Below are 72,089 nucleotides of genomic sequence, written 5' to 3'. Positions count from 1 at the left end.
CACAAGTCCACTGCAGGCAAAAAGAGGCATTTCCCTCAGCTGTGACTTATCAAGGGTATGACTTCAGCAATATTTGTTTAGATGCATCTGTATAATAAAGCTACAGGTGATGAAAGTGAAGCAATACCATTCTTGATGCAGGCTTACCCTTGGCTTTGGAGAATTTAGGAAGATGCTTTGACACAGCTGAAGAGCTGTAAAGCATGAGACAAAAGCAGGAAAGAGGCAAGGGAGATGAATCGTCACCTGGTCTTGGTTTGCAGTCCCTCCAGCCTTGCTTAATTCCCCTGCAATGGTCACATTGGAGCATATGAAAACAGGATTAACCCTGTGACTAGCATTTCTCGACCTGCTCTGTGCAAAGACCACCTCTAGAGTTACAGAAAACAGTGGAACTGAGATCAGCTTGAAGTGTACTGAAGCTACTGATGCTGTACTGATAGCTTAAAATATTCAAACAACAAGAAAAAAGCTCATTGTAAGCCATTGGACCCAAGAATGGTCTTCATGACCCTTTTTTTCTAGTCAGAAATGTTCTTTTTTAAGCTGAGTAATAGTTAATATTGAAGGAAGAGCTCCAGGGTATTAACTAGTCCATGCTACCTTTCAAATGTTGGGGAAGAAAAAATATGGAGCATCCTTCCACACACAGCCAGCTGTGCTCATGTTATGTAGCTTATCTCTCTGGTCCTTTACACTGAAGACTGTTGGAGAGTAGCCACATGTGGAGGGCAGGCCTGACTGAAACCCACAGGAAATATCAGGTGTACAAGTATATGAATAACAGGCAAAGTATTTGCTCTGACAGTGGCTGCTCTACATTTGTTTTGTCTTCCCTACAGGATTTATTTTTTAAATGGTTTATTTTCAGGTTTGGCTTATATGTCTAACTGCAACCGGAGAATTTCAGCTCACAAATTTACATGCGCTTAGTATTTTTATGCTTTTCCACATAAGGCATCCTGTGGAGACAGAGAAAAAAGGGGAAAAAAAATGATCCCAAGTATGTTGCCTCTCTGAAGAGCTGCTTTAAGATTGTTATTTTTACTGTGCAGATCCATGCCCTGTTAACCATCATAGTAGCAGACTGCCATGACTACAAATTTCTCCCGTATTTTTTTTCTGGATTGCCAATTAACTGAGGCCACATTGCAGAGGGAAGGATGCTGTTGCTACTTGGCCACTCATGGCCCTAAGTAAACATCAGGAGGAAATCAGTCCCACCCAAACCCCACTGCCAAGTGTGTTTGTACAGGTGTCACCAATTAGGGCAGAATTTGGCCTGAAGAAGAGGTCCAGCTGTACATGCTGGAGAAAACTGGCAGGTGGGTTTTGGTGATCTCACAGGGATGTTTGTAAGGCTGGCTGCAGATAGGGTCAGGGGGAATGAGCTATTTATTTCTTTTCTTTGTGAACTGAGCATTCCTAGTGTGTGTACTGGGTCTAGCTGGGATGGAGTTAATTTTCTTCATAGCAGCCCATATAGAGCTCTGGTTTGTGACAATACCTCTTTTTCAAGGTTGCATTTCACCCTTTGCCCCTGCCCCTTCCCCAGAAGCTGTGCATCACGGGGCTGTATCTCGTGTCTGTTCTACCTGGGCGAGGGCTTCTCTTCTCCGCAGCGTTTCAGAGGAAATGGATGAGCCCATCAACTCATTTGTGGCAACTTTTTGTAAACAGTGAGGAATGCCTGGCCATATGGAGGGGTGCACTGAGCTAACAGACTGGTGTGAATCCTCTTCTGGGAAGCCAATCTCTCTGTCAAGAAAAAGCAAAACAAAGGAACTCGGCAAACAGGCACCCAGGATTCTCCAGGTGATAAAAGCTCAGCATAAGCAGCACTACCTCACATATGCTGTGTGTGAGCACAAGGACAGTTACTTCAGCATAGCTGGCATAGAGAACTTGAAGCATGATAACCCACTAAGCTGCAGTTTGCTGTTTGTATCTGCTTCGGTTATAAAGAAGGGTTTCAGCTATGGAGAGCTTTCCCTGAGGTTTTGATGAGAGACTGTAGCTCTCAACCATGGGCAGCCCTGCCTCATGTGCCATCAGTGATGCTTTAGATAGTATTTTAAGTCTTTTCCCTTTTCTAGTGCTTATCAAAGGACTAAAAGATGACCGTGAAGATCTACAGGGGCACTTGATTAACAAGGGAGAGGAAGACAAAGGCTGCATAAATCAGGGAGAAAAAGTCTTTAAAGACAAGATGAGACTATAAAGTAACATGCTTACATGAAAGGAGATGCCAGTAGTTAACATTTCATTGAAGGAGCTCTGGCTTTAAAAGCTTGGAGGGCACTGTGGAGACTTCCTAATATTTCAAAACCAGCTACTACAATTTAACATAATAATATTAAAAAACACACTGAAAGAAGGGAATTTTAGGCAAAGACACTCTTACCAGCAACTATCCAACCTGTTTGGGTCAAACCTCGTGGTAAACCATCTAACACCACCAAAATCTGCAACTTCCATGTTATCTCGTTTTTTTTCTCAACTGTGACATTTTCACATTGGCCTGCAAATTATTTCTGTGACCCCCAGACTGTGACCAGAAAGAGCTGTACAAATGCTTTTTAAAATAAATATTTGAGCAAACCACTTATCACATTAGGGGTTTTTTTGGTAAATGCTAAATTATCCTCATATTTATTATTTTGTTAATAATTGCACTACAATTAGCAAGTAATGGCATCTTCAGTTGCACAAATCCAATTTTCCAGCATTCTATTGTTGGCTGTACAGTTCCTAACTTCCCCCTCTGATAAAGCCTTTCCCTTTATTCAGCAGACGAAAAGTAAATCTTACAAGTTTACACATAAAAACTACAGTCTATTTTACTTTTAAAATTACAAGAAGTACTTCTTGGATTTTTTCCAACTGTCTGAATAGGATCTAAGACTCAGAGTTCAAAGGAAAAAAACCGAACAGATGCACCTAGGAGTTCAACCTAGTATTCTCTTACTTTTGTATCAGCATCCCCCAAAATTGTTCATTCCTCACAGCACACAAGTGCAGCTTCTTAAGGTCATAAACTTGATTGTCTCATAAGCTACTTATATTTTCATGCACGGAAGACACAAGTGGACATACTTACTGACAATTCTACACTTACTGGTAGGAGTCACCCCCATGTATTTTAAGATACTCATGCCGTATTTTGACATGAGTACCAGGACCCAAATCTATCAGCTTCCAAAATCTGAAGCCTTCTCATCTTCATGCTGCGTGGCTTATTTCCTGTAGCTGTTCCTTTTTTAACATCAGCCTAATAAATCTTTATCCAGGCCAGGCAAACAACAGAAAAATATAATTTAGGGAACAATACTGCCTTGACCAGCGAAGGAGAGGGAATGCAATGGATCTTAACGACCCTTTTCTGCGTCTGATTCTGAGTGCTGTGAAGTTATAATGCAAACATTGAACTGTCCTGAATTGAATGAAGTCAAGATAATTCAAGGACAAAAACTTGTTTGCAGCCAATATAGATATTTGAAATCTTCTCAGCAGTTCTTTAAAAAACTCATTACAAGCTGAAATGGGTATTATTTCTTGTGGTGCTCCTACAATCCCTGAATTTCTTATTGTTTCATTATATGTGTTCTGAATACAGACACGGGATCTCCCACAGAAAAACTACAGAACCATGTAGGACATAAGATATCCATAAAAAATTATTTGGTTAGTTTATTCACTAAAAAAATCACTCCTGCCTGAAATATTTAAATCTGCATATCAATCCAAACCAGGAACAGTACACAAAGGGCTTCGGTGAGTTCTGTAGCATTGTGAGAAGACTGTTGCTACTTCTAATTCAAATCCAGTGTTAGTGCTTGACTTTTTAATTTGTTTGAAGATGATAGCTAAGCTAGAATATATGGTATGTGAACTCTTTTTTTCTTCTTTTCATTCCTTATTATAGCTACAAATATCCCACTATGAAGTAAACTATCAAAGCTGCACTTGGAAATAAATTGCTGGGCTTTGTATTGTGTATCTAAACAAAAAAAACCCCAACCCCAAAAACAACCAACTCAAAAAAGTATCTAGTAAGTAATTGAAAACATAGTTTTGGATTACAAAATGATCTCGTCTTGCATTCTATAAATAGCAGGATTGCTTTAAAACAAAAAAGGTGACTAATTTTCTGCCTACCACGCATGCGTTCAGAACTTGCCAGTACTGGCGTACTCAGGGAGGGATTCTATGTTTTCTTTGGCCATATTGCTAAAGGGAAGACTGGTTCAATTGAGAAAAATGACTGTGACTTGGGAGTCCAGTGAAAGAGAATGAGAACCCTTCTGCCCTGCAGAAGACTGGCTTTTGCATATCAGCTTAAACTAAGCTCTTAACAGGGACAGAATATTCTGTAGTAATCATTGCAAATTGCATGACAGTATTAATACAAATGTTCTGCAAAGATAATGGCCAGTCCTGCTTATCTGCCATATTAATTAAAAAGCTCTAATAAAATAATATTGAGATAAATTTCAATGCTTTGTATGATGGAACTCCTCACAGAAACTCACTTTTTTACAGCTTTCGCTTCAACTTGTTACTCCTTTTTGAAAGCTAATGCCACGTTAAATTTTAATAATATGGCTAGTGCACATTGCTATGCTGCATTAATTATACATTTACAACTCCACAGAAGACACCCACAAAAGGGGAAAATACAGGAAATATGACCCGCAACTGGAGCAAAATTAAAACAGTGCCTACCACAACAGCAGCATTTTCATTAGATATAACTATTCCTGTCCAGTATTTGTACACATTAAATTATTGTCATGCTTCTTTAGCTCTCCTCCTTCCCTGGAGAGGTCCATGGATCTACCTGACACTCTTGTAGGACTTACCACTTCTACAGAATACTAAACAAAGATCTAAATAATTTCTTTCCCTTGGCATCCTAATTAGGACAGTATGAAGTTCTATGCTCTCAAGTCATAAAGTCTAAATTCAGTGAAGAACCACAATGAAGTTTGCTACATTCACGTGAGCAGTTACTTACCCTTTTTTTTTTACATGGCTTTCTCATTCTGTGTCAGATTTAGTGCAAAACCCTGACATAACCAAATTTGTGCAAAGGTGTCAATAATTGGTCAGTAAGATTTTTGCTGGTAACAGGACTGTTTTGATACACATACTCCTTTACCTGGAAGAATCCTGTTGCTAGTAAGCCTAGAAGCTTTAGTTTTGCTTGGCTGGTTCATGAGCAGAGTTGTGGCAGGGAACAGAAAGAGGCATTAGCATAGACAGGGACGATGAAGAAAGTATAATCTCGATGCCAGCAACAAACTGCTGATACGGCTGATCTTAAATCTTCTTCCTAGGTGGGAGACTATAACAGAAAACAGCTGAGATTTTCACCTTGGAAATGCCAATGAACTGGAAAAGATATTAGAAAAAGTTACAACACTAGAAAAATAATGCAGATTATACTTTGCTGATATGGAAATATACAATAACAGCCATTAAATTAATGTGTGTCTCTACTGAAGTAGCCGATTTTTTTTTTCTCACTTGCAATATATTACCTAACCAAAGACATCACAGTTAGGGAGAGAAAGGACATTTTAAAGAAAATTATATTTGGCCAGGGACCATCTACAAGATAGGCTATTGCCCTAATTCCTGGTGTGAACCTATACACACATGCAGTTTGCCATCTTCAGGTTTGATTTAGAAATTAATGTCAACACAACTCTGTTCTCTATGAATCAGATCTGCTCTTTGGATTAGGTCGAAAATACAGAATATTGGATGAAGAACTCAAGTGTTACTATGAAACTTATTTATGAACTTGCAGTGAGCCCTCCTCATAAAAAACACCAGAAAAGTTCAAAATGTTGAGAACACAATTCTTAAATTTTGTGCATGTGTTTTTGAAGGTGTGGAGTAAGCTAGTTCCATAGTTCCAAAATTGGGGTATATTAAGGACCATGACACTAGAAAAACTACTCAATTCATAAACAAGTTTTCAGTTTAAAATAATATTGCAGTGGCATGCTGTAAGCAGTGATATGATTTTAGGTCAGGAAAGAGCAGCTGAAGTTTTCTTCCCAACAAAAATTTTTTCATCCACAAATGTTTCTAAGCTGCAAAGGGTTTTTAATTCATATGAACCTAAGAATTTGCACAGCTTTTCAGTTTGATGGGGAGCATTAAGAGGGATGAGGATTATGTGCATCCACAGCTCAGAATAGTCTGTATACAGGTACCCAGGCCAGTCACTAGCAATACTTAGAACAGAGAGTGAAGCCCCTGTCTACCAAACTTATTTAAAGACTGCTGATTTCCTGGGCTACACCTACTATTGTGCCCGTCTCTTTTTCAAGCGAAAATTCCATTATGGACTGATAATTCTTTACCAATAGCACTAATACTGGAGTTTTCCAGGAAAAAAAGTTAGTGAGGTTTTAAAAACAACTCTTATCAGCAATTTATAGTAATTAAAAAATTGAGAAGTTCCTGATCAGCCCTAGTTATAGTGACAATTTGCAAATACAAGAACTATCCTCTGGGAAACAGAAGACGTGAAGATCAATCTGCATATGCAGATAGTGGATTATGGGATTTTTTTGACTCATATGAACCTGGAATGGATCTCCTGGATCAAGAAATCCAGTTCCCAGGCATGCACGTGAAAGCACTGACAATCAATTAGGTTCAGCATGTAGATCTGAAGCCTATTCACAAAAGTGAACAGAAGGCTCTATGTTCATAGAATCATGGAATGATTTGGGTTGGAAGGGACCTTAAAGATCACCTAGTTCCAATCTCCCTGCCATGGGCAGGGACACCTTCCACTAGACCAGGTTGCTCAAAGCCCCATCCAACCTGGCCTTGAACACTGCCAGGGATGGGGCATCCACAACCTCTCGGGGCAACCTGTTCCAGTGCCTCATCACCCTCAAAGTGAAGAACTTCTTCCTTACATCTAATCTAAACCTACCCTCTTTCAGTTTAAAGCCATTACCCTGTGTCCTATCACTACCTGCCCTTGTAAAAAGTCCCTCTCTGGCTTTCCTGTAGGCCCCCTTTAGGTGCTGGAAGGCTGCTATAAGGTCTCCCTGGAGCCTTCTCTTCTCCAGGCTAAGCAACCCCAACTCCCTCAGCCTATCCTCATAGGGGAGTTACTCCAGCCCCTGATCATCTTCGTGGCCCTCCTCTGGACCCACTCGAGCAGGTCCATGTCTTTCTTATGCTGAGGACCCCAGAGCTGGATGCAGGACTGCAGGTGGGGTCTCACCAGAGCAGAGCAGAGGGGCGGAATCACCTCCCTTGACCAACTAGCCGCACTTCTCTTGGTGCAGCCCAGGATGTGACTGGCTTTCTGGGCTGCGAGAGCACATTGCTGAATCATATTCCACCATCAAACCCTTCACAGGAAGATGGGCAAGAACTCAGAATTCAGATGAAACACAAAATTTCACTTTGATGCTGAGTAGCAGATATAACTCAGCTCTTAACTGAGTTCATTTGCATTGGCAGCATTTTTTCAGTGGTGCAGATAGGCCTACAGTGCATTATAAGATAAACACATTCTTGAATTTCTACTGTCATTGACCTCTCATAATTCTGATTACTGCCTGAACTGTACCTTTGCAAAATCTAATTAGTGTAAAGATTCAATAATGACTTACAATACCAAACTTTCTTGCATTCCTCCTCCCAACACTTCACCTCCATGCAATCTCACTGCAGCTCTTCCCCAAGGTAAACTAGTACTCTACATACATAAAAACACAACCTACAACTGAAGAAACTACTGATTTTCTGTGGGGTTTGTATTTCAGACTAGCCTTGCACTCTTCATGTATTTACCCAGAGGTATATTTTACCTGCTGACTGTGTTCTTCCCTACATCCCCAGCATTAGAAGACTAATCACATTAGATACAATGCATGCACTCTCTTCTACTTTGTCATTATTCTGCTGACAGATAACAGTGAACAATAGCTGAGAGATCCTCAAAGGCTTCCATTAAGTGCTGATCAAATGCTGGCCTCATTTTTCACATAGATGAGTGTATTTGTGGTAAATAAGAAATAGAAGTAACACAAATTGAATATGGGTAAGCTGGAAATATTCCCTGATATGATCAAACCCAGCTGTATTTAAAAGGAAACGATGCAGGCCTTATCGGCTTTGATTTTGAGACAGAGGAGCAGTTTTCATCTACGTGTCTCAGAAAGTTCATTAACTGTACCATAGGGTTATGCACACAAGTCCCTGTGCTCAGACTTGAAAGGGCATGGATAACCAACCTCTTGAAAGATGTACGCTAATATGTATGTAATGAAATATGTACGCATCTGTTGCCATGCTGGCTGCGTCGTTGCTATCCTCTCTGAAAGCCATCACGGCACACACAGCACAGTCCCTGCCTGGCTTCAGCACGGTGGTCTGGGCTTGGTTTTATGTGTGGACTTCTCCCACTCAAGCACTTTGGGAACTTTGGAGAATAAGATTTGAACAGACTGTCCCTCGTCAGACAGTGACTTTAAGGGCAAGCAGTACCTTTAGGCACCAGTGGAACAGGTTTACTGATAGTCTGTTTAAAGGACTGGCAAATTGCTCACAGGGATTAAAAAGCAAAACCAAGAAGAAAATGAAAGTGGGTATAGCGGAAGAAACATGGATTATTTTCAGACTATTAAATTCCACAAAATAAAATGCATGGGTCCAGACTGCTCTGCATTTGGAACCCAGGATAAATGTATTTAAAAAGTAAGGGGCAATGACGTGGAACAAAATTGCTGTCTTTTGGGCTCCCATTGTGTGAAACAGTCCCAGTGCTCCAATCGCCCTTGAAAGACTCAGAGCTTTCCTTCCCTCCAGAACATCTGGGACAGGCGCATTGGTTTAAGAAACATGTCATTATTGCCAATTTTAGTTGAAACACATTTTACTTCCAATCCCCAATGGTAAGAGGAAGGAGATGGGTTCACAGAAAACAGGTTTGTGATGGAAAATTAAAAGGAAGTAATTTTGGAGGGGCAGGAAAGAGGAAGACAATTCATGAAGAATACTCCAGGAATAGCTCCACACAAGATGCCTTCTTGAGATTAATGAATTTGTTGTACATGCTCGTAATTATTTCCATTCACATGGAACAGGTCCAGCTGCTTTCAGCATCCACAAATGAGAAGCAGAAGGAAGCAGAAGAAAAAACAACCATATTTTGTTATGTCCAACAGTTAAAATCACTGGATAGCAAATAAATTATGCTAAGCGCAATTAAACACAGAATTAACTGTAATCATTTGTAACATAACACAACAAGACAGCTGAGATAAATGAGGAAGGGCTTGCATTACATCGTATTGAGAAACTGAATGATACGTTGCCAAGATACATGTTTACAGAAATATGAACCTGAGGTCAAATAACTGATTGGCTTTTAGCGGTACGTGTATTTATCTACGCCTTGTTTGTGGCTGTTTCTAATCCCTTCCCCTGGTTTTGTGTGTGCTGGAAAAAACTCCTACTCGTGTAATAACTACTATTTGAGCTTTACTAGGGGCAGGAATGCTAGAGCAAATCCGGGCTCAGGGGGCTGATGTTTAGTTATTACAGAGTGGGTTAGACTTGCCCCGTGCCGGGTGAGAGATGGCACGGTGACAAATAGCAGCTGACGCTCTGCTTTAGATCACTCTCATCTTTGGAGCACTGCTAATGACAGCAAAACAAGAGAGAAATATTTCCCCAAAGTAAATGCAGTCAGGGCATGCCTGCAACAGTACCTTGTGGGCAGATGCAAGCTTGGTCTGCGCGTGCTCCAGAGCATTGTGCAAACAGCTCTAATCTAAGACCCGCATATTCTGATTAAAGCAGTCTACGGGCTGGACCGATGTACTCTTGGATCCTCAACAGGTCTTAAAAGCTTGGGCCTGTGACGGCAATAATACAGGCACTCAGGTTTGGTCAGCTCGACGCGCAAGCACAGCAAACGCACGTCAGCCTGAAAGGTACCATTTAGACTTTCTCAATTACAGCTACATTAGCTTTCTAAGGTTCAGGTGCTTGCACTTGTTAAAAAAATCCTCCTTCATCTGTTGCTATAACAACTCTTTTGCCTTTCTGCTCAGCAACAGCGTTGGCCCAGACTTTAGTCTTGTTATTTCTTTTATTGTGTTCTGTGCTGTCTTTCAAAGATATTTTAACTTGCCACGGTGGAAAAGCAAACTATCACCTTTCATTGGACAACCATAAGTCTCAGCCATGGAAGAGGACCAGAGCGTGCCCCAGCTCCCTTGGAAGAACTGGGCCCAGGTTTCCTTTGTATGGTGGGGATGATTGTCAAAAAACTACAGAGCTGGGTTACTGCCGTAGCGTGCATCCAAATCTAGAAGCTGCGGAGTACTCCTGGGAGCTACAATAAGTAGACATAGAGTCTGTGCACCTAACATGCCAAAAAATAACATGGATAATCTCTAACATCAATGAGTTTAAAAGCTAGCTGGCGTGATACTTTTGCTTTGCCTTCATAAGTTGCAGTCGTTCCTGCTCGATGCAAGAAAAAAAGACGCCAGCTTTCAGGACAAAGGTCTTGAACATGATTGTGCCACAGGTGATCCCTGCGGATGTAATCGAGCATCTCTGGGTTAGGAGGAGACAGGGAATCTGAGACCAATTACATCCACACCAGGCCCACAGCCGTCAGCCTGTGGGATGTTCCTCTGAGGGTGAAACAACACGTAGAGGAACCACCTTCCATCTTTACTGCTTCATTAAGTCTCTGCCAAGGAGCTGTTGTTCCTGTAGCAAATGGAAGCATCTTCAGGCTCCAGCTTTCAGCAGCATTTTCCTTTCTGTCTCAGAGACACAGACGTGTGTTCTCTATTTCAAAATACACCTATGCCACAGGCTTTCCATAATCTTCGAAGGATGGGCCAAATTTAAAAAATTGATTTCTAGCTCCTGAAATGAGAAGACAGGCAGAAAATTTCCATAACAGATAAATGGATGGAAGAGCAGATCTGAAGGAGATGAGACAAGCAGGGCCACAATGTAATCGTTTCCTTAAGGATGCAGATTTGGCCCCTGCCTATAGATTTCACTGGAAAGCTGGTTCAAAATAAGGAAGCCTAAACCTATTTGGTTTCTCCCTGCTCTCTTTTCTCCTAAAGAGTAGCTGACAGGTGGAGACTAAGCCAAGAGAACACAGTCCCTGCATTAACCATTAATGGAGACAAATGCCAGGTGTAGATGTCAACTGCAATTTTTCATTCCCTGCTGACAGCAGAAGGTTCCACAGAGGAATGCCAAAATGTTAAGGTAGAAAATGCACTCATGGCTTCTCCAGTCCCTTTGTGACTTTTTAAAAACCTTTTTGTTTTCAAAAAGTGATTTCTATTCCATTACTCCATGTAGCTTTGTCACAGCTGATCTTCATTAAAACTGAAGACACTATAAAAGAAGACACAATTTTATAGTAAAGGTAATTGTTCTGTAGTCTGATCCATTACAAGTGCCAGCATGCAAAATAACGTCGTGCACTCACCGAGGCTGTGTAACGTTAGACATTGACACAAACAGCAGTGTATTTCCCAGTTTGTTTTGATTTAGGGATTACAGTGAAATCATCTTCTGCTAGAGGTATTTTTCTACAAAGCAGACATGAGCAGGGTCACAGCTAGAACCAAGACTTCAGAGGAGATCCTGGAAATCTTTCAGGGTTTAGCATGAAGGTGAGACCGGTGTTTCACTTTGTTGACTTCTTCAAGAGCATGCGTCGCTGGAATGATCATTTTTATTTATGTTTTTGTAAGTCAATATGATTCCACTTTTGTGGAGTGAAGAGGACCCTGAAGTCACAGGCAGTCAAATGGGGCGTTGCATTAACGGTCTCTACAGCTGTGTAAATCTGAGAAGGTTGCTGTGATGCTCCAATTCTGTATGTTGACCAACCTCCTAATGAAGGGAAGACAGAGCAATTTAAGACCACCAAAGTTCTCTCAACAGTTGTCTTTTGGCATTATAACTCCTTCTGCATGAAAGCCTCAGTTATGGTTTCCCTCAGCTGTAAGTCTGTCTGCCTGAAACCCACTGACTGTCATTCTGAAATGGCTGATTAACAGAGTATCTGTTCTAAATCAACAACCAGTAATGGAAGGCACATGCTCATTTAATGGCTATTGTTTGCCTGGGATATGTCTGTCCATTTAGTAGTTGATAATAAACCACAATGTTCAATGGCCTGAGACATTTCACAGTGAAATGTACTTGCTCAGAGGCTGTGAGAGTGGGGGAGCCAGGGGAAGGTATTGTGCCCTTAATGAGTTTAATAGAGGCAGTCATGTTTAGGAGATGGCACCTGATCTGTCAAAAGTTATATTAGTCTTTCCAAAGGGGGTAGGGGTTCAGTAATCTTTTCCTGGAAAAAAGGGCTAGATTCTTTCTTTATCAGATTAGTGCATACTTAATGGGGAAGGAAAGGAGAGGCAGATTTGAATGTAAGTGGAAACCCAAGGGACTCCAGGGAACTAGATAAAAAGTCTAACGCAACTGACTTGGAAGGTCCTGCACCTACTGGTTCTCATGAGCACACAGGAAAATAGTGCCTTCCCCAGCATTTGAGCCAAAAAGCAGTATGAGCAGCTTGGCTAATATAGAAGGGGACTTTTTTGTTTGGTTTTAGCATGAGCAGATTAGCAGAACAGCTTCCTATTTACACCATACGCATCTTTTGCCAATATTTTAAATGATGCTTTCTATTCTGGACATTGTAAACAAACTCCTATTTGCATTCATCTGAGCTTGACCTGAGTTAAGGGTGACTCCTGGGTACTTGTTTAATAGCAAGGCACTCCTTATAGCGTTATGATGATCCTTTAAATGGGAATACCTGAACACTAGCAAGTGATTTCTTGAGGGCCTCCAATGGGTAGCAAGCTGTGACTCCCCTGAACTTGTGCATGTTGCTCTTTGCACAGATATTACCGTATTTTTGTTGAGGGTAGAGAGAAGGACAAATAATGAGTATTCCAGTAGAGCTCTACCAAAGGTTATTATTAACAGATCATGTGCAATGACTATGAAGAAGGAATGTCAGGGAAATGATGTTGATTCTTCATTCAGCTTTGCTTTTAGTAAATTCACTGGGTCTGCAACCAAACTCGTTAACTCTTTCAGCTCTACTATTGAAGCTCAGGCAAGGAATACTATAGCTGTGGATGCTACAGGCAACATTAACATAAAAATAATATAATTTTGGCAGAAAATTTGTCACAGATGTGTACCAAGTAGAAATGACATAAATGTTGTTAGTAAACAGCATTATCTCAGCTTCTGAGAAGCAATTACACCCACATACATATCTGCTTTTAAATTCCATAGTCATTTAGAATGATCTGCTTATAAGCCTTGAGTTGAAGAAGTGAGTATACATGAGAAGGAGGAAAGAAAACAGACAGTTGTTCTCACGAGAGATAAGCTTGATTACGACTTCATGGGAGTGAAAAAGGACTAAGATCTTCAATACCATTGTCTTTATTTTGTAAAAATAAATATTTATAAAACTAATTAAGCAATGAAGTAGGCCAGGATTTTATGATGACATCTTGCCCTTGACTAATACAATTTCAATTTATCTCAAATTGTAGCTGCCTATGTGAAAAGATTAATTTAGCTGTAGCATTGATATAGTAGATTGAGCTGACCAAATTCAAGTCACACTCGAAATACCTAGTTCCCTATGTATATTTGGTGAGCAAGGACAGCTTAGTAACCAGCCTGAATAGAAATAATTGCGTCTTGCCTGCAGACAGCTCATAGTCTCCAAAGCATTGCAGATTTGAAATTTTCTGCTTTGTTCATCAGAATTCAGAATGGCTACCAAGTATCCACCCAAGAGTTACAGATACTGTCTGTAAATGACAGGTCAATTAAGAAAGCAGCATGAATTCCTGGAAATGCTGGAGAGCAAGGGGTGGACAGGATATATTACAAAGAAGTTGTGAAAGTGACTTCATTTTTGAAACAGAAAATCAGAATGGAGGACAAAGAGGTGGGAAAGTGCAGAAAAATAAAGACTGAGCTATACTGCCCTCATTAAATACTTACCTTCTACTGGAGCTGAAAACCTGTCAAATTCAGAAAAAAAAAAAAAAATTCAAAACCAGGAGAAAATGTGTAAGTTGGAAGCAGCATCTAAAAGTTACTCATCATCTGGTTTTGTGCAGGGAGAGAGGATTTATTAAGTTACAGTGATGGGACCACAACAAGAGAGAAAGCACAGGGCTGTGAAGAATCTACTGAACAGCTTGAAAGAAACAGCACAGATGGAGCTAGAGATCAGTTGCATCCAGATGACAGCTTCAGAAAAACATGGTACACTGGCTGTAGAAATTGGCCATTGCCCTCCCATCACAGAGGTATTCGTTATTACTATCACTTTTTTCATCACTAGTACCAAAAGAGGTAAAGCAATTCACTTACTGGGTTCAGACTGGGCCAAAGAAAAAGATTATCCAGACGCATGCAATTTGAATGGAGTGAAGTATTTCTGGCAAATAAAACCTTCCAAAATATGCAGGTTTGAGCAGACCAAAATGTTACATGAATTTAAGTAAATTCCAAAGAATATTTTCCAAACAGGATAAATGGGGGGAGAAAAATTAAAGAAAAACCCCAATTTTAAAATCATTGTTTTGAAAGAAGTGCTATGGTTGGTAATTTTGTGTTTAAAAATAATATTTTTCAATTTTGTTACAGAGGTCAAATGATATTTTTTGGAAAATAGGATAAACAACGTAAACTAAACCTTAGAACTTTAATACAGAGTGAAACACTGTTTCTAGTCAAACAATATGTTTGGACTTGTTTTACTAATTCAGCCTCACCTTTTTTTGCACTTCCAAACCAAATTTAGTTGTGAAATACTGTGATTTAAGAAAACCAAAACAAAACGAACTGGAAGAGTCAACCCTTGCGTAGCTCCAAGTCTGAATGAGGAAAGGCAGACTACAGAGTGTCAACAGCCCCTGGGAAAACTCTGCAAGCAGAATTAAGGAAACTGCTTACGTACCTCTCCAAAATCTTCCTCAGCCTGAGGAGGGAACCGGTGCCTTCAGAGCTGGTGAAGTTCTGCCATTGCCTTGACCAGCAAGCTAGTAACTTACCTCATACACACTGTGAGGACACCTGCCGTGCATCTCCAACACGTAAGTAGGGTTAAGTAAAATAAAAAGCTGTTTCAACTTTTTTGTCCTGTAGCATCAAGAGTGGTCCAAACATCAAAGCTGGTAGATCTGGTAAGAATCCACAGGCAGGGGCTGGGCCACCTCAGAAATACAGGTTTGTCATTTCTCACTTTTCAGTCTATAAAATGGAAACAAAACCACTTGAGTTTTATCAAAGTAACACGCGGTCTTGATTTCAAGGCACTGAAAGGCACTACAGTAACCATATAAGGCACTATAGTAACCACAGGCCCTATAAGAACCATATAAATACCAAGACATGGGTAAATCTGAAGGTACCAGGTTGGCCAGTGTTGTGGTTTAACCCCAGCCAACAATTAAGCACCACACAGCTGCTCACTCACTTCTCCCCCACCCAGTGAGATGGGGGAGAGAATTGGGGAAAAAAAAAATAAAACTCGCAGGTTGGGATAAAGATAGTTTAATAAGACAGAAAGGAAGAAAATTATAATGATAATAAAATGACAATAATAATAATAATAATGATAATAATGATGATGATGATGATAATAATAATAATAATAGAATTGGAATATACAAAGTAAATGATGCACAATGCAATTGCTCACCACTCACAGACTGATGCCCAGTTACTCCCTGAGCAGCAATCCCCCTGCCAGGCCAACTCCCCCTAGTTTATATACTGGGCATGACGTCACATGGTATGGAATACACCGTTGGCCACTTTAGGTCAGGTGTCCTGGCTGTGTCCCCTCCAAACTGCTTGTGCCCCTCCAGCCTTCTTGTTGGCTGGGCATCAGAAGCTGAAAAATCCTTGACTTCAGACTAAACATTACTGAGCAGCACCTGAAAACATCAGTGTTATCAACATTCTTCTCATACTAAATCTAAAACATAACACTATACCAGCTACTAGAAAGGAAATTAACTCTACCCCAGCTAAAATCAGGACACCAGAGTATGGCTTTTCTGGTACATGAAAGAAAAGGAATTCTTTTAACATGGGCATAACTAATACACTGTTGAATTATTAACCCATATGAGTGTGCCAAAGTGATTATTTCATTATTAAGCTTTCCGTCCTTGCAAAACTGTATAAAATATTTCAATAAAATAATTTTGTACTTTCAATCTAACTTATTAAAGAATAGCTGATAACACTAGTTATGTAGTAATGGAAGAATAATCAGGTATGGTCACAAAAAATCCAGAATAAAGGAACAAGAAATACTCCATGTGTGGCATTCTTATCACAAGCTCAGTTTCCTGAGGAACAGGCAGTAAGGGTCTGACTGAAAATGTTCACAAATCTAGTGTGGAAATATCTCTACCAGCCTCAGTTATACCATCTATACGCAGTAATACTGTTCAATTAAAGTATCACAGTCTCTTATTTAGGAATATAAACTTTGACTGAATGATCCTATTTCTGGCAAAAGGCAGACCAAGAATAGTATGCTTTTGCAATAAACAAAAATAATAACAAAATCAAAACATCCAAAGCAACGCAACACCTTTGAGATGGTTTAATTAAACTGGATCCAACTGGGATTAATTTGTTCCCTGTCATCAGCTCAGGTAGGAGCTCTAAAGACAGACAATATGTCAGACCTAATTGTGCCTTATTTAACATGAAAATGGCAATAGACTCTCCAGGGGTCACCAGGGTAGTAAACCAACCTTTTAATTACTTCAGTAGTCTCGTTTCACCATTGCTTGGGGAAATACCCTACCGCTGTTCCTTGGCTGTTGTCTCAGTATAACACCCGTCCCATGTGGCACTGACAGAAACACACTGAAATATCTACCCTCAGAGTTTTATGCATCCCTGTGAAACACCCCGGGCTGGCTGCTGTCAAAGAGAAGATATTACTTTAAGGTGAGCACACCTTCTTGAATAATAGTACAGGCCAAGAAGATTCCCAGGGAGACGAAAAGAAGAAATAAGAGAATTGTCATCCCACCTTCCTGACAGCTCCCTCCTGAAGCAGTGCTGGTGAGGAAAAGGTATCCAGATCTTCCACTAACTGGTACCCAACCCTAATGTCATTAGCTTCAGGTCACTCACCTGATGTCACAGGCATGGGGTGCCGTGGCTCAGTTTCTCCCACTGTTCATTGCACGTATGGGGTCAGAAAAGGTGAGGTGACAGCAGAGCTGCCACCATAGCAATGGGGCTTCTGAAAGGGAGAAGAGCCCAGGACTCACCTGAGTAGCAAGAAGGTCCCATTTATTGGCATTTCTCCAGGCTCTAAGGGGTTAAGCTTAATGAGAGGCAATGGAAACAGACACAGGGCGAGAAGGGAACCTCGCAGAACGAGAAAACGCCAGGTTTGTCACGTACGGTGGCAACTGCAAGATGATTTCCAGAGGTTGAGAAAACCTTATTCTTATCAAAACATTCTTTCCGGAGTGGGGAGAGCACACCAGGACATTTCACATCTGGGGCAGTGGTGTACGCTCTAGGAGTCTCCTGCCCACTTGTGAGGTACTGTCACACTGTAGTAGATTGACTCAGGTTTTAAGAACAACATGTGGGAATTTCAGAGATGAGTCAATAAAAACTAAATATAGACTTCAGGATTTGAACACACCAGCAGTAGCACTTAGGTACAGCTATCTCACAGATGAAAGGGAGATGTCAATAGACTTAGCAAGAGTAAATCCCGTTTAACAAGATACATTACACTATCTGCTGTACTGCAGACAAAAGCAAACATACATCTGACCTAAAAGATCCTTTTTAACCTCAAATGTTCATCCTGTGGGAAAATATTTCTGAGATTCAGCTCTGTGATAGACTTTTGACACAAACATAATATCCCCATTTTGTACAAAGAACGCTTTTCACAACCATGCCACCTCTGATCTCTCAGTCCTGATCTTTAAAGATCTCCAAAATGCCTTCCAAAGACAAGCCTGGAGCTAACATTTTAAACTTGCTGGTCACTAAAAAGCATGGATTCAGTAGAGATATTGATTTCATGGCACAATATCATTTCCTTTCCCCTCCGCTAACCTTTCCATGTTCCACAGGCTATAAATTATTGCTTCTTTCTTTCACTTAGAGAGATAACTGCCTTACCAGCTTTCTCTACTGTACACATACTAACTGCCTTTTCTTTTAGAGGTAGTTTACCCGGTACATACCTGAGCAGTTGTTTTCATTTTGTGTTTAGCTCTGAAGTCTGCTAATTCTGTTTCAGACCCGAGGAAGGCTGGTGTGCCTGAAAATTTGTCTACCTTTCCCAATTATGCCAGCTGATTAAATAAAAGACAGTGTCTCAATGTGCACATCAGTTTTTACCTCATCTTTAGAATACTGTTGCTAAAACGACACAACCACATCTCCTTTATAAATATTTCTGAAGTTAGCAGGTTAAGACAACACGGTAAGTAAAGCACACCAAGTTAAATAAAATATGAGACATGATAAGACCCTATTCAACTATACAACAAAGTGGATCAACATGTAGCAGTGGAAGCATAAGTAATCAATATGAAGAGTGGACTGTGTCTAAACATCTCTCTTCACCCCCCCATGCCCTACCCCTTCCCCTAAATGCACCAGAAGATTCTGGTAACTATTTACTGTCTGTGGGCAGCTTCATATTAAAGAAAACGAGCAATAGCACTGTCATCCTAGAGAGCACTGTCCAACAGACTCCACTTAAACGGAAAGGAGAGCTGTCTTCTAAACAGAGTGTATAGAGAGCGTACCCTGTGGCTGCTCCACCTGCTGACCCAGGAAAGCAAGGGGCTTCTCTAGGCTCTGTGTCACAGCAGCCAATGTCTTGTGATTGTCTTGGAAGCCTTGGGGCAGCCTAAAAGGCTTTTGATGTTAAGGAAATTCAATCTAACCTAAGAAACCCATATGTGAGGAAGAACTCCTTCAGGGTCCCCCTTGGCTGGACTCAGCAAAAAAGCCAAAACCTATCTTAAATATTCTAAGGCAACGTTAGCTGAAGCCAAGATACCAAAGATAAGGACCACAACCTGAGAATACCACCCCTTCTCAATGCCAAAGACAGCTATGATGTGAAGAACCACTGCTCCCAGGTACTTTACCAGTAGGACCAGCTTGTCAGGCTAGATGTTCCCCTCTTTACTGACCTAATAGGACCGAGAATGATGAAAACAGGTAGGATATTAAAAATAAATTCAGAAGTCTAGTGGCACTGCAAAAATAGTCAGCTTGTAAGCTCTGCACATTTTTTCAGAACACTGGTACTTAGTTTTCCTCTTAGTACTTTTTTCAGCTAGTCAGTAATAAAAAATTATTCTATATAACTTCATTAACAGCATTAATAGCCTCACTATAGCCCTCATGAACTTTCTCTGTATTCTTGATCCTTCAAAACAAGTGAACATTTATAAAATACAAACAGAAAATAAGAGAATAAATATAGAATAATTCCATAAATTTTGTTTTGATGGACAGTATCCTTTCATACATAGGACAGTTCCAATTTACCACATGAAAAATAACGCAAATATCTCATAACACATTGTGACATGGTTGTGATAAAATAAAGCTTTGAGCCAGCCTTGATAATATTTCCAGAATTCAAAGCATTAGAACTACCAGTGGGAGACACTTCCCCATTTAAATTTGTTAGATGCTCTAAGTCTGTCCTTTGCTGCAAGTATTATTTTTGCTGTGTCAATTCTTTGTATCCTTCAGGAGTTATTCACAGAAAGTGAACACCAGAAGCAAAGGCTGTATTAAATTAAATCTTATGAATACAGGAAGCTGGCTTTAATATTACCTGGCCAGCACAGACAAATTGGAAACTTAAAAATGTTTAGCATTGTGTTTTGCTCTCAGGCAAATATTTCTTTTTAAAGACAGCAGTTACTGATGGACACTATTTACCCTTTTTTTTAAAAAAGAAAAGATTCCTTTGAAATCCATGAACTGAATTAAAAATTTACCTCCTGTGATTATAAGCTGTTATTACATTCTTTTTCAGGTTAGTAAAAAAAAAGATATACTGCATATAAAGTTATATTTTTTATGATATTGCTATGCTTTTTATTATTATTTTTTATGTCCCTAAAGAGTCAATGGAGGGACTAGTTGCCAGAGTTGTTGACCATCCTATCAGAGAACAATTTAAGAGAACAAGAAAATGGAAGAGAAGATCTAGCACTCGTCAGAATGCATCTGCTAGTGCTTTGAGAAGGTGCCATTTAAAAACAGGCAAAAAAAATAGGGCTTTGCTAATCCGTGACTATGAATCCATATCACAGAACATCATGAGCTCATGGACTACACAAGGAAAAAAAAAATTGTTACCTTTCCTCCCCACCACTCATGGTGTAAATAAAAGGCCAGGTGCTTTATTAATACAAGCACAATATTAATTTCCAATGAAACACTCACCTCTGCTGTTGCCTTGATGTTACAGTCAGTGACCGAGAGGCTGGTTTGCACGACACTCACCTGTCCTCTGTGCCACCTGAGAGCAGCTCCCTGCAAGCCAAAGCACTGCTTGGGAGCTTAGGAGTTAACTACGAATATTAGAATTTGTAATAAAGTCTTATTCCTTAAAAAATTAAATATGTTAAATTTAGTTTTAAAGCTCATTGAGAAGCGTTATCCAAGGATTTTGAGGTCCTAAAAAGATCCTACAATCCTAGGAACATCTAGGAAATCAGTTGGAAGTGCAAATTATTTAAATATCAAGGTACAATCAGAACTGACTGCAACACTGCACACCAGCACGTGCCTACTTCCCCGTGTCAGGACATCCACTCAAAATAACAAAGTTTGTAACTCATTTGTTATCTGTCACACATTTTACCTCACTGATTCATCTACTTATCATTCATTACATGAAGGAAGCAAACTGAGGGGAATAATCTCTTTACTTAGAACACTAGATGTCAGCTGAAAAAAACCCTTGTCTGTCCATCCATTAGTAATGTAGGAGTGAAATGCATAATTGATCTGACTTTTCTTTCACACTGTTGAAAAATAGAAAATAACCCTGCTGACATCAACAAACCATTCAACTTCTCAGACTTTAATGACAGACACTGACGCAGCTGTCGTCTTTCTTGCGCACGATGGCCTAAAACGAACTCAAATTTTAAGGCAAAACAAGAGTCAAAATCACAGGGTAGCATAGATAGGAAGGTTGGTCGCGCCCATGTGAACTGAGATGCACAAATTTGGCACAAATCCACCAAAAACGTTGGATAACCGAGACTACAGGCCTACTACCTGTAAACCCAATGTAACACTCTTGCTTTCTGCTGACAGCTCTGAGAAAAATATACTCCCTCTGCGGTGAGTGATCAGACTCAGCTGAATGTATCGCATTACTCTACTTTCTCACAAGAAAAACGCCTCCTTCTCCTTTCTCCTGGATGGTGGGTGACTGTGGAGAGCATGTGCAGGGGAGACGAGAGGAACAGCTCTGGAAAGCGGGCCCACCGCCCCCACACCAGTGGCTCCAGTACGCAGGGCTGGGCAAATGGGGTGGCTGAGCAGATTTCAACGTCCAGCATTTTTTCTTTCCCCCTTGCTGGGATTCACTGCCCCCCTAGCACAGACGGAGAGCGGGAACCTCTGCCAAACCAAGCTTGGAGGTTGAAGTGATTGCACAGGCACACGACTGGGTTTTAATGTCAAGCTGCAATCGCTAACACCCACCCCCCAACCTCACTGTCCTAAAGGGGAGAGATTCAGTTAACATCAGCAGATGCTGTTAGCCCTTTCAGAAAACCCTTCCTAGTATCATTCATCTTCAATAAAAGAACTGTGCGCTTCCAGAGCAGGGAGCAATATAAAACCTAAAACAATCATCAAGGTCTTATCTAGTACTGTGGCTGCAAGAATAGGACCTCAGATTGCATCTGTAAGCGCACTAAAACTTTGGGGTTTGCTTCTCCTAAGCTCTTCGACCCTCTTTTTCTCCCCAGTCTATGTCAGTTTGCCCAGGGATGAAGCTAGGAATTTACACAGCTGTTTTCACGGTCACAATCATAGGTTGATATTTTAAATGGTAGGTCAGGACTCCGCTTCTAAGAGCTTCTTCCCGAGCCTGACTTGCCAGTCACCAGCTTCAGTACAAGCGCTAAGTTCTGTTCTTCCACAGAGCAAGCCAGGCACCAAAAAAAAGACAAGATGCTTCAATCTACACACAGAAGTCCCAAGGTTAAGGCAGGTGGGAGCTCTGATCTACAGCAACAGAAAAGAGGGGCAATAGCAAATTGAGTGAGAAAAGTAAAACAGCAGAGCAAAACAGTGATGATAAATAACAGGACTAACTTTTTTAAAAACTTTTTTTTCCTAGGTCAGTGAACACAGCTCTTCTTTAATAAGTGTATTTTGTATGGTTACTCAGCTTCTTGTGTTGACTTCTGCATGATTTGCATCCAAAAGTAATCCAAAGGGCTGTGTTTGTGATCCAGGAGCAGCAGATTTCATACACAGATCATTATCTGTTCTCAGAGGCAGACATCCTAGCACTCTCTTTTAAATCTATTTTCCCTCCCCAAGAACTTTTCTAGGACCGGGAGAACAACCAATGGATATCCATACTGTGCTTTTATTTCAACCTTGTCTTTCACCCTGTGTAAAAATCTTGGACAGATACTGCCACCCTTCCCTAAAGCACAAATGAAAATTGGTTCATTTACCTGGCATTACGCAGGGCAAAATGACCTCGTGTATACTTGACACCTCAGAAGGCTGTGAGAATCTGACTGCAATGAGAAGAAGGAAAGCAGAATTTGTGTGCGCTTTTGCCACAGCTTATAAGCATTTATGTAACACATAGGAACAATTGACACAAATCTGGGGAGGTGATAAGGTGGCTGGGCTGGTTTGGGGACTGTAAAGGACAGAGGGCTGTCTAGTCCCAGAAGCAATTCTTTAACTTCATTCAAAAAAGGGAAAGATAAAGATATAGCAGCACCAGTCCAGCTACCAAAACATGTCAGACCCACAACATTACATGTGCGGTAACTTTAAGCACAAAGGAACATGTTTTTCTAACATGTGTATGCATACACATATATATACATGTCTGTATTTTTTTTTTAATGTATTCACATATATATACACACATATTTGTATGTAGGCTTGAGGCCAGGCAATAAGCAAAAGGGTCTAGCAATGTTCGCATAGGAGGAAAAAAATCTGATTAGAATTAACTAAAAGTTGCTGGAATGATGGGAAGATTAAAATAAATGTCTCACACATGCTACAGGATAAGAGGGAAGGGTCTTGGTCTTTTACCTGTTACAACATCTTCATTGCTTTTAACTCCCTACTGCAATGAGGAGGTTATTTTTGCAGTTGCCATGCTCCGTTGCGAGCCAGGGAATGAGCTGTGCAACCTCCCCCCGCTGCCCCTTGGCATGCCACGCTACGAGTCGAGCCTTCCCCTGGTTCTTGAAACGTGTCAGGGAAACACATTCCAGCTTCTGGGATGCCCACATTCATCTGGGACTGCTGACACCCTGATGGGTTTGTTTGCAACCCTAATTCATTTGAATCCATTGTTTTGAAGAAAATAGGGGGCCCTTGTGCCTGTTAGGCTTCATTCTGAGATGCTTAAAAATGTAAAGCAAGTTACTCTGGGCAAAGCGAAGTGGTTAGGCTGGAAACAGTTACACACAAAAAAAAGACAGAGAAGTACTAAGCTATCTTTAGCTTCTGCCTGCTACCAAGGCTTAGAAAGCTGTGGCCTGCTGAAGGCAGCCAAGACTGGTGCCACGGAGGCATCTATGGGATACAGACCTCCATATCAGACCAGGGTCAGGCTAAAGGGACCTTTTCTCTAGCAACATCTGTGTATGACCAGAATATCAACAAGCATACATTAATTTTCAAGCACATTCCCCTTACTTTTTTACAGTATTTAATTTTAGGGGAATATAATACCAATTGTGATGAGTCTCATCTGTGAATATGTAAGAAGAAATATTTTTCAGGCCTGTCTAGGGGTTACAGAAAGACTTGACATACTGATTTCTCATGCTACAGTGGAGAGAGAACTGAGCTGGAGTCTGCCTGACTTTCCACGTCCCAGGCACCATGACTTTCGTTGTTGCATTTTTCATAGCTTGATTACAATTTATAAATATGTCAGAGAAACCATTATCATCAAGATGCTCTGCTTCTACAGAGACCACACACTTAAAAATAAACCAACAATACTTATTACTGAGTTGGCACATGGTATCTCCATTTTCCAATGCAACTTTGCAAGCTGGGGCCCACCATACTTAGCACTTATCTCTTAATTTGAATCATATTAATAAATTTAAAATGTTTGAGGATTAAAGTTGCAACTGATTAAAATTAAGAGATGGGTGAGCTTTATCCCAGATGAGAAAATCCCACCAGAAAACTAAACAAACTATTCCTTAAACTTTAAGTTGCAATGTGCAGAATGAACAAGTCATGCCTGATTTTAAGCTGAAGGATTTTTGCTGCACATCTCAAAAAGCTAGAATTCAATTTTTGAGTTTGAAAAAAGAAAAAGAAAAAAGAAAAGAACAGACAAATTTCTTACTAAAAGGACCTGTTTTGTTTAACATGAGATGACTCAAAACTGAATTTCACCTTAATGGACAGAAAAGAAGTAAGCATTATCTAAAATTGGTCTTCACCCATGAAAGAAAATCACAATCAGCATACATCTACACTGTGTACCCAGAATGCAAAATCAACCATAGTATATATCCTGGGGAAAAATTTAAAAAGCTATTTCTTCCTCAACTTAGAACAGTTGCTAACAGAACTACTAAAAAATTTCAAGAGCTATAAATTAGGAATGACTCATACAGTACTGGAAACCTCCAACCCCCACCATTTTATATAGGGGTTGGGGGCAGGGAAGCATTGCCAGTAAAAAAAATCCTACTGAAAAGGAGACTTATTTACAAGAATATAGAGAAAATGAATATTTAAAGAAAGGAAAAACTGAAGAAATAGTTAAGAGGTGTGACCAACATGTATAGCAATTTAAAAACTCAGTGAAATCTCAACAGGCAAAATAATTAAGGACAATAAGATGGAATTTTTAATAAGAACAAGAAGTGCCTGACCAAGGATTAAATACATTTCAATCATAAATCATAAATAACACCAGAGAAAAGGTAAAATGTTCAGTAGATATTTCCATTTTATAATGAGAATTATAAAATGAGAATGCATCTATTCTATATAATATGAAACATTGCAAAAAAGTTTAAAAAGACCACATCTGCCAAGATTAAATGTAGGCATAAATAATCAACAAGTCTGGTTAACTTACCCGCACCCCCATAAAGCCTAAAATTGCTTAGCTGAAGGGTTCTCCAATTCATTAACATTCATAAATTATTTTTATTATAATAAATCATGGAAAACTGGAACAATTCCAACAGATGGGAGTACTGCCAAGAAAAAGAAAATCCTGAGCCTGGAAAAGAAAACCCTACAACATGTGGCTTCAAAAACTCATATCATCTCAATTTATTGATCGACTCAAAGATCGACTCAAAAAATGTTGATCACTGTGCAAAAATGATCTGACAGTAGACAGATTTTTATTCCATAGCAATTTCTAGCAGGAAGATAAACACTGGAATAGCTAGCTATATGGCCTGAAGGACGCTCTTAACATGGACTTTTCTAGATGGCATTTTTTTCTAAACCATATTCCTTATTGCAGCTTCTTAGGCTGGGAGTCTTTGCAGTCAAATCCTCCAGCTAGGTGGCAGGTCCCTCTGACCTCAGATTTTGCAGAAAGGGCCCCTAGAATCTTCTAAAGCCTTTGACACTGTTGTGCCGATGGGCACAAGTATGCAGTCATCACGCAAACAAACCATCACCGCAGTCACCGGGAGGATGAAAGTAGGATTCAGCCCATGGAGATTAAATGAGTGTTTGCAAATTCCTGTGATATCTCTCAGAACGAACGGAAAATCTGAAAATTAATTAAAAGCACAGCTTCACAGCTGAGACCTTCAACATGACATTTCATCTGGAGCTAATGTTTATGAGAAGTTACATTCTCCCCACCTGAGCAAAAGGTTATAAATTTGCAATTAATAATTGTACTGCTATTAATCTTTGAATGAAGTGGAACATAGTCATTAAATGGAGAAAGCGTTCTAAAAGTAGATGCATGCAGGTGAGTGTAGAACCCTTTCAGGGAATGAAACGGGAAAAGCGGCAAGAAATGTTTTTAAAGGTTTGTTACTAAACTGCTCCTATTCTGGTCATGAATAAACACTTGAGGCTCCCCCAAATGAAGCCTCTTGGAATCAGCTGCATCAGTAGCTAAGCCTGCTCCTGCCTCATGCTTCAGGACCCGTGTCTGCTTTTCAGTTATAGCAGATCAGCGCTCACAGTCATGATTTCAGATGTCCCCATCAGCAGCTCAAGCTCAGTCCTCTGGCATTTCCATGAGCAGGTCATGAGGTACAGCATGTTCCTGTTGCCACTTGTTGAGGCTCAGGGTAGAGAGATAGGGACAGTAGCACCTGTAGTCTGGAGATAAATCCAGCACAATAATCTGTCTGGGATCTTAGATCCTCACTTGCACTGCCTTTGGTCCAGTGATGAGGCAGCCTCAAGCCAGGGTGAAGGACCATTAGGGAAACGGGCTCATCTCCCACCAACAAGGGGCACAGTGAAGATCAGTTTCCCAGAGTCACTCTACCTAGATTATCTCCTTTCTCTGTATTTTCCCATCGTCTGCTACCACCAAAACCTCGCCCGCAACTTGCTCTGGAAGTTCTTGCAACAGCCAGGGGCTTACCCTATTTGCCCAAGAACCCAGGTTTGACGCTAAAGGTCCTCCTGACAGCTCTGGTGCAAAGCTTCAAACCCAGTTTTTCTTGGTACACTCTTTTTCTCGCTTTTAAGTAACTCTCCTGAATATCACCTTCATGGAACTTCCTTCAGAGATGTAATGTGTTAGGAAGAAGGAAGTGTCTACCTTTGCTTTCCTTCTAACTAAAACCCCCATGATCCTCAAACCTCCCAAAAGCCTTCTGAGTTGGTTTTACATGCCCTATTAGAATCAAGTTCCTTATTCAGTGTGAAGAGGAAGCAATTTCATCTACTTCTTATTTTCACTGTTGCATGATGTGGGGAAAACACACTGACTTCTTCAAACAAAATGTAAGTGAGAAATTAAAAGTGGCAAGTGGCCAAGTTTAGCTCTCCATAAGACTTCAGTTTGGCTACATATTTGGAACCATGTAAGCAAAGCAAAAGCCTAATTGGGCACCACAAAACTTAATGGGGAGCAACCAAGTGCAAGTGAGTTCATTAAGCGGTGCAATGGGAAGTGAAGTTGAAAATACTTATCAATCACTTTCTTGAAGATCACAGAGTAATGGACGACTTTCCTGAGTTTGCTAAGCATTTCTTTTCAAAAGGCAATTTATCACCTAGGAATACGTGCTTTTACTGAAGAAAGCATTCTTGTTTTTCATCACTTCAGCATCAGACACAGCATTTTGACAACAGTATAATTACTATACTGCCAGAGATAGGATCTCCAAGATCATGGAGCATCAGTAGCTTCCACATTTCAAAGCCTAGAAAGTCCTAATGCTCCCTGATAGTACCAGGAGAAAATCTTCTAACATCATGTGTAAAATGTTTTAGTCGTTCCCCAATGAACATCACAAGTTATCCAGGAAATATCTAACTGAGGAAACGAATGAGGAACCTACATCAAGACCATTAGAACGTGAAATTTTAGTTTTGGTTAATTTTGTTTGGTAATACAAATGAGCCTTTTGCTTGTGATAGGAATGTTTTATTGATTCCACCCACTCTTAAGACAGCTTGACAGGATTTAGAGAACAATGTCTATAGCATTATCATCTCTTCAGAGGAAGCCTATCTCTTGTGTTCATGCTATATCTGTATTGCCTGAGCTGTAACCATTTCTTACTCCTATGGTAAATTTTATAACGGAGTAGGTAAGGACTAAGATATGCCTCTACAGAGGATTCAATTAAGTCATCCTTCCCAATCCTTCTATGGAAAGATTATAACACTTCAACAAACTGATTTTCCACACCTTCACATAAGGGCTTTTTTCCTCCTGTTTCAAAAATCTTATCAGGTGAAACAAGTGCGTTTGTCTTTTACGTTCTCGTTCCTTAACGTGCCTTTGTAGGCAGTTAATAGTTATTAGGCTGCATCGTGCAATTTAGAACTTTAAAAGGACATCTGCACCATGCTAATACAAGAGTAAGGCTGTTTTATTTCTCATCTCATTTGTTAAAATATAATAGAAGATTATTACGAAGATTGATGGAGATGATCCCCAGCTTAATTGTTATAACCAAATGATCATTGCACACTGATGCATAAAATACAAGGTGTATCAAGTCAGAAAGTATGCACAGATTTTGCAAGGCCAGAGCAAATCACATTAACTGTGGAGAAGCACTCGATTATTTTCACTGACTGGCCTTTTCACAGTAGTAAGTGGAAGACAAAGAGAAGGGAAAAAGCAAGTTAGAAACAACAGAAAGCTGGTCAGTATATCATAAATCAGGTCCCTGAGGAAAACTGGGCAAACACAGTTAATTTCTAATATATGCTCCTGACAACAACAAATAGAGCAGCCCAGTAGGAGAGGACATAAAGAGGGGAAATGGCTAGCGCTAAGGACTCAAAATTCAGATTATACATGTTTTGGTGAGATTTTAATTTGCTCTAGTTTGCTCCTGTGGACTTACCACCCACTAGCTGCTGGACTGCATCTTCCAGTTAAGTTTCAGCTAACATGAATTCAGCTCCTGTGCTGTCACACCACTTGGCAAGGAGAAGCAAAGCCTGGTAGGCAGGCCTAATAAAGTCATTCACCTTAAAGTGAACTCCTGACCCAAACCAAAATGCTAATATGGATATTCCCAGAGTTTGAGAAATACAGAGACACAATGGATGGTATAGCAGAACAATGATAATGCTGCACATACGGTCATCCACGTGCTGCATTACCATGATTTCTGCAATGACAGTGACAGTAGTATCTGTCCTGCATGCTTTATCTTTGCTTCCGCTCCACTAGCACGTGGACATTATCACTGCGTGGCCTTTCTCTTCCAGGAGAGGGGAGGACAGGGTGCTCAAAACGCACCGAGTTCTTCTCACTTTTCCTTTCCACCTCTCTATCAAGCGCCCACCAGTAAAGCGCGCTGGTTTTGTGGTAGCACAGCACAGCTGCTGGTTGGGAGAGCCAGCTGAGCTCTTGAAGGGAACTGCCACCTGTGAGGAAGTCCCACACCTAAAGGACACAAGAAGGAAGATTTTCCAGCTTCCACCTTCTGTGAAAGTGAGCAGACAGATCCCTTCTCTCGTCCACAACTTCTCTCCCCACCCCGGCTCCACAGACCCCAGCCAGCCCAGCAAAACACCCACCAGAACAGCATCATGGCAATCTGTGGGCTTGTATCCTGGCAGAGAGGCAGGAGCGTCAGTCACGGAAGATTTCAGCGGCACCCTCCATCACTCGGGGACAGTCGGCCTTCTCCAAGCAAGACTTAGACAACTCGTGAGAACAAAAGGACTTCATTTCCATTGAGGAAGGTATCCTTCTTACCTAGAGGAGGAACTTTTTTTTCACATGGGCTAATCTGGAACAAGCACCATTTTTATCTAAGCCCTGTGTTACAAACCACCTAATGTAGCTGGTTTCCATAGTGCGCTTTTCTGTAGAGCATTTAAGTAACTAGGAGCTAGTCGCGAGAAACAGGGAAGTAAAATTTAATGCAGAATCATTCAAAACTCAGCAACAATTCTCCTTGATGCACATACCTTCATCTGAGGAGGGGGTCAGAGGAGGGCTTAAAAGCCATTTTATTAGAGATGAGTGCCTTTTTGTTCCCACCCTCCTTGCTGAGCTTTTCTCTTGCTTGTAATATACCACAGCTGCAGATGGGACGGCTACGCACACGACTTGGCACACCACCACACAAGTCTTACCTGGCCTTCTTACAGAGTTCAGCCTGTATCAGTCCTCCTGGAATAGCATCCTCAGGATTTACACCCTGACGAACTGTCCTCCTCCACCTTTTAAAGACTCTGTGAGTCTGGAGTAACTGAGGTGTCTGCCCTGTTTTTAGTAATAGCATCCTTCTTTTGAGAGATAGGCCAAAGAATTCAAGGAACAGCACTCTGTCAGGGTGGGCAGTGGACTCTGGGTTTCTAAATGACAGCCCATGTAGAGAAAAAACAAAGGTGCATTACACAGGAAATAGCTATCAAATAAATACATATCCAACCTACCGATGTTATACTTCCTGATTCAGGTCACACAGGTGATGACATTTTCCATCAGCAATACATCCTGTAAATAGCTAAATGCATTGGGAAATATGGATCAAATTTCCATGTGAACAAAATGCAATCAACTGTTCAGCTTAAAGACTCACCTAGTTGAAAATGGCAGCTACCCACAGTAAGCAGATTCATACCGGGTATTACAACTAATGTCCGTTTTTTCATAATTTAAAAGGTACTACCTCACCAATTTACCACTTACGTTTACAGTTCACTAAACTTGGTGCAGATATAAAAGCTGTATCTGATAGAATCATCTACTGAATAAAATTAATGAAATTACTTTCACACACAGCCTGGCACTGCTTTAGCTTTAAAATTTAATGCGAAATATCCCACATATGAACTCTTTTTACATTCATTTTATTGTCGTGTATAATGAAAAAAAAAAGTCTCTCTGAAGGCTTTTGAAAAGGAGAATTTTCAGAATCAGTTACAGTTCTCGTGAAAGGCTCTACAGTAACCGACCTGGAGCCTGAGAGTCCTTTTTCCACCTTCCCTTCAAAAATCAGGTGTAGTGTGGGGCCCTGAGAGCACCAGCTCCCTATGCCCAGCTTTCACAACATTCTTTCCCAGTATCTCTGCCCATCAACTGGAGTATGATGTCTAGGCATGGGAAAATAGCTGGCTTCATCTCCATGCACATTCCTGCCCTCTTTGCTTGTAAAGCCAAAAAGGTTATAAATAGTGATGGGGAGTATGTGACATGGACATGTGTGGGGTTAAGACCTCAGATTATTTCACAGGTTGCTGAACAGCTGCCTAAAATATCCTTTCTGTCTCCCATTCCTTTTTCTCACTCACTCCCCCAGAAATTTACACAGAAGAGATGAGCTTAAGCCAGCAATCTAGAAGAGATCTGAATCTTAATAAGCAAGAAGCAGCACTGCATTTCCTTAAGTAGATCAATCTACGAAGACAAGATTTTTCTCTCTGATTGGGAAAGCACATGGAGAAAGCGTTGGTTAGGGGCTGAAGGAAAAGGATGCTCCGCAAATAGCATATTTAGCGTACCACAATGGCGATTTTGCCAAGGGCAAAGAAATGTTCAGTGAAATCAATATCTATGACAGCTGATACTATCCATGTACTTGAAAGCTAAAAGACTCTCTGTTGCAAGAGGGTGCTTTGCAGCTGCATTTCATCCATCTTTCCCGAAGCTCCCAAGTGTCTCCGAGGATCTTGACGTAGCAACCTGTTCTCGGTGGCCCCGCCGATGTGCCACATTACTTGCCTTACTGCATGTCTTTTGGGCTGAGGCTGGGAGCAGTGTGCAAAGCGGCAATTAAGCTGTGTAAACTGGACAAAAGGGAATGTTGAATCACGAGTTCTTCGGGGCCTGAATTTGATCTGTCTCAGAAAGTCTGCTGCAGAAAGCAGATTTAAAAGGAGAGAGTCACACACAGATGGGGGAGTGCAAGCAAAGCATTTCTCTGACTGGAGAGCATCTGGCATACCATTAAGCTACACTTTAACAAGCTAAACAAAAGTTTTAACTAGCACATGATGTGTGTCTTTTGGAAGGACCTGAAATGTGACAGCTGAAGACAAGTCACAGGATGTTTAACTACTGGAGATCTGAAGCTGTCCAAACAGATGCTTAAACCGTAGCTAGAACCAGAGGAAAACAAAAAACCCAAGACTGTTCAAGTCAAAGTGATGGATATGACGGAGAACTGGGCCTGCTAATGTAAAGACAGAAAAATAATTAATGTATTGCAGACTACAGCACTTAAAGGAGAGCAAGAAGACTGAGTAACTGAGCTTTATTTCATTAACCAGGCTTTAAATTTTACCCATCCTAAGACCAGGTGTAACTCTACCTATCCACTATCAGATAATTTTGCCTCTGGGCACAAAAGTTGGACAGTTACCCCAGAGTAACTAAGCCTGTAGTCCCCTGACTTTCACATAGAAGAACTGACGTTTATGCTACTTTTAAGAAACAGAGACGCGAAACAGCTTTTGTGCAGCTCTGGAGTCCTTAGCAATTCTGCATCTCAGATTCTGAGGAATGAGTCTCTCTGGATTTCTTTTCTTATATGTTACAAAAAACCTAATACCTTTCTTTTTCTCTGGCATCTCCCACATTTACTTTCATTACTTTGTAAAATACAGCCACAAAAGGAGTTGGACTGTGATCCTCTTCCATACACTACTGAACTAGGAAGAATTTGGCTCAGAGGGTGGTCAGTGTACTACATGTGGTCATAAGAAAGCCTGATAACAGTTCTCTTAACATTAATAAGAACCCCCCCACACACACACACACTCAGATGAGAATAATTTGTAACTAGATGTAGCTGTGCACTTGAAAAAGAGGTGCAGGTAATGTGTTTCAGAACATTGCCAAAGAAGTAAAAGAATATTTCCCCACTGCTTACATTATTTTAAATATAGCACAATTCTTAAAACAAACTTTTCGACAGAAAGAATCTTTGGCTGTAGCCTGCATTTCTATTTCACCCGTATTAAGCAGACTAGCTCACAGTTGGCTAAAGACTATCACCCCCAAATACAGCTGCTTTTAATTTGAAGATGTCCCATCCTTACCTTTGTTGATTTGTGTTCACTTCCCCAGTGGTTAATAACAGCTAAATAAATATAATAATAAAAAATGCCCGCCTAATACTTAATTTGAGCTTGTTGCATTGAGTTTCCAGCTATTAGCTCTTGTTGTGTTTTTCTCTGCTAAATTAAGGTCCATTTGTTCTTACCATGGAGCATTTATACACTAATCAAGTCACTTCTCAGTCTGCTCTAGTATAAAGAACAACTTGATCTGCAAGTGTGTCATTATACAACTTTTTCTCTTCCCCTTAAGTAATTAGCATTACTTTCTTCCTCATACTCTACACTTTTCAGTATCCTTTTAAAAAGTATGAAATGGAAACAATTTTCAGGTTCTGACAGTTGTACTCAGAAAACTACCTTGCTGCTTCCATATGTCCAAGGTGCACCCTAACTTTCCTGCCATTGTAGGGCCCCTCACACTGATTGAATGCCCCTTCTAATCTCTTTTTTAGAGCCCCTGCTTTCCTTTCCCCCCTGTTCTATGTTGTTATATGTTTCCAGACACATCATTTGGTTTCTTCTCGTATTAAAATGCACGTCCTTTAAATGGACTCTAGTTGCTTAGTATTCCTGATCTCTCTGAAGGACTGCCCCTTCTTCAGTCTTTGGCAGAGCACCTCTCCAATACACTTGTAAATGTTAGGAGCAAGAATTTAACATTCACTGCTGAATATGTTAAATGGTAGTGAATTCAGTGTTGACCTCTGCACAGCCTCCCTCTAAGAGTGTCCTCCTTCACTGATTACTCCTCACTAAATTGTATTTTTCAAAATTTGCCAATTATTCAGTATTTTAATTATGTAACATGTTCTCCATTGAAAATATGAAGGACGTTTTCTGCTCCCACAGCAAGACTGGCAGAGACAGTTTTAGCTGTCTCTTTTTGCCTTCCTTTATAGTCTTATGCATGGCACGCTTACTGGGGACCATCCAGGCATTTTCATCTAGTGAAGTCTTTCCTGTTGTGCTGAAGTGGCACATGGCTGAAGCACACTGTAAATCTTGCTCTCCTCTCACACACCAGCGTGGGCTTGTGACAGCCCACCAAGCATCTAAGGTCCACCTGCCTCCAAGTGTAGGGACAAGGCTCCGTGGTCTGAGTGGTCTCTCTCAGTCCTTTATCTCTGGTTTAAGCCAGGTTCCTATAAACTGTCCTTACTTCTATGTATTTACCTAGTTTGTATGACTGAAGAGGAAAGAAGTGGAGTTGTACGAGAAGACCATGTGGCCATGCTGGCTGTCAAAGACAGAATTATGCTCTGGCTTTCAAGGACTGTGTTACACCCTCCCAGGGCAGAGCCACACCAGCACTAACGTGGGTCAGCATGTGCTGCCATGAAACCACCACCCCAGGAGCTGTACTACACAAGAAAACATCTACAGATGCTGTGCTCAAGGCCTGCTGTACCAACCGCCTAAAAGCACTGCCTAATCACAGCTGCACAGCTGTGAAAAGAAACCTGATCGATTGTGACTTCCTCTATGGAGAAAGTAATCTAAAACTGTGCTCGGGTCTGTCTTCCACTGGGATCTTCCAATAACATTGGGTGCAAACTTGTTGAAAGCCTCTCTCTAAATTTTCAGAGCCAAATCTAAGTCATCCTATCCAGCCTGTCACCAGCATATGAGAAACACCAGAACAAGACAGACACCTTGCACGCCAGCAGTGTCCTGCTCTGGGGTCACTCCCAGAGGGCTGTTAATGCCAGTGAAAATTAACGGAGTTACAGTCACACCCATTTCATCAATCTTGGATATTGCTAAGCTGTACCTAGGGATCCTCCATCTGAGCTACAGGAATAACCCAAACCCACATAAATGTACACAGACACTTTTTAATAGGTGGATATACCCATTAGAGGTAGAGTCTGTCCTTCTAGCAAGTTCCCGGAATAGCCCTATCTCTGGTTTTGGGAAACATGCCCAATCCCTAACCTTTTAAGCAGCTCGCTTTAATACCTGTCAGCTATCTAATAAGTCTTGTACGACATGGGTATAAACACCATGTTAACCAAATAGTTACACAAACACTTCTCTGGCAGCAAATCTGGGTCAAGAAGTTCCCTCGCTGCTTGGTCCAGCTCCAGCTTTAGGATTTCTTCACTGTACCAGCCCGACTGTCTGAGGCGCTGCACTCTTGGCGAGACTGCTGAAGTTACCAGGGTAAAAAACAAAACAGAAAAACCTCTTCCATTGCAGTCTTTTCCTCTCCATCAAGGAAAAGGGGGTGGAGAGGGCAGGCTGAATAGAAATAAAAATTTGGAAAAGCTTTTCCAAGTATTAAAATAGAAGAGGGCAGAAAATACTTGAACTGACTTTGCCATCTTTACCAAAAACTCACAGTCATAGCGGAGCATAAAGAAACATGTATCAACACAAGAAACCATTTGCCTACCTGTGTTAAAGCAGTCAGAAGCCGTTCCAGAAACAGCCTAGAAGATAACATACATTCAAACTGTAACAAAACTACAATTTAACGTTCAGGGCAATTCAGTATGAGATTTGGGTTAAGGTTTTCTCAACAAAGAAAGGAAACAATTATAGTTACAGGATGACAGCATGACTGAATTATTAGGGCAACAGCCTGGATGAGAGAAGAGCTCCCGACAAGTTCTCAGAGACACCACCAGCTCTGCTGACATGAGGCAACCAGGAACGATCAACAACGAAAGCATCAAGAGTGATGTGACTTGGCTTCACTGCACTAAATCTCCCACTTAGAGAGCCTCTTTCAGAAGTCAAATGGCCGTAAACCAATTTAAAGTAGTGAAAGTGAAGTGAATTAGGAATCCTTGAATCCAGAATAAATCCCCAGATGGTTTTCATCCTGTTTACCGGAGGACAGGAGTAAAGGAGTCCCTGGCTCTTTTCATTTCACGCAGCCTCATCAAAATTCCCTGCTGCACTGATGAAGTTAAGGTCAAAGATTTGTGACCCCACTGCTCTACAACTTGCTAGAAATTTGCTTAATTTTCATCCCAAATTTATTCATGGCCAATTTATTCCAATTTATCCTCATAACAACACTGTCCTTTGGGTTAAATGGCTCTTCTCCCGCTCTGCTCCATGTATTCTTGGCAATACCTTATCTTCCTGCAGCCATCATTTTGCTAGATGAATGAGCCAACCTTTTTAATTTTTCTTTCAAAAGGAGAATAGCTTTTCATCAAACTTTTTCCAAAAGTCTCTCCTCTCCTGCTCTAACTAGAGCTCAGCTTTCTTAGGCGTGGATGACCAGCCCTGCACACAGTGTTTCAGACATTATTTCACTGTTGCCCTGGACAAGGAAATCTATTTTAAAAATTAACTTAGATTTACACATTTAATTTTTACTATTATTATCTACACCAAGAAATTTAAAAAACATAAAAATAATTTTTTGCAGTCATACCTCAGTATTTTGACACAAACCTGGGAAAATTAAGACTTGAGAATGTTTTTCCTCATGCTGCATTCCAAATTGGAGACTAATGAAAATATCTCTGTCTATATATTGTTATGTCAGGATCAAATAATTCATACCACATATCTTAAATAATATAATTGACAAAGAAATAATATGCTTCTCAATCTCAATAACCTTTTCTAAACATCCTATTCAAGGTTATGGGTAGGTTATAAAGACTGTATCTGTTTTCCAGAAATTGAAAACCTGTGCTAAAAACCATAATGGTTATGGAATACAAGATATTGTAGCAGTCCTTAAAGCATACTTAATTTTATCTCTACATTTAATTATTTCTTTCAAGATTTTTACTAGGCTCTCAAATTGCTGATGCTTTTTTCTCATTAAAGTGATAAAATGAGTCAACTGTTACTATTTTAAATTTCGTTAAGTAGCCCCAGGATGGTGCCAACAGTTACGCAAAGCTTAATGGTCAGAATGCTTTGTTTCTTGACTGCTATGAATGTAACCTACACCTGTCATCTAAGAAACAATCTTATAGACTATTTTAAATGGAACACGGCTTTACAATTCTGGTTGTTTTTTGTTGTTGCTGTTGTTTTTATGTTCTGGGTTTGGTTTGTTTTTTTTTTACAGTAAGACCTCTGTCTCCAGATGACATATGAATGTGAATGTGCATGTGCTTGTGTGTGTATCTTCAGCTCAGATAGCAACTTGTGAAAAAGCAGGTCCATCTTAGAGAAAGAAAGAGTGCTATTCTGATTTATACCACTATGAACTTAGAATGACTACTGAAAAAGTCATTGGATAGAAAAAACATGTACCAGTTTAGCTGGACATTAATTCCATTCCTATGCGACTGAATGGTCACCTTTTGAAATTTGAGATGCGGAATCCCAGGGCTGCCATTTTAAAATTGGCAGAGCAACTTTTGTCTAAGACATCAGTATTTTACAAATATTGTCAACATACTTCTCTGTAAAAATTACTATGCCATCACCACACAAATATTTTTCTCCCTCAAACAGAGGAAATGCAGACAAGCTCCTGCAGAGGTAGGACAAGACCCTGGAATCTTGTCTACCATGGAACCGCCTCCTCAAAATGAACTTCATCACATGTTGCATATATGCATATACATATATGCAAGCAAAATTAAAGTCTAAACTATTTAACTTCAAATCCTTAGCAATTCAATTGTCTGAAGGACTGTTGGGGTTCTTGAGTTACTTGTAGGAACAGATATCTTCAGTCAGCTAAGTCAGTGAAGGGGAAAGAAAAATAAAAAGGTATGTTCTTACAAGATCTTCTGTGAGGATTTATATTTGCACTCAGTTGTCTCATCTACAGCTCTGAGTACATTCACTTGTACAGCATAGTTGAATAAGACTTGGCAGTTAAAAAATCTTCATAAAAATTAATATCACAGCTTCATAAAAATTAATTATTTGGTTGCTTCCCCTGTCTTCTTGAACCAGATTTAGCCTGCTGGAAAGGTAACAAGAATGCTCTTTCATGTTGAGCTATCAACACAAGGCACTAAAATTCAGCTTTGTGAACATCCTGAATAAGAAAAATTACATATTTCATTTTATTTTAAATCACATCTTGTCAAAATGAACCACATAGAATAGCAGGGACTCAGTTCTTCATGCCTAACAGTAATCACTAACTTTGTCTCATTTCAATTTGTGTGTACCTTTTGTGAAACACAGGGGCAGATAACAGGAGCTCTATATTCCACAGTGGGAAATTTTCTTTTCTACTTAATAGATGCTCTAAATAGAGCACCTGAACTCCAGAAGTCAATTTATACTACTGTCTTGATTTGCAGCTGGGTTAAAGCTTTAGGGCCCAATTTTAGTCACTTCACACATGCAACTCTCTTACAAGTTACTGCAAGCTTTGATACAAGAATTGAGATAAAATATTGGGCTAACGCCTAGCTTACTACACTTCAAAGAGTAGCATTTCAGCTAAGGCTGCAGAGAAAATATACCTATTCCAAACACAGTAGTTGTCTTCCATTTAGTGGACCAGAACTTTCACATCATTACTGAGAAGAAAAGTCTAACTACACTTAGTAAAAAGGAAATAGCACAGCTGCAACCCCAAATATCTGTGGTTTCTAGGATGCTTAGAGAATGTAGCCAGCAGTGGGCAAACACTAATACTATATTTCTTCAAAAAAGTAAGTGTACTTGCCATATATATAGATATATATGTATATATACGTATTTGCAAGAAAGTTTCTAAGAAAACAAATGTAAAATGCTTCTCCCCCCCCCGCCTCATAAAAGCAGGACAAAGATTGTGTAAACTGCTCCCTGTGCCATCAATCGTAGCTGGAGAACAGGAATGCTGCTGACAGCAGTTGCTATTCTTTTGATACACCAGATACATGCCTCGCATTCCCGCGGCAGCTGACACCACAATTAGTCCTTGTATGGCCAAAAGGGGGTGGGGAAGGAGGGAGTTCTTCTGAAGAACATTTAGTTTCCATGGATAAGCCTAGTTGCTTTTATTGCAGTACTGTCAGCCGTCGGAATCATGAAGTCTTTATACTCTAATTCCATTCACACATATCTTTTGCCTTTTAGTAGAGATTTCTGAGAGGAACACTTAATGAGTTTCAACCTTGTTTTGTGAAACTTCATGCCAGTGAAACTGGGGTGGGAAAAAAAAATATTATAGGAGTCAAGTTCCCTAGTACATGAATGAGATGTCTACTGAAATCGGGAAAAGTTTTGCCTAGTGAGTTTTTTCGTTTTCTTTTTAAACTTTCCTGGTTTGAAAATGATTTCTGACTAAGGATAGTGCAGACTTGAAGGTTTGCTAAATGCTTGATTTCGTATAAAGCCATACATGGCAGCAGAATTTGCATAAAGAAACAGTGGGTGTTGATCACTAATTGAACTTGACACGTATTTTTCTCTTAACGTAAAATCACTCCAGTGATCACAACAGTTTCATAATCTCCAATATCCAAAACTAATTAAGGTTCTGTCTGATCTCCAGTAACAAGATTTGGAAACATGCCCATAACCAAAGTGCTCTATAGACTTTAAATAGGGATACAAATATATATATATTTAGGCAAATCGCAAACTGGTTCAAAAGTTCTATGTTAAAGACATGGAGATGCATGAAAATTCATGTGGTTTTTTTTTTCTTTAAGTAGCTAAAAGTTGCATGTTAGCACACCTTCAGATATTTCTATTGCATCATGATGAATAGACAATTTATGCCTAGAGGTCAACATCTTTCCTATTCACCACAGTTGGAATGGAAGTTGAGTAGGCTGATGCAGAGCTGCCAAGACTGTTGTTTCCCGTGCAGGCTACATAATTTTTGCCCTTCTCAGAAGCCAAAAGGGAAGGCAGTGCAATCTATTGGTTTGCCTCGAGCTCAGAGCTCAAGATGCATTGGGGGTTTAATGATTCGTGTGTGTTATGGAACAGCTTTGACACTGATATGTTTTAAATAAAAGTCATGTTCTGCTTCCCTGACTTAACTCATAATTTGATTATCCAAATCCAGACTTCCCAGGGGCTCTCGTAAGACATTCCAAACAAATATTTCACTCCTTTCCCTCTTATGCCAGCACTTCTCATGTTATCCTATTCAAGACTGACGTTTGCTATGAGAACAACCAGAAGGTACCTTTCTGTCCAAGTGGGGAAAGAAATAATTTCTGCAGAATCCTTACCCTTCCCTTGCGAACCTAGAACCTGTTATTGATAGCCCTGTGAATAATTGCACACAGCTCTTAAATAATTTGATCCTCTGCTTTTACATTTGATTTTTTTTAAGGCTGGAGGATAAACTGGGACAAAACTAACATTTATTTCCCCTTCTTCTGATTTGTACCCTTCCTACTTACCATGATGAGAGAGAACTATGTCTGAAATATAGCATGCAGGTTTTTTATTACTGCTCATGTGAATTCTTACATGGTACGTGATATTTATATCCTAGGCTCTCCTTAAGATGATATGCTTACCTCTACAGCACTCAAATACAGAAATACAGAGTAAAAACTAGGTTTTGCATTCTATTCTCTATTTCCTCCCCCTTCAATATTAATATATTAAGCAAACGTTACTATAGTATGATCAAATGGGTAGAGCTGTAGGTTACCCGTGAGCAATCTGCCATGAGACCGCAGTTGCACTGCACTGGCAGTGCTCTCCACCATTTACTAGTTTCTTCCTGGGGAGCATTTTCCACCAAGAGTTCCTTCTACCTGAGCATCTTAAGGTGCCTCGTAGGTAGGAAGTCAGTGAGTGCTCTGCTCCTGCTTATTTCAAACTTGCTGTTCGTTGAAAGAAGGTTGAAAGAGCTGTCTAACTAAACTGAAAAGGATTTTCAGAAACGCTGCGTACAAGCGTGGAAAAGTCAGAGCACAGGTGACCTGCCCAGCAAACCAGTGCCAGAGGTAGAAGACCCCTTCGCGGCCCCCTACTCCAGCAGCGACGCAGTCGCTATAACCGCTGCCGGGAGCCTGCCAGGCTCCCCAGACTGCACAGAGTGGAATTGGCATGAATTTCACCTGTGGAAAGAAAATCCTTGGGATGAAGCAGTGGGAGCTGCCCAAAGGCACGATGTCTCTCCTCGGGCAGAGCTCACTAGAGGGAGCGCACACACTGCTGCGCTCTGCCGGAGGGGACCGGCTCCAATTTTCCAGTCTCCTCAACTGCTGAAAGCGAAATGAAAATAATAAATTTTAATGAATAGACATAAAGATCACCCTTGTAATTTTCTGGGGAGGGTTTTCCTTTAAGGAAATTTGGGTTTAGAAGCACGTCTGATTGTTCTGACAGGAAAAATACAATACTAGTAAAAAGATGGACTTGTTAATGAAAAAATCCCATCTCCCTTTCCAGAAACACAAAGGTAGTTTTTCCAGCCCTTCCCATTTTCAACAGTTGCACTGGGATAATAAAATAATCTCGTTACCATACGGTCTGAGCAAAGAAGAGGAACCAGGGAGTCTTGACAGACTGTAAAATGAAGACTTGTTTTTTCCTCCACCTTTCATCAGTTTATTTTCCTAATCCTGTATTCTGATGTAAACAATTGCATAGCCAAATGATTAAATACCACCACCGGGGTCTGTTGGGCAGCAGCAGCTCTTCTGGAAAAAACTGCTGCAAGCTCAGACTGAAGTCACGACAAGAGGAGGCTGCGCTACAGAACAGCTACTCTGCTGTTACTTGTACCCACCTTTCCAAAACAGACCAGTGATGCGTCTCCAGGCGATTTTTTTTGGCAGAGATGTATGCCGACGCATTGTTGATTTGTTTAAAACACAAAGAGCTTGTGCATTCGACTTACTATTTTTTCAGTTAGGAACTTTTCATAATCAGCGCACAAATCACCTGAGCCCAATGCTGACGGCAGTGCTCTGTGGTCTAAAATGGCCCTTTGAAGTTCGAGATGAACATCAACTCCTTCAGTCTGCACATTTGCACATCAACCTTCTCCATTTCCTCCGTCCAGCTGCAGATGCTCTGGATATGCCTTCTGTTTGATGTATGCACCTGAAGCAACTGTTGCATGTCCCAGACCCTGCTCCTGGCTTCTCTCCTACCCCCTTTTCTTTTGTTTTCTTCTCCCCCGCCCTTGATTTTTGCATTTCAAATAGTTATGCAAGAAGGCTGCAAATGCCCTTCTAGACCCATCTACAACCCCCTGGTGAAATTACCCTTGATTCTCTCCTTGCTCTGCATTCTTCACAGGTTGTTTGCATTTGCTACCTGTTTCACTTGCACTGTTCTTCAGGCACTGCTGCATGAAGGAATTTCTCTTCTAATCCTTATGTGGTGTGTATCCCACTCCTAATTCACAGCAGTCAGAAGACACGTCTCCTCAGGAGAAAGGCCAAAGTCACACTTAGTTACTCTTGCAAGCAGATACATGCCAAGATTTGATGATCATTTCAGAAATGTCAGGAGGTTAATAGCAATCAGCTCTATTTAGGTAGGCATGTGAAAAACCATCACACGCGAGCTCGTGTGTGTTGGGAAAGAAAAGAAGGGAAGAAGAAAAGCCTTTGCAAATGACTAAAACTAATCCCTTTGTTCTAAAGAGTCACAGAGAAACATCAAGGCAGCCACCACAGCCTGCAATCCCAGTAACTTGGCAGCGTAAACCCAATGTTGCCAAAGAGACAACCTTTAAAAAGAAACTACTGTAGCCCTCTCTAGCGGAGTGCTCCATTCCAGCCCTGTCAGATTGCAGTAGGTGGTGAGCGGAACATATTGAAGGTTTATTTCTCTAATAAAGGGAGTAAGTCACTTTCTCTGCATCTGGATGAAAGTGATCTTTCAGCAGCTGCCACAAAATCCTCTCTTGGTGGTGGTAACTGGGAATCTTTCCCCACTGCTGCTCAGCAATTCTAGCAGGCTCATGCGACATGCTTTTCCAAACACATACAGATAACCAGTTTATAAAAAAACCAAACAAACCCTAGTCAGTACAAAAAAGAAAGGCAATGTTTTTCAATAATGATGACAGTTTTCTCTATGTGCGTTTTCTCGCTCTTTTTTTCAGTGGTTCTCTGACATTTTTAAATTGTCTTTAGTGCCAAACCTTCATTCCAAATAGATCAATCCAAACTGAGTGTGATGTAAGAATCAATATGGCTTGGGAAGAATTAAACCCATTTCTCTCTTGAGTCTTTGAAGGCTCTTAAAGTGCCAAATATTTTTCCCATTAACTGTATCGTAGCCAATCTACTAAATAGCTGGAAGAGGCTTCTTAATTTTTTAAAGCATCACTCTGAATTAGTGAAAGATCAATCTTTAAAGAGTATTGGCTGCTAAGCGAACCTGACAAGCCACCTACACAGACATGTACCTACACAGGCACCTTTATCTGAGGAATTCTCGACCTTCCACTTCTAGTGTTGCATACTCCAAGACCTGAGAGCTGAGAGGCATTTCCGTGGCAAAGATTTCGCTTTTACTACCACTGCAGGGAAAATAAAATTACCTTCTAAATCATGACAGAAGCAAATCTTTAAACAGTGAAACAGAATTGCTCAAGCTTTCCTGAAATTATTTGCCTGCTGCTTTAGGACTTGCACAATTCTTGTCAGTTTTGGTAACTGCAGAAATATTTGTCAAGCACATCAGCTACTGAGTTGGCAGCATTGTTTGCTGAGACACTTTTCTGGTGATTCCCCTCTGAAAGTATGACAGTTTCTTACAAGCCAAGAAGAGAACATGCAAGACATCAGCATGATTTTGGGAGAGAATTGGATAAGAAAGCCTAAGATAACACAACACAACTTGGTCTTCATGAAAAGATGGTCTGAACAGTCATATAGTAGTACTTGAAGGCTACATCTGAAGAAAGAGAATGTAGTAGGAAAACCCTTTGTCTGTTAGAACCAGATTTTGAATCAAAGTTAATTGAGAAATTGAACAGGAGAATCCAAAGAAATAAGCAAAGAATTTTATTTAAAAAAATAACCAGTAATCAGCAACAATCAGGCCACAAACCCAGATAGGAAATAGAAGCTTTTCCTCCATCATGTGCAAATCCTGGCCTAGCAATGAAATAATGTAATAATTCTACCGTTTGTCAAGTTTTTCCAGGCACGATATCAAGCCCACCCAGCCTCATCTCTGCAGGCTGTTACAGGGTTCTCTATTTCTCTAATAAGAGGTACCTTCACGAGCAACTTTCACTGCTTCAGACTTTTGCACCAACTCCAATTCGATCAATGGTGAAACTGTACAAGTGCTTTGAAAGGCAAGACCTCACATCGTCAGAACTCACCTGTTGTTTCCTCTCCTCACCTGAAGGTGGATACTGACCTTGCCATTCTGGCATGCGTGGGCATACATGATAATAAACCTTTTATAAACACCACAAGCACCACTTTGATTGAGAGCAAAGTCGGTTCATGTTGGAAGGGAGATGAGAGGAGAAATACCTTAGGAAGTTATTTTGCTCCCACTCCATTAGTAAAAGGTCTAGATAATCTACTACATGAGCACTATTTGAGCCACTGAAATGCCTTTAATTACAGCTCTCATAATTGGAGTTACTGCTATAATAAAAGGGCAAAAGCTTGATCTGGTTTGCTTGAAAAAATGAGGGCCCTATTAAAAATTAATTTATAATAGCAGGCTTTATTCTGAAAAGGGCATATTTTTTCAGGCTGATTTTATGCAGTGCTGATATGTTTTCAGTAAAGGAATGGCTTTTCCCAGGGCTAATGTTGCTGTGATGGGAGTAGAGAAGGTACCACTTTGCTAAATCTGCATATGGGCAGCTGTACTTTACGGTCTAGCTCAGTCTCTTCTTTTGCATTCAAGATGGTTAGTCTGGTAATGTTTGGACTGTTTTTGCACAGTGTGTAATGCTTGGCTAGGTGCTTTATTAAATTCAGAATAAACTAGCACATTCAAGTCACTTCTGCAAAATGCTCCCCTGAGTCAGAGAGAGACACTGCTTTCACATCTGACCAACTAAAGAAATTTCCAATCTCACTCTACAGTTTCTGCTCCTCTGTTGGAGTTTATTTTGCTGAATGACATCAACATTAAATTCAAAGAAGCAGCAAGGAAAATCCCTTGTCTCAGGAATGCATTTGGGTCTAGCTAAATGCATGTGGAAAAGAGGGGGAAGTAGAGATGGTCAGGAAGTTTGTGATAGATAGACTTCATCAAAATGAAACTTTTGTAGGAAAGAGACCATATTTCCAATGTCTGTGCATGTTTTTTAACTTATACCTAAAGTACATATGTCCAATTTTCCAGTCCTAAAGTAAAAACTGATTAAGACATTGGCAACATAAAAGTGAAAAGCATGTGTGAGTGGTGGAAGTTGAACTGAAAGCATTAAAGATTATTGAAATACAACTTTTGGTTGATCAAGTCACATCCTTTTCTCCCTTCAAAATACATGCAAACACACAGTCTGTTTAAGAATAATTTCAAAGTTCTAAAGTTTGTCTCTGTCTCTGGTCAAATATCCACTCTAAGAGTCTCTATACCTGCTATGTTTCTTTAATAAAACAGATTAGCCTTTGTTCTGAAGAAGAGTGCTGTAGGGCTAAAGATAATTCAGCTTCAGTGTTACACCGGGGGACTCCCCACCTGCCTCAGCCACAGACAAGGAATACCTGCTGGTTAAATATTGGCTTGAACCACCAAGTCAGCCATGATTGGTATTTAAAACACCACAATAGATACAGTTTAGAACTACAGAGAAGGCAGAAAAACTCTACTCAAATTGCAAGTATATCTCATTGAATCCAATGATATATTTAATAGAACGCCTGTTCACAAAATGAAGCTCTGGAGAAAATTTTATGGCAAACAGAGGCATCTAAAAAAAGACAAAAAACCTAAAAGAGTAATTGAGCAGAAGGTAAAAAAATAGTTGTCACAATGTTAGTCAGAAACTGTGAATTTTACCTCCTTGAAAATTCAGCTTGGCAAAATTTTTGTTCAAATTAAAGCTTTCTAGATGCCAGACCAGCAAATGTAAGACATCTTAATCATTTATAGGAGACTGGAGACTTGACTTACAAATTGTGATGCAAACCCAACATTTTTAGGCAAATAAGTGCATAAAGTACTCTGCTGGAATGCATAAAAAGCTTTAAGTGTCTTTTCCCATATCCATTAGTATAGTGTTATGTACTGGAAAACCAAGAAGAGCTGACATTTCGTGCCTAAGCTAATCTGAATGTGCAAAATAATTAATTCTACTATTCTGGCTTACCCAAATCCAACAGTTCAGCTTTACAAGCACCTGTGCTGAGTCCAGTAGCAATCAACGTAGTAACTTGCAAGAAGATACTTTACATAGACCTCTTTATATTAAACTGCCTTCCACATCTGGTCACTGCACTTACAGCGATATGTTTTCAATGTAATACTCGGTGGCAGATTTCCTCTGTGAATCTGGGCAAACTGCTGGGGTTTTTGTGTACATTAATTTCCCATCTGTCTAATGATAACAAGTCTTTTTTTGCTTAAGAAGGGTGTCCTGGGAATACGTAAGTTAAAGGATGAAGTGTGCAGGTACTCTAGCAGAAAAGATTGTGCCAGCAAAACAAAGAGCAAGCAAATCTGAAACTACTCACAACTCTCTAAATGACTAGCTCTTAATATTCAGTCAAGGGCTGGGAGCCATAAGCCACGCACCACATCTTCTAATTTGTGCTTTTCTGAGGGTAGGGGAATGAATTTTGTGGTTGATGGGTGCCCACTCAGACAGCTTAGGCTCTGCAAGCACAGCCCCTGGGTGGAGCAATATTTAGTAAAAACACGTCACTGATACCAGTGACATAATGATGGAGGGCAAAGGGCTGTCAGACATCATTGGGTCACATCAATACCTAGGTACCAGAAAAGGAATTTTAGGAAGTGCTCATTTGCCGCAGCAAAAGCAATAATTACAAACAGAGCTTCCCCAGGAACGTTTATCTGACCTCGAATGTATTACCTGTCTGGTGACACCAACAGCCACTTTGGAGACTCATGAAACCAGACAACAAATACTGTCCTAGTAGAAATATCTACAGTGAAGGTTGTATGAAAGAGATAACTAGGTTGCAATCAGTCCTGCCATTTTCAATGTGTCAGGTTTTGCAGGACCAGCCTCTTCACGCCAGAGTTCTGTGTGACTGCCCCTTTTCTTACCTTGATGCACTGCCCCTGATTATCTTCCCCTCTGCTGATGGTGCTCAGCTTCCCTGTTCTGCAAACACTTTTGCATTTACCCTTCCTCATCCCTCCCTCCTCAGTTGTTCCTTGCTGCCATGACTTTTTCTCCATTAATATCCTGAAAAGCAGTCCATGAAGGACCTCAATCATCTATGCAGCTATAGGTTTTTTTCATTAAATATGAAGACTAATTTGACAGGCGCACATTTTCACTGATTGTCTTAGTAAATCACTGCTATCCCACTTCTGTCCTTTGTCACTTAGCTTCGGCATTTTACTTTGTCATCTCCACTTGCTACCATCGCATCTGCTTAGGCTGTGAGCTCTTCAGAATAAGAGCCTTGTTTTTCTGTACAGCAAGACACTTATTAAGTGTAAGGCTTTGTAAAATAATGAAGATTTTTCTCAAGTCTCCGTTCATACATTGGTGATCTCAAAGCAGTTCCAAACAGACAGGCAGGCACATAAATGCCTGGCAGAAATTGGTGCTCTTAGCGAGGAGGTCAGGGTCTGAAAAGCCCCTAAAGACTAGCCATTTTGATGCACTTGAGAACAGCTAGCATGAAATTGGTTCCATTCTCTTTTAAAGGATAAAAAAAAAGCACCTAACAGCAGCCAAACTCTGCTCCCATGGAAGTCAAAAGCTTTGCCATTCACATTAATGCAAACAATTGGACAAACGCCAAGTGCTTTCCAAAGTCCTGTCCCACACACCTGGTTTATATTCAGCATATGCATGTATGTATCTTAATGACTGCACTTCAGCTAGCATTACTAATAAAAAACCAAATAAACCCACAGAAGAGACCAATATTTTTCACTTAATTTTTATGATGCTTATTTATTAGCCATGCAGTCTTGTAAGCATTGCAGTATTTCCCAGTGTGAAATAAAAAATAATAATAATAAAAAAACAAAACCAAAAAACAACCATAAATGAAACGTAAAAGCATAAAATAAATCAAACAAGCAAAAATACATTTTTAGCTACTGCTGAAATCAGAATACCAACTCTACACGTGAAGGCATTAGCATTGCAGTAGTACTGCGTGAGCTAATTAAACTCACCTTGCTATTTGTTCTTCACCCCCTCTCTCTGGCATTTCAAGGACCATATAGATGCTTCTGAGACACGTGTCAGAAGGCATGTGGCCACATGTCCAAACCCACTCAGTGCTAGCAAACGAATGGCTATGAACTTGGTACCTGTACATGTTGGCGAGTTAGCAGGAAAACAAGGTCTTACTAGCCCTATGCATTCTCTATGTTTAACACACCAACAGTTATCACATTTGCAGCACAGGCAGAAAACGCCCCAGGGAAGTGAAGGCAACAGCAGCATTGACTGCAGAGGACAGACAGGATGGGTGCTTACTGTGGATGTTACCTACCCGTTTCTTTCTTTCCAATGTTATTTTTACTCTCAAGTTGGTCTTACTTTTGAAGTGAAGCGTGTGACTCGCACTGCACAGTGCTTCAGATTCACCACTTTGTTTTGGGCAACAAAGAAATAGGAGGGCCCTCCCAAGGCAAGTTATTGTACCCCCAAATACAGCCCAAGGAAGAAATTTCTGCCTAGCTGATACACCGCATAAGGGGCACTGCTGCATATTGAAATATGGAGAACCAAGGCAAAAGGGTGAGAGAGATTTGGGTGGCAGAATTCAAAACAGGGTGGTGGAGGTGGGGGGAGACAATTCCATCCCAGGTAGTACTGGCATCCTGGAGTCAAACAGGGTCTGCCAAATTAAAAAGGTCTGCCTTTCCAAGAGCATCCTAAATTGTAGGCCACTTTAAAAGATACTTCAGGCCAAATACCCAAACATTTTTGAAAATGTGAGCTGTCAACATGAAGACAGAAGCAGGCGGCAGGGCGGGCGCAGGTGCCCTGGCAGTCGGTGGGTAGGTAGAAAACCCACCACCAGGGCAGAGGAAGGCATTTTCTGACCATAAAAAAAAATCCAAACCAATAAACAAAACATTGCCCTCAAATGTCAGCTCTGCAGGACAGGGCTATTCTTTGCTTTCCAGCAAGCGCCAATACAGCATCTAAAAAGGTGCTTTGTGATTATTTTCCCTTTCCTTACTTAGCTTAAGCTTTCAGGCAGCTGTGGTCTAACACTCTTTTGTGCCTCCTGTGAAGATGCAGACATCGTCCTTTGACAATACGTGCTGGGAGAACATGACATACTCTCACAACTAATCTTTTCTAACAGGGAGAAAATGACCTCTTGTGTAAAAGGTTTTCCCAGATTTATGCCTCGGTTTACCCAGCAGGACGAATATGATTGCCAGAAGGAATCTAAAAACTAGTTCAAACTAGGAAATGACATGAGCTCAGATCCTTACCTGCTCAGCAAGAGCCACTGCAGGAAGTCTACAGAGGCTTTTGGTGAAGGCTCAATGAGATATTTCAACTGTAACCTGTTAAATTTCTAAGTAGTGCAAGTAAGTGTGATAGTACAGAGCCATGGGGCCCGGCACTCTTGTTAGCTTGCTACGTAAGCTTAAACTTGCCAACTATTTTTAGGACATAAGTGAAGCTATTCTGCCAGGAATTAACTACAACATCAAGGACTAGGTTTGAAGGGAAAGGGCTCACTATAAAACACCAGCCTCAGCCTCACCCAGCAACAGATGAAAATTACACTGAGCTTTCTGCTCTTTAATCAGCTCATTCTTTTCTGCATTCAGGCATCAATCAATTTATACTTAAGAACCAGGAGTTTATGAAAAGCAGAAAGATTCAAGCAAGGCATATTACCAAGTTGCAGTACCTAATTTTCAAAATTATTTCAAGACCTTTTTTTTTTTTTTTCTGGTGAAGCAGCTGCTGAGGAGGAGGTTGCTTGTCTTCTCCCCCAGCGACAGTATGCCACAGCGATACCCTCCTCCCTGGCAGAGCTGGCAGGATTTGCTAGGCAGCACAGCACAGCTCCAGGTGCTGCTGGCCCTGCAGGTGAGCTGCTCCCCATCCATTCCACTCCCATCCTACCCCTTGCTGCTGGCTGCCCTTCACGCTCTGCTCCTCCTTCCTCTGCTAGCCAATCTGGCCAGCTATTTCTCTCGTTTCTTTGTCCTCTTGGCCTTTTTCTTTCAGATGTAGCTATTAAAACTAACAAACCCATATGCAAAATAAATGCATTTTAGGCCTGCTTGGTGCCTGCTTTAAAGTATCTCTCTTTCTCTCAATCAGATGTCCAAAAATCCTCATCTTATTGGACTCCCGTCTCCCCAGTGTAGCCCTCAGTCTCCAGGCTAACAGAAGGCATTGCTTTCAAATAAGCTTTTTTACATTATTTCTATGCTAGCCAAAGGGGAGAAATCCTGCCTTGACCCACAGCTCCACTGAGATTAATGGGCCCATTAATGGGTTCATCTTTAGACCTCTTCCTAATCTTTCCAATCCTTTTGTCCTGGCCTTCCTACTATTTAATTTCAACTCCAGACAGGTCAGACTTATTTTTTAGAGTATCATTAATTTGCATTGTAACAGACTAGTTTTCACTTTCAGCAGTATCTATGGGCAGTCAGAGGAGCCACAGACCACGACAGTCTGTGAATATGATACCGGCTGTGGAGTACAGCACTTCGCAACCTACAGCCACACATGGCCGTGCATGGGAAGAAAAATGGGAGCAAGGGGACAATGGCCATGAACGTGTAATTGCCAAAAGTTTAATGGGGCATAGAGTTAAAAGGCAGCTTGTTTTTTGCTTTTTTTCCTCTTCATTATAATGTCCCTTAATTGCTTCACTTCCTGAAAGTCTTAAGACAGACTGGTATCCCAGGGAAACACATCAGTGAAGGGAAGACAAAGACTTGGCTAGCTAAAACCAGAAAGCTTTCCTTCAGATCCCCCAAAGCAGTTCCAAGTCTGCTAGGGAAGAAGTAGCCAAGGAGAGTTTTGCAGCTGTCCTTACTAGTGAAGTAGAAGTAATGAAGTAGAAATCCAAAACGAAATAAAAAAAAATAAAAAGCGACTTAATTTTAGGAATTGTTGATTCCTAATTTATCTAGAGATCATAAGGCATTTTCTGGGAGGCTGAGAATTATTAAGCTGTATGTGTGGTCACCGCTTATAAAAACTACCAGTCCCTTCTCTGTTTTTCCAGTTTCCCCCCAATTAGGAACGTACAAATACTTCAGCTTCCTCTGGATGCTTGGGATTGCCCAGGTGCAGCATTCAAAACTCCTCACGCTAGACTCAGATGGAGAGACATCACACACAACGTACATAGAGGCTTGTAAACTTGGGCAGTATCAGTCTATGAAACTGAGTACAGACTAATTTTTTTCATTTATAACCCTTTATATTATTGCAGGTTTTAATGCTCCCAAGTACTAAGGGAACATAAAACTAGTATCTTAAATTATTGCCTTATATATGGAGACAGAGCCTCACAGTCTGCTTCTGGGGTACACTTTCATAGTCAATTAGGGAATTTCTCGTCTTTAGAATTTAATAACCTGGCTAGCCCAAAATAGAAAACAGCTTAAGCATTAACAATGTATTTAAAAAACTATCCCAAATCTTTAAAAAACATTGAGTTTTTATTAAAACATGTTTTTCAACATTTGTGCATATCCTGGTTAGCCACAAAAGGCTTGGCCACGTACTTTTTCCTGTACTGTTCCCTCTTTTCACTCTCCTGATGCTGATGGGCCAAACCACGAGCAGATCTTCACTGCCCCCCCTCCCCTCAATAGCTCTGCTGTTTTAAGACGTTACTGTTCCTCCATCACCAAAACTGGCCTAAGAAAACCCAAGAGCACTCCTCAGCCACCCAAGCGCAGAGCCCTGCTCATCATCTCCCTCCAGAAGAACTCAGGTTCTTCTCTGAAATTTGGAGAGTCCTGTTCTTGACCTGAGAACAACTGAATTTCACAGGGAATATCAAAGGGAGGTGAAACAACCTGAGAGCACAAGTAAAAAAATAAAAAATTATGAGAAATGCATGCCTTTTTCATATTTCCCTAATTCAGTTGCAACCCTCAACCCATTTATCTTTATTATGCTTACTATGTATTTGAACTGCAAAGGATACACAGCTCTTTTCGGTGTTTATTCATATGCCACTTATGCTAAAAACCTAGGCAGCTGGGTGTTTTGCTTCTCTGAGAGATCAGTTTCCCAGTTCTTTTCAGTGGCAAAATTTCCATTTGTTTTGATCATTTGGGCTTTAATATAAAAGAATTATGTTAATTCCAGGTGGATTTTACTTGTTTTACACCTTTCAGTCCTAAACTCAGTGTTCTTGTCTTCTTGTTTAAGCCTCAGTCAGATTTTTCTATTTCACTGTAAAGTCATATATTGCAGTTTAATAAGTCATTGTAAACTGGCATTTGTCTTTTGTTTTTCAGAGTCCTACGTGGAATTGCCTAGTTAGCTAAACTTTGTTCAGTCTGTTTCTGAATTAGGAAGATGCAGATGTCAACAAACGGGTGAATCAGTCTCAGATTGCTCCATACGGCATTACATCGGGAGTAGAACGTCTCCCCTGAGTAGTATGTTGGTTTGGGTGTGCTCCAAGACAACAGAAGGACCAGCATCATGGCTTACTCTCTTATACTGCAACACTATGGCTCTGCTAACGTGAGTTTCTCTATGATGGTAGATGAGTTGCCTAAAGCATAGCTTTTCATCCATGCTTACTAAATTTGCGGTAATCCATTGTCCAGATACCTCAGGTTTGATTTTTAAAACTCTTGAGGACGTCAAAGTCCTGCTGACATTAAAGGTGAATCTACTCTGAACAAGCATGGCACTACGCAACAGTAAAACACTCCGAGAACTCATTTTCCAAATGTCCCAAATTTGGTGCCTGAAATAAGTGGAAACTGGTGATTCCATACAGTGCCTTAGCTATATGTCTGTGAAACAGGAGTGACTGCACCCACAGCACGGGACTGCTGCTTCAGGAAAAAGAGCGAAGGGACCACTCGAGCATTTGCATGGAAAGCCATACTGCAGAGAGAGCACCTAACTCTTTTCTTAATAACGAGCAACAAAATAGTGCAAACAGCAAAGAAGTTATTTGCACTCTGGGCTCTACGCTACATCTGTCAGCAAGATAGGAGTTTTTGGCATGATCTGTTAAAGCACTGACAGCTTTTAAGGTGAGGTGGAAAGTTCAGCCTCTGCAGAGGGCAATTGTTCTTTGTCACCAGAGAGCTCAGAAGGAAAAATTGTTACTCTCAGCTGAAGATTTAAGCTGAACTAGAATCATACCACCAGAAAGACAGTTTGCACAGTTCTGCTTTTATAGTTACTGTCTTTTGATATTTGGGTGAGAGAGTATTAATGTGCCTTGGTGTATAGGAGCCCTCTCCAATTTATCCACTTGACTTCTCACATCTTTTCTTCTCATCTGAACTTTTGTAACATTCTTAATCAAAGGTCACAGGAGACACTGATACACAGGCAAACCTTATATACAGCAAGGCAAGTTTATCACACCTGATAAATCCAGGCCCTCTCTAACACTTCAGAATCTCTCAGAAGACAGAGGCTGGACTTGGGGATGTTCTCCGTTGTTTTCAAGCAAATTCTTATATCTACATATATTCATGCCCTATATATATACACTTTTATAAATTTATACATATATGTATTTGAACGTTTTAATTCAGTAGGTTCTAGGAGGACCACTACTTCCCAGTTCATTTTTTCAAGTAACTAAAAAGCCAGCACTGAAAAGTAAAAAAAAAATAAAATTAATGCTTCCCGTTTCCAATGCAAATGAAAAAATTCCCTCCCTTTTACATTGCAAAACTGAATACTTCATTTTCAAAACAATAAAACTTTTCAAGTGTGTTTTGAAATGTTCATGGGAAAGACATCATATTTCATTCTACCCTAGCTTTTGCTGTCTTGCTTAATATGACAAAAGGCACCAGCAAAAGAACGGGAATAAAATGTTGTCTGTCGGAGGATAAATCCTCTTGCATCATCACTGCGAGCCATCTGACATGCATTTTTAAGCATCTTGCCCCTAACATCAGTATTAAGTGGCTGCAGGAAGCATCTTTCGGGAAGTGCTCAGCATCCCAGGCTTTTGTCAACAGATTGGACTGACTTCTGGAGAACACCGCTCTAACAGCCCATCCCTGCAGTGAATCTAGAGACAATGGCTATGCATTCTGAAAACGGGTTATTGAGGGGTGTGGGTTTTTACAATGGTGCTGGCTATGGCCTTCAATTATGTTTAGCATGTGAATACCTTACATTTACTACCTGGGGGTTTAACAATAATTTTAGCCTTAAGGGAAGTATTTAACTGATAGAGAAAATGAGGCACAGAAAAGGTCAAAGAATCCCTCCAGCTTGCCTGCCTTGCTCTGGTAGACTGCAGAAAGGGAATAAGGCACACAGGACTATTTCCTTCGTTCCCATGTATTGCATGGTTCAGTATACAGCCTCCACTGCACTGTTCCTTGGAAAGAGTCACATGATGCTCCCAAAAGCTGGGAATGCTCTTAATGGTATTACAAGTATAACGAGATTAGGCTAGTACTAAAAAAAACCCACACTACAAAAACCTCTTACGAATGGTAAAACAAAACCCTCTCCAGCTGAAACAGACAAATTATGGGGAAAATAAGCCATTTGAGATAAAAATTCTGACAATGCCATGCCAACAAGAAAAAGAATAGAAAGCTTAAGAAAATGCAGTAACCTTTTGAGTCTGGATCTTCTCTACATATCCTGTCACACTTCATCATGCACAGCTCCCTACTGCAGCCATTCTCATTAAAGGTGAGCTACTTTGGGGGTTTTTTTAAGGCATTTGTGGTGTATTTATTGCAGAGAAGCGCATTTATTTTTCTATGCAACACACTCTGTTTTGCCTCTGTGTCTTCTGTTGCTTTCCTGACGCTTCTTTTCCCCTCATATTTGTTCCTTTATTCCTCCTTCCATCCCTTGTTTTGGGTTTTTTTTCTGGTTTGAATTACAAAGAAATGATAAATCCTGTTCAGTGTTGTTATAAAACGTTTCATCTTGTATCTGAAGTGTTGACCCCACTGCAGCTGAAGGCTCTTTTAAGATCTAAATGGTGAATTTCTTCCAATTTGACCTGCTTTCTCATATGTGTCCTTTAGAAACATGATATTAGAGCAGAAAAGACATCAAGAACCACTGTGGGGTGTAGAAAGACCATAACCTTACAAAGTGAGTTTCTTTCAATTTCCTTTGAATAGGTGTGATTTGGGGGACACTCTTTCCTTCACAGGAGTACCGAGTGTTGCATAGGGTCTCACCTCATGTGAAGAAGCACTTCCCAGTAACAGATAACAATTTGCCCTCTCCTCCTCAAAGCAAATGAAAAAACTCCAGCTGATACTGACTGCAATAGCAGGAGAATAAGGTTTTGATACTTACACATATAGATATATATGTAGAGACACAAAACACATAATTGTATTGAGAAGCCCATAAAGCTCTGACATCTTAACAGCTGAGCTGCTGAGTTCATTTGCACCCCATCAAAGAAAAATATTGTTTCATAAGCACATGCAAAGGTTAATGCAGGGGGACGCTTGATCCTGGGAAGCTATCTTTATAAGGCACAAAGGGTTTATTTCCTTCTTTTCCACATTTGCCCCCATTTCCAGGGGCAAATGTGGAAAAAAAAAAAAAAGGTTTGTACTCAGAAGGATAACCTGCCCATGCTACATTCTGTCCCATTGGTAAATCATCTGCCTTCTGAACATCAGGGAGTTTTTACTCTCTCCTGGCTCTAGCATCTCTGTTTTCTAAGGTAACTGCTACTGCTTCAGGAGGGTGCTCTTTATCTATGTAATATTTGCTTGTTTACTCTTTAAAAATCTCATGCTCAGAAAAGGTTGAATGATGTAGTTTCCTTTTTGCTCCTGTTCATTTTTCTTGTAATCAAAATCTCTATCCTCCATACAATACAAAAAATGGCATGTAAATACTGAATAAGTATCATTCTTAAAATTGTCTTAAAAACCAGCAAAATTTTTAGGTCAAAGTGACCACATAGCAGTTGATTTCTGGCTGCCCTGGGGAAGTAATTTCCCTGGAGACCCATCTCAACCTTCCAGCACCACAGCAATCATGCCCAAATTATCTGAGCTTTCTGCAAACGCTAGCTTTTGTCCAAGATGACAGTGACCTGGTTGACCCTTCTCTGTTCCAGACTAGAGCACAGGTACAGGAATGCTGGAAAAACTTGGGCTAGAAATAAGGGAATAGGTCAACGTGTGACAATCTTATCAGTTCCTTCCCCTTTGACAATGAAGAAGGTGTATTTGTCAGTGGCTGAGAGATAGACAATCTTGATAAAATGTTTTGCTTTCATTCAAGTTTACAGTACCTGACTACCTGAACTGGGAATCAGTGGGTGAAAAAGCATTGCTGAGTTTCTTATTTGCTCCCATTTATTGTCACTGCTGGGGTAGAGGGTGACAGAGCTAATATGGTTAAGAGAAATATGCTTTCAGTCTGCAGAACTCTGTCTCAAGCAAGACACAAAGCCTGACACCAAGATTGGCCTATATTCAGTAACTGATGTGAAATTTGCAATTCTAGTTACTGTTTCTTGCCATGGACACATTCATTGGGGGGTGAGGGAAAGAAGCAAAAGAAAGAGAGAGGAGGGAAAAAATTAAAATGCTTAGTTTTGTCACAAGCTTACTCTTGCTCTAGCGAACAGGAAAATCTCCAAGTATTTCCATTCTCTGTGACTAGCTTTCAGAATAAAATCTACCACAACACTTCCCATGTTCAAAGGTCACCACTTGCTGACTTACACAGGCAAGTCACAACAAGCCAGCTTCTGTTACCTAGTCAAGGGAAGAATATGAAGATCTAAGCATAAACATAATTCTAGGTCCCAAGATAAAATGAGATTAACTATCTATGTGTGTGAGAGAGAGAGAGAGAGAACACGTTCCTGTGCCCCAAGTTACTTCCTGATCTAGTCAATAGTGATTCAAATGCTGTAAATACTTACATCCGTTGCTTTTGGATGCAGAGATGTTGACTGTCATTCAAAACCTCATTAAGCAGCCAGTAGACATCTCCATTGCAAGGAACAAGTAATGACATCAAGAAAATCTGATAACTTGTCAAAGAAAACATGTACAAGACATGCAAGAACAGTGGCCTCCTTTACTTCTCTGCGATGGAGCGTGACTCATTACGTGCTCCTTCTTCTTTGACATGCCTTTGTACTCTCAAAGGGAAAGGGCAACATGGGACAGAAGGAAACCCCTAAAGAAACAAACCAGATAAAAGAGACAAGACGTGGTAACATGAGCATATCTGTATTAATGTACACACATTTTAATCAGATAGTAGTAAGCTCTGAAATCCAAAGGTGGAGCTGACAATGCTGATGAACACAGAATAATACCTGCTGTCAAAGTTGCATTGCAGAAGATGGTGACAACCAGAGTCTCTTGGAATGAATTAACTGTGGGAGGTGGAAATGCAATGTAAAAAAGGAAAATAATACAGGGCAATAGTTTCCACAGCCAACCAAAACCTCATGTCACATGCTCTGACAATGAATACTACAATGATGTAATTTCTAATGTAAATTACTGTTTATATTAAAAAAAAAAAAGAAAATAGTTCAAGCTTTCATACCTGCTAGTAACTTTTGCATGTGTCTTCTGTGTGCTTGTGTATATAAACATGTGCGTACACCTTATGTGTGTGCATTAATATGCAAATACCCCAAACACACATAAAATTGAGGTAGAAAAAAACCTCTTCCAAACTGCTGATATCATGCACAAGTGAGAGCACGAGCTTCTTGCAGCCTACAGAGAACAGAGTAAAATCCAGAGGGGACAAAAGAAGTTCCAGATGAGGAAACTGGTATGCTGTGCATACCACTTGTATGACACAAGGCCCACGTGTCCATGGCTGAGACCAGTATCAGTGTTTCAAAATGCATATGTAAAACAGCTCGGGCAAAATCTCTGTACATGGTGATTGGGGCAGACAGTGGAGCTGAGCCAGCAACAGCATCGTTCAGTCGTAAGCTGAGCTAGTACAACTGTATTCCCAGTGTGGGAAAGGCCTTAAGATCTTTGTAACTCTGATTAGATTTTTAGTGACTTAACTGATTTCATTGTTGCAGGCAAACGTCAGTGAGCTTCTCCCACTGTTTTCGTTCCTGGTGTTCTCTAATTAACTCATTGAACTTTTTCTGAAGGAGACAAAAAATCCTCTTGGAATGCATCTTAAAAAAACTGATTAACTTCTCTTCTATTCAGAGTAAGCAGCTCTGATACTCTGAGAAGGTTGCAACCTTCAAGACAGTTCAGCTGGCAAGGAGATGACTCCCACTTTCTGTATATCCAGAGCTGGATGCCTGAGCATGCAATATCCTCTCCTTCCTCCTTTTAATTGAATGCCTCTGCTAATATTTTCACAGAATAAGCTAAATTACAATTACTATGAAATCAGATATTGACTTGTTTTATTTGTGAAAACGTTTTTTTTGATTTGAAATACGAAGACAACAGAAGTTCCTTGAAGCAGAACTGTTCTCTAAATCTACACATCAGTAAATTTGCCTGACTCACCATAAGCAAGGTCTCTGTTTATCAGTTCACCAGCTCTTGAAAAAGTTATGAAGCAGCTGTTTGCAAAACCTGTGGAGAGTCCTGCTGCTGAGCTAACCTTCTATTAGTCCAACTAATGCAGCTGGGGAAAACTAGGCAAACTTGGAGCCTGATATCCTTATTCTATAACACTGCCTTTACACATTAGAAACTAATGTGTACCATTCCTCCACAATCTGTAATCTAGCTCATTATAGCTGCACCATTAAACCATGTCTAAGCCGTAACAGAAGTACAAAGATGTCAAGATATAGGCCTCTTGCTCAGAAGCATCACAGGCAGTTTTCAGGGCTCTTCTAACCAAACCTTATTACTGAAAAGATGCTCTAAAAGTCGTCATTCAAGTGTGACAGTGTGCCTCCCCCTCAGGGACAAGGGAGCAAAGGCTAAGGGAAATAATTGGAGAAATTAAAAATCCTCAGAAAGCAGGAGAGAGGAAGATGAAGAAAAGTGACAACCAGTTATAACACAGCCAGACATCTGTATGTTGCTGCTAAACAAAATCTGTCTTGCTTGCCTCACCCAGACTTGAAGATGCAGTCTAGGTAACTACTAGCAGCCAAAACAACGCCCATTGTGCCTCTCTCAATGTTTTCTTTATAATGCTTACAGACTGGGAACCCAATAAATTTGAACCTGCTAGCCACAACCTCCATAAGTGTATCTCACATTACTTAGCAGTTTTTACAGCTGAATGGATTTAACTGCAACCTCTCCTTGAGATGGGATGTCTTACTTTTCTTGCAGAGAATCAAACCTATATTAAGCAGAAGACTATTTCATTTCTTTTCGGTAGGGCTGATTTTCTTGCTTTAACTCCTTGAACTATCTTCCCAAGGGCCAAACCACCATTAGTTCCAGCACGAGGGAAGAAACGGGAGTGTCTGGTGGAGGTGAGAATGAGTTTGTTTCTTCAGAAGAGCCCCTTGAGCTCAGTGGCACTGTGCAAGTGCGCCAGCACGTTCCTCTTGGGCTCGCTGGAGCCATTATGGATGCATTCAGGTTTCCATCTTCAAGGTGGCAATGCTGTATCGCAGAGCCAAACCTCTGCTGTCTCTTTCAGTAAAGGAACTGCATCGCTGTGCCTCACAGTAACGGACTTCTCCTGCCACCGCACACACGTATGTATGTAGGTGCTAGAGAAAGGCTCAGCCCCAGGTTCCACAATTCGTCAGGAAAAATGAAATTGAAATGCACAGAGCTGAGGGAATAGAAACTTTAAGGTTTCTTCTTGTAATGAACTGCCACACTACACATATTGGTAATGTAGGTCAAGACGTCATTTTTTTTTTTAAAATTGGCTAATGGGAACTGCTTACAACTTGAAGGCCAGTGCATTGCTGTTTTGGTTTTGCAGCTAGGCACCTAAATAAGAAGCGACCTTAGAAATACAGCTTCGGCAAGGATAAGCATACGATTTCAGATTGCTCCTTGCTGCCAAAAGGTACACTTGACTCACATTTGCAATGAAACAGTTAATATAATTGTAGGGCCCTGATCTAGTCTGAGGCTTTGTTTTACAGCACTTATCTGAGCTACATCATTTTCTCATTTATACTAGAACCCCCCCAAATGTGTTTCCTGTTGCAGACTGTAACCTCACTCTGGCAAGTTATTAATAAAGGTGTTCAGTGTTTTAACCCTGAGTGACCAAAATCCAATTTTATGCCCTGTACAGAATGTTCCTCTGAGACGATTCAAGGAAAACTAAAGTTATTTAGCCTGAGGCTGAGAAGCAACAAGAGAATTAGCATGCGTGTCACTGTGTTCAAATCCCTACAAAAGTTGACAATTCTATTTGCAAGTATAATTCCAGACTGTCCAGGGAGATGACAGACAGGCAGGTGCAGGCTAGCCTGAGAGGGAAGCTGCTCTAAGGCAGCACATGTAACACGAACAGAATGAATCTCCCTTCTTCCTTGGAAAGATTTTAAGGACATGCTTTAACGAATTGTTTGACACGAACCTGAGTATATTAAAGAAGAGAGGCAACAGAAGGCAAGCAAAGCATTAGCCTGTGCATCTTCTCCAAGTCTTCTGTTTGCCAAGGCAGCAATATCCTCGTTGTCCCCTCTGGAAAACTGGGGAATGTGAACATGCACATTACAAAGCAATGAAAGAAGTGCTCCTACTATAATAATTCAGGGAAAACACTGATGGTACTGGAATTCACTAGCAAGGAACAGCTTTTGTAGCTGGCTAAATGCAGGAGGGAGGCTTGACAGAGGCCATTTTGGCAGAAAAACTAGATGTTATGTTCAGTGTATTCTGAACAAGTACTTGGCACATGAAACGAACTCAGTTGAATGCATTCAAGAAGCAACAAGCTGTGAAATGTGTATTTAGCATAGTAGATTGGCAACAGTAGCTTCAGTCAAAGAAAAGACCACCTAGTTTCTCCAGGGTGTTCCTCCTGTTTGGAGATCTTGCCTACTGTAGTTTGTCACGGACAATTTATATACAGTTCATATAGTTTATTTTTTCTGTAATTTGCCCATTAATAAAGGCAGGTCTGATTTTGCAGTGAAACATTTATATTACTCAGAAATTAACTAACCTGGTAAACCTCATTAAAAATTGTCACCACAGAACATGGTACTGCTTAGTCATCTATCTAGCATTGGTTTTTACCCCTGAGAGCATCAAGGCTATGGCTACTGTGGTTAAAAGGTGTCTCTGCTGACCCTAGCACATAATCTCTGAAGATCTAGGGGCCAAGTATAAAGAATGCTTTACACACTGACTGCTTGCAGTGAAACATGCCTCTAAGGAAGAGACAATTACAGATCCTGTTGCGTTTCTCCAGCAATCTGATTTGTTTGGCTAACAGTAGCTAATGGAACAAATTGTACATGAGAGCAAATATTAGCTCCAGGCTACGGCTTACAAGAAAGCTGAATATAGCCATATACTGGTATGAGACTCTAGGAGCTCACGCCCATACAATATACAGCTTGTACAACAAATAACACTGGCGGCTGCCACATGAACCTTTTTTTAGCATGGAAGTATACAGTGTAAAGGCAACTTGATTCATGGAAATGAACAGATACAGGGGTGCATTTTCCCCAGGACTAATCCTTAATGCTTTCCTTATCCATGTGGTTAGAATAGCACATTTATTTCATCACTTTTTTACTCCTGTTTACATAAAAGAGATGCAGGTTTTAGGTTTGGATATTTTTTTTCCAAAATCTCCATCCAACATATTTATAGCATAAGTTTGAGACAATTATACTACTAAAACAAGAAATAAATCAAGTATTGCTTATTTAATGGCATGCTTTTTTAAAAACGTAGTTCTGGAAATTTTTGTTGTTGTTGTTTATGTGAAAGAGGTAAATCTTTTTCTTCAAACTTTTCTTTTAAATTCTCCAATGATATCATTAGATGCATTTCATCCAGAGTTATCTATTGAACCCAAATGATTAGCTAGACTACAAGGACTAGATACACCTCCACTTTAGGGATAGATATTCTTCTTCAGGATAACAGATAACTCTTGCCTACTGATAAGCAAGAACATTGTGTTTAAAATTCACAGTCATTGAAATACAAATTTTGGATGTACCTTAACAAAATTGTAAACAGATTTATTGTTCTAAATGACACCTTATTTCCAAGAGGTTTGGGTTTTTTCCCCACCAATTGAGGAGACAAAGTTATTTTATGAAATGTTAAATATCACACAAAGTTGCACAAGCTTGAACTGTGCATTGGATTGCTTTCTAATTGTCTCTTCACACAGTGTTTTCTACAACTTGTTTTTACTTAACATCATAATTGAATTCAGTTTTCTCCACTCCCCTAACAAAGCTTGGAAATACTGGCATAAAATCTGATATTTAAAAAAACACAAAACAAAACATCATTGTGATCCTTCATATTTTCTCACTAGCTTTTTGGTTTTTTTGTGGGCACTAAACTTCTTCAAGTCCCGAGATGTATCTGTGTGGCCACTTGTTTTAAACAGATACCACAACTTCCCACTTCACTATGTGACCCTGACGCCTGACTTCAAGAAGAATACCTACTATTGAAAAATATGTGATACAATCATGGCCTAGCAATGATTGATTAAACACAGGCCTGACTTCTAATGAATTTTGAGTGACAGGCACCTATATTTAATGCTGAGACACTTCTTCAGCAGTACTTAGCAATATGAATCCAAGGTCTGGATCAGGTTGCCATTCTTTCATACCCCCCAAATTTAACAACCAAATCTCTTTTGGCTTCCTCTGATAGACCTCTGGCTTTTCAGTATGTAAATTAGGTCTATTATAAACTTACTGACCTGCCCTACTACTAAATGTTTAGCACAGTTTATTCTTTCCTTGCACAATATAAGTTGTTTACTTGTTTGTTCTTTATTTAGGAGGCTGATTACTACAAGTGGATCCATACGACAGCCAACAAGATGAACCAAAACAGGCACCATTAAAAATCAGTGCTGCCTGCAGATTTCTAATGATGGTACAAAAGAATGCCTGCATTCAGGCAACAGGCACCATCTTATCACTTAAAATGCAATATATTAAGTACAAGAGGAGAATGCAAAACTCAGAAAATATTCAGCACAGTCCTTCTTCCCAGGAATTCACTGGAGCCCAGCGCTATTGTCATGCCATTTCATGAAATCAAGTTATTTAGCACTCACGGCAGGTTAAGTGAGAACAGAAAGTGCAAAAGGAGTCCACTAACAAAAACCCCATTCACTTCACTGAGCAGAAGTTCAGCTCCTTTATTTGAAATAGCTCAAATACAGTATTCAACCAAAAAGCAAAACCAGACTTGACTACCTTAAACCGCTGATGCATTACTGAAAATTGTCATGTTAAAGTCCTACATAACCTGAGCCAAAGGCCAAACTCACCCGTGGTGCAATTCCTTTGACTTCAACGGAGTTGTGCTGGCAACCACCTCAGCTGTACTTGGCCCAGTGCCATTATTTATGCAAGGCTGTGCTGTGTGTCTTCTCTTGATAAATGCCAGCACTGTAGAGCTCTCAAAAATAAAGAAGAAAACATTCTTCAGTAATCACAACAAGACGAGAAACACAGACACAAACTGCAGCACAGCAGATAAACAAGAATTTACAGCTGTGCTATATACAAGCGCTTAGCAGAAGTCTTTTCTTGTATTTTAAAGAAAAATTTAAACATCATAAATAGCATGAGCTTCTTTCTAGTAAATTGACTACAATTTGAATCTTTCATCTCTGCTTGGAGTCATAATTTTTCAATTAAAAATAGAAGTGGGGGGAGACAGATACTGACTTCATATGTAGAGCCCCTGGCCCTGAGTTTAACAGACTTCAGGGGGTGTAGGACTTGCAAATATACTGTTACAGCTTTAAATTTTGAAATATTTACCACTGCTACATTAGGTATGGAGTAAAGCAAAAGCTTCAAGGCTCAGAGAAATATGATTATCAGTTTACATTGAGGTAACGTGCCCATCAATTCCAGTTAGTAAGAGCTTTAGAAGGCCTTTAAATATAAACATGAACGCTCTAACCTACTATTTTACTGAATTTGTGTAAATGATCTCTGTACACTTGTAAGGCAGTAGAAGGCACTAAGCAGCACCTACAAAGCAGACCGTGGCACCTGTCTCTCAGAAGCTGACCAACATGAAAAGAACGCTGTGTCGGCACGCAGCCTGGCTGAGAAGCAGTAAATGTAAATTCCTCCAGTAGCTCCATAAAGTCAACATTTTCCAGTTCCTATATGCTGGAGCTTTTTTTAAACAAATCATTCTGGTGTGTATATGTATGCACATGTGTGTATATATATAAGATCAGTTTATCTTTTTCCCCCCATTTATTTCAATAACAATAATTTATAAAAACTAGATGTCAGCTGGAATCAATGAATACATATTTACATGTCATTCTTTTGTCTGCTTAAAGACAATGGTTAACCTTGTACATTCACATATGCAATGAAACTGTCATGCCTTCCTAACATGGTAACCTGCTCGTTGTAATAAATGAAAATATGCAAGAGCAGTTTTTTTAAGATAAAATTTTTAAAAAAAAAAGCCTGAAGAGCACATAAGTAGCTGTATACTCTCTATTGCTTAATACCACATCAATCAGTAGTCTGCTAAAAAAAAGTTGGTCACAGTAAGTTAGGACGAACACAGATTCTATGAGAATACATGAAGGCACATTTCAAACAAGGAACAAGAAAGGCTTAAAGCAAATATTTACTGAAATCTGATGCCACTAAATAGCTTTATTGCCTTAGACAACCTGTTTAACTGCTGCCTCGGCTTACCCATTTGCAAGTGTGAGAAAATGTCTCCTTATCTGAATGAACAATTTTCACCAGAAGGTAGAATAGTTTATGATGGAAGGGACCTTTGGAGGTTATCTAGCCTGCCCCCTGCTCAGCACAGGACCGACTTTGAAGATCCCAGACCCAGCTTCAGAATTAAATCAGGCTGCTCGGGGCATCTCTCTTGTACTGGGGAGTCCCAAATCAGGCCCAGTGCTCCAGGTGCAGTCTCACCAGTGCCAAAGAGAGGGGAAGGATGGCTGCCCTCAGCAGTACACCAGTAGTGACTGGCCTCCAGCACGACTTCATGGTGCTGATTACAACCTGATGGTCCTGCCATCTTTATCTTAACCTATCCAAGACCTAGTTTGAAGGACTCAAAGCCTCAAAATAACTGCAGAAATTGTTAAGTAGTATTTATGTAAGAAAGAATGACAACTTACGCTTTTTTATTCTGCCCAAAAGATTTACTTAGCTAAATTATCAAAATTTGAACTTTATCTGACAGAGGGTTCCTGTAGAGAGATGTCAGAGCCCTTTTAGCAAGAATATATTTATTATCACAATGTACTTACATTGCTACCAGATGGAAGATTTAGGCAGGGAATAAAAAACTTAATTTCATCATCTGATGTGACAACTGAGTTGCTTTTTCCTATTTAAAAAGAATAAATGAGAAGATGGTATATTTAGCTAAAGAGCAAATCAGTATTTGTGATTTTCTTCAGTTAAAGCACAAGTCCCTTCTCCCTTTCTTAATTTCCGTTTTGCTGTCCTTCACCAGATCATCCACCTAAAACATGGTTATTAATTACTCCCTTAACACAATCATGTTATCAGCACAACATGATGACCTCAGTTTTTTGATGTCTTATGGAGCGTGAAAGGGGCTAGCAAACGACCCCAATGCTGCTACTGCAATATGAGTATTTATTTCTGTTTTATGTGGTCCTTTTCTTAAAATCTCTAGGTAGCCAAGATGTTGTTAAATTACACATGTTGTCAGCAGAAATGTAATGTGGCCCAACAGTATTTAGGAACAGAACATCAGAAGTGGAGGACAGATCAAAAAATCCATTATCCATCCCACAAAGCTACTGAAAGCAGCTCTTCAAAAATAAGTATTAACCTAGGAATTGGGCTTTAGGAACTTGGAGTTTACAGCAGACAGGCTGAGCTAAGTAGCTTTGCTCCTTCTCCCAGCATCCAGTTCTCTCGTCTGGCACCTGCATAGCACCACGCTCTCTTCCACTAGATTCCTTCCAATAGATTCAGCTCTAACGCTGTGCAGCTATTGTAAAAACAGATTTGTTTATTCTACCTCCTTTTTAATAAGCTCCTGGAGCGCTGTCTTGCTAAGAATATTTCAGACAGGTTTGCTGTTCCCATTACATCAAATACATGTACATAATTCTTCTCTATCTTCTGCAGACAAGGATGCACATCTGCATTCCCACAAGCTTTCTTTCCAGCGGCAATCAGGGTGTTCATGTCTGAGCTGTGTCAAATACACCACCCTAGCAAGTGAGCTGCTCTTCTGGATGCTCAATACTATCCATCTACAGTAGCATAATACTCTATAATCAAACAGGCTTTTCTACTATATGAATTTATGGGCAGACTAGCAAACTAGTTTTTTATTTTCCTAGCTATTTTGACAGAAGTAGGCTTTGTCCAGGCTTTGGCCCATCAACTTGCAGCAGGCAAGTCCAGGCTTTGTCTCAGGCTTTGTCCAAATACGGTTTTTGTTTTTGATGACTATATTAATGGTGTGTAGTTTAAAAAATTAGGACTGATACGAGACTTGCAGGTTAGTAAATCTGGTCTCCTGCTATTGTAAACAAGGATGTCATACAATCCTGCTCATAAATGTATCCAATTTCATTTTATATAGATTTTCTTTTTTTTTAAAATCCCCCATTACCACTGAAAGGCATACCTGAAGCTTACATCATCTTCTGCTCTCCAGCCCATATGTACTCAGAGCCATTGAAAAATATGTGTTTCTTGCACATAGTCCTTTCACTTAGCTCTCTGTTTTTATTCTTCTCACTCCCTTCCTTTCCTCCTACGTCAAGAGATATAAATAGAGGACTTTCAGCCTTCTTTCAAAGAGAGAGACTCCTCCCAAATCATCTCTCCATCTCTTCTGTTTTACAGTCCACCTTCCATGACTGCAGAAGACCAGGACTGTATACTGTATCCCAGAGGTAGTCTTCTCCATAGCCAGGCAGAAAGGTATCCATGACTCCCTAAGTCTTTTGGAAGTATTGTGCCTGATGCATGTGGCTTTTCCATGGCCACAGCTTAACTTTAACCGTCTTCTGTGTGTGTTACAGCTACAGTTGGACTATAAAACCCAGTTCTGGTGAGAGGACGAGGTCTATGCCCAGAAGTATCCGAAGCTGAGGAACGGTTGCAGCTAGTGGAGGCTGAGGAGACTTTGTTAGCACCTAGGTTAATGCTGGTTGAGAATAACACACTGATGTAGTAGGAGAGTAATTTGTAACGCAGTATGGCCTTTACATGTTAAGGTTCTTAAATTTCATAACAGTGGGTGTAGAGTTACAAAACGTTAGATTATGCAGTTCAACACTGCTGCAAATTCAGAGCCACCACCAAATACTGTTACCTTCTGACAGATGCCTGTCCAGTGGGCTGAGGAAGGCAAATTGGTCTCAGCCCAGTTCTCACCTGAAAAGTCATCTTCATGAAAAGCTTCATACTATCAATTTGCACTAAGTGGTGATTGTAGAAGAGACAAAGATTGAGTAGACATTTTGTGCCACATCTTTCAGGCCTATAGGCAATCCCTCTTGGTCATGGTTGAGATATTTTGCTGAGGAGTAAAGACAGGGGTGTTTATCTTCCCTCCCTGTACTCAGCTGTCCTCTGGAGAAGAGCAAATAGAGATGAAACGCTTTCCAGACAGAAGTTAGTCAGGTGAACTCATTTCGCTTCAAGTTCTTTTTATATGCTTATATCTCACACTATGTTTGCAGGGAGATATACACATTTTTCAAAATTTAAGACTGTTATTGAAGGTGTCATGTGAAAATTTTACCATTTACATGCAAGACAGCCTAACAGACAGGGGAAAGAGGGGAGAGGAGCGAAGGGTTTAAATCTATCAACACAAAATAAAATTGCAGAAACCTCATTTACCTTTCCACAGAGGCTAAACCCCAAATATTGGCTTTCCAGTCTTTTCTTTTAACACTCTTGAATTATTTTGCGCATGACATTATACCTTACTTAGATGCATACTCATTTCCAAATCTGACACGGAGATATACACATCTTAGCCTCACAAGGTGTTTTTAAACACTGATTAAATTAATATTTCATTGTCTAAGCATTTGATTTATTTGTTTGCTCAGCATTTTGTATTTTATACACACACACAATTAAAATGCATGAGAAGGGATGAAAGAAATGTAAAGGTTATTCGTCTGAGGCCCCTAGAAATATTACTCACAAGACTTCCATTTAAATTCATAAGAAAACTCTTACTTTTCCAAATTTCCTGGTTTATTTTCCCAAATGATATGTTTTCCTTATCCAGTAGAAAAATATAATGAAAGAGGTACAAAAATGTTTTACTGCTTAATTTTAACCCTTTGCTGAGTCTCCTGTGTATTTTCTTTCCATTCTTTTTTTTTACTGGCAACTGCCTAAACAGAAAATCCCAAAGATTGTGTAAACCTTCAATTTCATAGTAATTGATCTGAAATATTCAGGATCCTAGCATGGGAGACAAGGAGACAGTGGGTAGTTAGCAACAGTGGTGCAAGGTTAGGACGAGAAAGCATTTGAAAAGCAAGCAAGGTCCATAGCAGCACTAGTGAAAGAGAAAACGCTGAAACAGAAATATAGTCTGCGTGTTGAAATAGATGAAAAAAGAAACAAGAAATCTGTAGCATTATAAGACTGTAAAAGAAAGAAGATTAGTCTGAAAACTAGGCTGAAATACAAAAAGCACAGTAAGTAGGGTGTTTAACTGGAAAAGACATGACTGTTGAAAACAGTGGGAGTTACATGAGGAAGAAATAAAATAAGATTATATTATGGTAACTGAAGTTAGGGGGTGAAAAGTGACCTAGGGACAAAAAAAATTACCAACAGAAATTAATGGGTTGACAAGAGTGCTACTCAAATGTGATTGTCTCATTCTTGGTCTGTAAAAGAATGCCAATATTAACAACAACAGTTACATGTACAATGAATGGCAAAATTATATACAAACTTCAAAGTGAACTTTTTTAATTACAGGGCTTGTAAGGAGCTGCAGCAAGTTGATGTGCCAAGCTTATTAGCATTCAACAATCCCTGCATGAGCAACATTCCCTTTTGTACTGTGAATTCAAACTTTTACAGCTCCTGGAATGATTTTTCTCAGAGTGCTGGGTTGCTGGTGTTTGTTTTTGGTGTTTTTTTTTTTTTTTTTTTAAATATTATTATTTTTAATGGATAAAAGAAATTGAAAAGTAGAGGACTTGCAATCTAAACAAAAGCTAGCTAACAGTCTCCTTGCTAAGAACTGCATGGCATTATTTCTAAAGCCTGTTTAGAGAGTTAGAAGACATAAATTTTCAACCTACAAGATGATTCTTAAATCTTTGTCAGATTGCAGGTGAATATATTTGCTAGGGGAAAGTATGCTGGTCAGTATGAATAAAGCACCCTGCATACTTAAGAAAGAAAATCTCCTATGTAGCAAGTGCAAACTATTAATGCAGGAAGCACAATTTACCTCCCTTGGCACAAAATAAAAATCAGTTATTTTCATGACTAATTTTTTAAAGAATTGGATTACCTTATCTGCTTCTAGAATTCTTTAGCTGTTTTCCTTATAAACACATGCTGACAAGAGTGTGATAAAACATTGAAAAGATGCAAACCAATAATTTCAAATACTGATGTATCACTGAATGATACAACAATTCACAAGTTATGAGATATCAACCCGGGCCTACTCCTGCTCCAGCTGTATGTATCAGGGATTTTACAGAATGCAGGCTTAAACCTTAATGCATTTACTGGAAAAGAGAGGGGCAAGGAGGCAGGAAGAAGATACACATTCCGTATACTGCAACATCCAGTTTGGTCTGAACAATGGCCACATCAAATATCTGCCAGTTTACTAACTCCTATTTTCAATGCTCTGAGCATACTAAGTGATGCTGAGCATTGATCTTTAGGATATTTCTGTGTTCTGAATAGAACTTACTTTGCCTGAGGAGTCTTTGGAGACAGGCTATACATAAGCACAGGTCTACAAAAGGCTGTTTAGCAGCTTTGGGCAGGGCTGATTTTGGTTGTGGTTTGATTTTGCACTTACCCACACTGATGATGATCACACTTGTTATGAATCAAACCTGTGGGGTTAAGCCACTTGAACACTATTAGGGCAAAGAGGTATGGGCTGTGGATTCTGTATGATTTTTGGATAACCTGAGAAGATTATGTCCTGACAGAAATATCTATTTCACTACTTAGTCAGATTAAATTCAGTTTAACTGGTATACCTTTGTCTTTAATTCCTGCTGCAATTCATTACCTCCAATCATAGCATGTAATAACCTATTGTGCCAATTATATTTTTTTCATTTCTCTACTATTCATCATTTTTATTTGATTTCAGGTATAAAATGAAAAGTACCAACCAACAAAATTACTTAGGACCATAATGACCTAGTACAATGAAGCCATTCATCATCAGTACCAAGTCTTACCCTGCATAGATCCTACAAATAGTTTCAATTAATAGCTTTACACAAGTACTGCTGTAAAACATACATTAAACACTGTGCCTGATCCTGAGGGCTGCTGTGTTTTAATTAATAACAGTTGGAAGTCTTTCATGCCACTCAGTCTGGATCAGAAGTAGCACCGGTTCAGCCCAATCAGACCCATTTAGGAAAGTCTTGACTTCAAAAGCCTTTATGCATAGAAATGTCTCACACAATTTAGCAGGAATACATTGAATAACTGTGGGTCCCAAACTAGAAACACCGGCTGGGGCATGCAGGGAGATGAGAAGAAACACTGAAGAGGAGGATGAAGTTGACACCAATCATTAGACACTCTTTCATGGTACTATTTCCATACATACATAACTATTTGCAATTTACATTTGTTTATATTAAGGGAAGAGTCATCTGTAAGCAAAAGGACAACCTTAAATACAAAAGTACCTACTGGATGACACAGAAACCCCTCCCCCTAGTATTATTATAACAGACTCATGTACATGTATCTAGTTTGTTAATTTTGGCAGCAATTTGGTTTCTTAAATTACTCCTGTTACCAGATCCCTGCATGGATTCCTCTTTCACAGCCCAGATAACAAAGTATTTATTATCCTCCACTGAGACATGCATACAATTAATATACAGAAGCCCCAAAAAGGAGATATCAAAGGCAAGCCATGACAGGCAACATTGTACGTATGCATTGCATTGTCCCCATTTCCAAAGCATGTATTAAATATTTGAACACTACCTGCTAAAAGTAAGGTGTGATTCCTAGATGTGTGCCAGCTAAATTGTATTTCAGCTCACTGACTGAAGCAACCAAATACATCTACCACACTCCACAAAGAGGTGTTACTTTATAAATATAATCTCTTTTGCAATAACATTGTTGTCTTGTAAGTGGTTACAGGACATTAAATTTTACAGCATTACGAAGCCCACCAGCACATCAGTTGCTCAAAATATTTCTATATCAACATGTAGCAGCATGCTTTGTAACCAATGAATTAAGATTTTGCAACTTTACTTTCTAACATTTTCTACATGTACTGAAAGACACTAGACAGAACAAGGCACATTGGACTGTCACCATATAATATGATGGCCGCAACTTTACACTGTCTTTGATTTAACATATTTTTTTCTATTTTTGTGTAAGCTGTTCTGTCTCTTTTTAGTGATATAAATGAACACAATCCTAGTGCAAGCACTGAGCTGCATAAAGATCAGGTTTCATATGCACACGTAACTCTTAAACTTGGACAGGATTTTTTCAGACAAA

General features: G+C 40.1%; 1 long non-coding RNA gene across 1 annotated transcript; it reads right to left on the bottom strand.

The window, feature by feature from the left end:
* Nucleotides 1-25,200: 25,200 nt before the first annotated feature.
* On the bottom strand, nt 25,201-67,058 carry LOC142033771 (uncharacterized). The gene is made up of 8 exons (XR_012651328.1): nt 66,991-67,058; nt 65,627-65,706; nt 63,644-63,774; nt 57,144-57,403; nt 35,462-35,498; nt 30,136-35,215; nt 29,572-29,752; nt 25,201-29,437 (listed from the first exon to the last, which is right to left on the bottom strand). It is a non-coding gene; the product is annotated as an uncharacterized LOC142033771 (long non-coding RNA).
* Nucleotides 67,059-72,089: the final 5,031 nt, after the last annotated feature.

Source organism: Buteo buteo, chromosome 8 (assembly GCF_964188355.1).
Source record: "Buteo buteo chromosome 8, bButBut1.hap1.1, whole genome shotgun sequence".
Lineage (NCBI taxonomy): Eukaryota > Metazoa > Chordata > Aves > Accipitriformes > Accipitridae > Buteo > Buteo buteo.
Note: the sequence above shows the minus strand (reverse complement) of the source record. Positions and strands in the feature narration are given on the sequence as shown.